Source organism: Diadema antillarum, unplaced genomic scaffold (genome assembly GCF_040938485.1).
Source record: "Diadema antillarum isolate AM-2024a unplaced genomic scaffold, OU_Dant_1.0 scf00000028, whole genome shotgun sequence".
NCBI classification, from domain to species: domain Eukaryota; kingdom Metazoa; phylum Echinodermata; class Echinoidea; order Diadematoida; family Diadematidae; genus Diadema; species Diadema antillarum.
This window is the reverse complement of record NW_027270917.1, coordinates 1,184,858-1,256,946: the sequence shown is the minus strand read 5'-3', so window position 1 is coordinate 1,256,946 and position 72,089 is coordinate 1,184,858. Positions and strand designations below refer to the sequence as shown.

The following is a 72,089-nucleotide window of genomic DNA, read 5'->3' as shown; positions in this document are numbered from 1 at the left end:
GTAGAGTCGCTTTCTTGGATAGAGCGCAAGCCATTGTGTGTGTGTGTGTGTGTGTGTGTGTGTGTTTGTGTGTCTTTCGAGTCGCACGAGTTGCGGCGACTGATCAGTCACGGAAATTCCCTCTTGTGAGATTTACCTTTTTAACCACAACTCTGCATCAATTTGATCGAGGGTTGTGATGCTTTTGTTTGATTTTAAAAGGAGATCTGCCAAAGATTTTTTTTTTTTGGTCGGGGCGTGTACTTAGCCGTCATATCATGAGTATGAGTTTCACTATTCAGTGTTGTAAAGATACATGCGGAAGGTATAGGTACAGTTACCTCATTGTATACTTGTTGAGATTTTTTAAAACTATACCCACCATTTTCCTTGACTACATAACGCTGCGGTTTAATTTCATCTTGGATGGACAAAACCTCTGGAATTTTTCAATAAAAAACAAAAACAAAGGACAGCAGCTAAGTATATGCTGATTATTTTTCTATTCGATTATCATCATTGCATTAGGGTACATTCACTTGTTTACTCAAAGGATATTTTCCAGAAATTCAGTTAAACAAAATGATTTTCCAACTTATCTGGAATTGCTGATACAGTGTATTAGAAGAAAAGACTTTTTATGGTTATTGTGACTTGTTAATTGTAAATATTCGTTTTTTTTTATTGATCTCTATTTGCTCTCTTTTAGGAGAGACTGAATTAAGGAAGGAGTCAATGATCACAGAGTCTGACGTTTCAAGCCTTGCTGCTCCTCAATGACCACATCATCATGGCGACTGACTCCCGTGTCTCCTGGTTCGTCGCTCTTCTCGTCGTCCTGTTCGGTGGCGGAGCTTGGATCAGCATTTCAGGAATTTGGGTGGAAGTGCCCATTTTGATACTACAGGGTATTCCCGAACAATACGAGATAAATTCTTACATCACGATCGTCATACAGATGGCCCTCGTTGGACCATTAATATTTTTGCTATTCAACCGATTCGCACCGAAACGATGCTACAGGCCGGAAATTCCAGTGATCTACGTGACAACGTTCGTAGCCACTCTTGGAACTCTCCTAGTGGCGTGCACTTGGGACAAATACACCGTTTGGACAGTAGATGGCAAACTTCACAGCACTGCATTTCTGGTTCTTCTATTCTTCATCTCCCTGGTTGATGTATCTTCCAATGTTACCTTTGTTGGCTTCATGTCAATCTTCAAATCAAACTACCTTAACTGGTACTGGGTTGGGCAAGGCACGAGCGCGCTCTGGCCTACACTCGTGATGGTGATACAGAAAGGGACAAATCACAATCAATGCGTTGAAAACTCTACCTTCATCAACAGGACCTGGGTTGGTAATTACTCTGTGGTGTACAATTGCACGGAATGGACGCGTTCGAGGTCTCAAGTTGAGTTTGGACCAACGGCATTCTTTTACGTTCTCGCTGCGATGATGCTAATTTGTCATCTCTCGTTCGTAGGATTAAATGTGCTTCCTTGCGCGAAACGCGAGTATGAGATTCCTGAAGACGGACGCCGTATACACCACGATCCCTGCGGAGGACTATTTAAGAGCCAGGGCGACGACGACAAGGAAAATGCGCTGTTACTTTCAGAAAGTGTTGAAATGCCAGCAGCAGCAGCAGAGACTGAAGCAGAAACAGCGTCTCACACAGAGCCAGACCGCGTGCCACTGTCCACATCACAATACATTTTCCTTTACGTCATCATCTTCATGGACTTCTTTGTGATGTATGGTATAATGTCACCGATTCAGAGCTACTCAGGGAGTGCATATGGACAGGAAACATACCAATGTGTGGTCATCTTTCGCAATATAGCCAAAGTTGCAGGGTTTTTGCTGTTTCTTGTGAAACCCGTTCACAGTTTTCCTGTAGTCATTGTAACCTTCTTGTTTGGTTTCGTCGCCTCCATTTACGGCCTGACAGCAGCTGTGATGAGTCCGCACCCGCCTCTAGAAGGACTGTTCATCGGCAAGATACTCATTGTAAGTAATGTAGATGTATAGTACCGTCGGACTTCAAAATGAAAATCAGTTGATCAAAAGGAACATCTTCTGTTAGAGTCTGTATGGAGTTGTGTCAACACGAGTTAGAGGCGGGAATTGTTTCCAGAGGCTGATCTATCTGATTATAAGGGGTGATGATGACGACAATACAAGCGGGGCTTATATCCGATATGGAATTAATTCAGGAATTCTTGCAATTTTCCAAAGTCTACCAGCTCAGATAACATCAAAGCCCTTTCACAAACATTTTACAGGGCGGTCAATAAAAATGACAAAGAGAAAAACCCCAACAACAGCAAAACATTTCCAGAAGTTTTGACAGAAAATAGAATTGTTTTACGAGTTACCAGATTAATACCCCTTGAAAACGAGTAACTACATGTATAACGACAATGAAATCATTTTTATAACAATATGTACACCTCATTAACCCCTTACAATTCCTAAACTGAAACACTCGCCCTGTTTGTTCTATTCCTAAAATTGTATTTGTGAATTTGCGTTTGTGTGGGTTGTTTTTATAAATAAGTTTCCAATCTTCCTAGGGATATATCATTAGTTTGACACTCACTCGATGACGAATTATGTAGGCCTATACATGTATATAATTTTTTTTTTTTTGGTTCCACTTTCTTCTCATCTTCCCCGTTTTACAGATAAGCTTTAGATTTGCGACGCGGACTTTATGAGTGGAAATTAAAGTGTTCTGCGCATGCGCAAGACCGCTTACTGTATCAAAATCGATTTTGTGTCGTCTGAGTTCATGACGTTTCTATGCCATAGCGTCCGCTCAGAATCACGACGCAGAGAGCAGCTTGATGCCTGCCAATTCTATGACGGACGACAATAATGGAGGCGCTATTCTGCGTCTTCGCGAAACGGTCGGCACAACCGTTCGCATCGCAAATCAGCAGCTCCCTATTTTCTGTCTGTTATTGCCCATATTGTTCTGCCTTTTCCCTTATCATTTTTCCTGATTGGACTGATATGAAATATTCTTATAAAATAAAATCGATTTATAACCCCTCAAAAAATCCAACAACCTGATAATTACTCGAACAACATCGTCACCTCGCTGTGAAAGTCCTTACGAGCTTCAACCTAATCATAACGCGCAAAGGTTTAAAATCATTGCTACGTTTTTCCCTCAAGGGTTGTATAGGCGGTTGGCTTTTCACATAGGCCCTTGCCATCTTTCTTAAGATTGGGTTTCATATTGTTTGTGCATTGTAACAACTGACCTTGCCCAAAAGGAAATAGATCTGTACCTGATTATTAAGAGCAGTAACAAGAGATGTGATCTAGACGAATGAAATTAAAAACAAAAGATAGTGCAACTTTATAGTGTTCTCTGTTCCACCGATGCATTACATACGGACAGTAATGTTCTCTCGTGTACTTTCAGGTCATCGCGTGGATTTTTGAAGGGACGTTTTTCATCTACTGTCAGGCAGCTACCATGTGGATAGTGCGAAAGGGGAACAACACGAGACACCATCTCATATGGACGGGACTAACGAGTCAGATTGCGGCCGTGCTAGGAACAGTGCTGATGTTTCCCCTGGTCTCAGTCTTTCATCTCTTCCAAGCAAACAAAGCCGGCCACTGTGACGGCACAATCACTTGCACGGAATTCCACCTTTAGGAATTTAAACCATTCAATATTTTTGTCTGTTTGTTTGATTTGATTAATAATATACAAATATCGACTGCTGCAGAGGGAGATAGTTTTACCATGGCCCGAAATAAAGCAGTCGATATTTGTTTTATATCCCTCTCGAGCATTTTACTATGATTATGGTTCCCTTTTGGAAAAAAAAAATGTGCAGGTTTCGGTAGGCCGTAGCAGTGGCAGTGCAGCAGCAGTGCTTGCAGCGCGTAGCGAACGACACCGTTGGTTCCTACACACGAGCTACACTACAGCGTGCAAAACTCCGAAAGATCGAGGAGGTCCAGGACTACGTTAAGCGTTAGAAGTAGGTCTAAAGCGGCTTGGTTACCCTCATCATCTTCAAAATCGCTTTTAGTTTATTCCTAATTCGTACCTGATCTGATATGGTGTCCTTCTGCTGCAATCATTCCTCCGTTACTTAAAGCGCAGTCACTTTGTCAATAATTAGCTGAACTGAATTGATCACACTAACGAATGGTCTACACACACACACACACACACACGCCATCGCACCACAGATTTACTTTCTGTAATGCCGTCGCGCAATTTTAAATTAAGCGCTGCTAGCACTAGCTGCAAGCCACGCACAGGACTGTCGCTCAAAAGTATCGCTACTACGCGCACTGCGTACATTCTTAAGTGAGAAATGTCAATATCGATCACATGATCACGATTGGGTGCAGATCGTGGATTCCCGAAAGTACTATATCCCGCTGGCTAGTAACCAATTGCACCGCATCCAGCTGCTCGTAGCTAGCTAGTAAAACTACACCATGTTCGTGCTCTGTACAATCCTATGGCAAGAAGCTTTACATGAGGGATATAATAATCATTAATGATATACACGTACTTACTATACATAATTTATGACCTTGAATGCACTATAATTGCATATTAAATGGGTTAGCCAAATACCGGTTAGTGATTGGCTAAACAGAGTCACGTGATGGAGGTACATTCGTTATGTTCGCCCATGGGCGAACATTCTTGGTAATGTTCTCCCATGGGAGAACATTTTCACGTAACAATGACAGAAGGACTAGGACCGGCCACCCACGCGCGCCGTGACAGTGAATTTGGCTCTGCGCGAGCGAGCGATCGAGTGCGTTGTGCTCTGCATGCATGCTGGTGGTTGCACAGATCGTATATACACTGTAACTACAGGCCAGTCGCTGTGTAGCGCACTGCGTATTGTAACAGCGTCTGGTCGGGCTACGCTAGCTACGCGTGAGTACACTGAATCTCTACGATCTTTGGTGGTTGACGTTGACGTATTTGACTAACCCATGTAATATAACAGATGATGACTTTTGTTGTCGGGAACATGTACCAAACGTTCCACCCTCAGGGTTTGAAATGCTATTTCGGGAGGCTATAAGTCCCTCGACTTCGTCTCGGGACTTATAACCTCCCTCAATAGCATTTCAAACCCTTCGGGTGGAACATTCGGTATGTTCCCTCCCCCGCCAGTCATCATCTATATAATGTGCGACAAAATAATGCGCAATTAGCCAATAGTGTAGTTTTATCAATTTTCATCGAGGCAGAACGACGAGATGAAATTTGCACAAGGGCCAATGAATGCATTTTGTGTGGAGTGTATATTGGCTAGAATAGTGCATGAAAAAGCATCTACCATTTGTGAAATGAAGTGAAATGAAATGTAGTGTATTTATTACATTCATTTGTCTTGGTTAGAGGGATTCTTCGTCCAAGAATGAACAGGGTATAAAGGCCTATTGTTCATGACGTGTAATCAAATCAATGAATTTTACGTGTTACCAATTCGACAAATCACAAATTTTCATATAAAATTCACTATTTACTGTAAATGACAGAACTTCACAAAATATTCAAAAATCATGTAAATAATAGGCCTATTACATATGAAAACAATTGTTTCTCAGCTGACAAATTCGTTACAAAAAAAAATATGATGGAGGAAAACCTGAAAAATCATACCTTGTATTCATATATAGGTTATACCCTTAAGTGACGTTATGGCTAGAGGTATATGCACAATAAACATAATGATAATTACTGCAATATTCTAATACACTATCTACACACACACTGATTTTTTTTCTTGCACAAAACGTTCATAAAGACAGCTATCATAAAGATATTGAGTGCTATATGAATGAATGACAATTGGAAAAAAACTGACATGCAAAACAAGAATATATATTATATTATTACTATAGCTGAGACTATAAGAGACCCTAGCTGTATTTTCCTATCAAGGCTTTCAGTTTGCTTATAACTTACATGTTTGGAATTATTTTACATGAGAGGATGTGGAATTCCAAAATCAAAGGCCGTTGTAAACTAGTGTCCTTTGCGTTCTTAATAGAGGTAAATGATGAGGTTGATGATTGTCTCGTGGAGTAATGATGAAAATGTCTTAAACAAAATAAAAATGCTGCTGGAAGCTCTTGTTTGTGTTGTAGGTTTAAAAGTAATAACTCAGATGTGAACATGAAATAGATCACCACTGTTTGAGAATAAATATATTTGATCAGATCATAGAGATAATCTACTAATTATTGTAGCAACCATGAAGTATTCGGGTCAGAGTTCCTTACTTTCTGGCGAAACTTATTGCTTAACAAAGAAAAGAAAAATCAGAAGAAAACTAATGTAAGAGATGTATGATGCGCGTATAATACTATATGTATACTGTGTGGGGGGTATTTCCTTCTTAGAGCCAGTGTATTGGACATACGATCTTTCTGGCCTATAAGTAGTTTAATTCAAGTGTGGAACTATTTCCTTTGTAACGTTTACTTTACCTCCCGCGATGATAGTGTTATCTTCAGATCTTGGTATTTGCTTGAGAATAGCCGAGGGATGTTGGAATTTTGCTTTGAGTAAGGTGTGGGGAAAACAGTAAGTTATATAAAGATATGGGACTTGAGAATGCCATCGAGGTTACATCTGATATACGTCTGTTGAGAATGAGAAGGGCTTTAAGTCATCTCGAACACTATGGGTTTTGTGGTCACTTAACGCCCTTATCATTCTCAACCGACGTTAATTGACGTATATGCGAGGTTGACTTTAACATTATTGCATAAGTAATTAATGTTTGTTTGCAAGGAAGGAACGACAGATTCACGTACTTTGTCGAAGGATGTCATGTGTTAATGTTAACCACAGTGCAACATGATAACGACACTGATTTGCTTAATTACGTGTATGCTGTCTGCATCTCATTATTATGTAACCGTCTCATGAAAAGTATAGATTGGTGGCTTTTTTCTTTCAAAAGATTCCTGAAATGTAACAAATCTACATTTTCTTTACTGCTGAAGATTTGCATGCATTTATTGGAATAACGTCGCAACAAAAATAAAGACTAAAAGAAATGACTATTACGATTAATACTCAATGTCTCTAATTATTATGAATTGTATGTTATAACGGGAATCCTGTTCAGATAATTGGCGACTTCTAGCAACACTAATACTGTATATAAAATAGTTTGTCGGAGCCCTGTGTATATGGTGTATGCGGTTAAAACTTCAGATTCTTACGTTTGAAGTCCTGAATTCGAGTCCCACCTTGCGTCCTGCGTCTATCGGTAGTGTGAAAGGAGACCAATGAAGTTGACTATACGTAATTATTATATAATTGATTAAAAATCCATTAATGAAATCGCAGTGAACTGTTTGTGATGTTCTTTACGTGCAGGATATAATGGAATGCCCTTTTTCGTGAAAAGAATAAAATATAGGCAAAAAACCAACAAGGATTGAACAATGAATCTTGTCTAGTGTGAAGAAATATTGAAATTTAATGTCTCTCTTGATACACTGCACATTTCTTGTTGCATTTTACACCCTCCACCTACACACTGAAATGGTGTTTTCGGATACTTAGTATGCCTGTATCCCATAATGATGCCAGCATAATGATGAAAGCAGATGTTACATACAGTGTACATGTAGGCCTACTTGCAAAGCGTACATTTCTGTTTGGAAGACCCTCTTGGCATACACTAACGGAAACATACAAAATGAGACATGTCTTCTTCTTCTCGAGTCACTACGCTGAAAGCAATGTCAGATTCTTCCAATCTAGCTGTCAGAGATGTTGCATATAGTCTGCTCCTCTCCACACAGGCAGGTGATGTCATCATTCTCACTATACCCCTACTTTGCTAGGTTGGAGTTGCAGCGGCCAACAGCACTTCTAAGGCGATTGCAGTATAATGACTAGACAGACCATGCCTCACTGGTGCCAGATGGTGTAGTTTCCTTATAGGACTGATAGGAGACACTGGCATGAGTAGACCATGGACCTACTCAGATTTTGGGACAGCGAGATCAATATCGAAAAACTCAAAAAGGTGTCTACTGGACGGTAGTTTCTCTTATTTTGTGTTTTCGCTGATCCAGTAGACTACTATTCGCTAACTGGTTTACAGCAATTTGCGATGTTGATTGAGTGAATGCAGCACCATTAGAAGAACACATGGACAGTGACGTTTGCGGAAAATCAGATAAACCATTCAGAAGTTATGAATTTCTCAAGTTTCGGTGCTGCCATCGCTGGATGTCTTTCACACATGTCTTTATGATATTATGAAAGTGCCATATACCAAAGCATTTTTATCAGACACTTTCTGGGAATTTACGGCATCGCTCAAAAGGCTGACCCAGTGCATGTGCGGAGCAGTTTCATTTGCCTAGTCTTAGCGCAATACGCCAAGACAATATCACAATACATTTTGCATGGCAGTATCATAGCATTATACGATGAAAACAAAGTCTCCAGATGCAGAAATTATCTAATTTACAAATACTATATACCTGGAATAATCCCTGATCATGACCTTGGCCATATCAATCAATCAGCACATAGTAGCAACACCCGTATAGCGACGTCAACGCCCCTGCCCCTATAGATATCGATCTAATAGTCTTTAACTGACACAATGCATTTCATTGCCCACCCTCTCCCCCTCTGAAAAAAAGACCCAAACCCTAAAATCAAAGATAAACGCATTGTAAAAACAAACAAACAAACAAACAAACAAAAACAGAGACATAATATACACCACATACATAATATGTCATAGACGTAATTGGCGTCTGAGTCTGAAGTTCGAGGTGACGATGAATCTTGAAGAGTAAAGTAGGTTGTGTCCTGACTCCTGAATCAGTATAATGAACTACAGTGGAATTCAAGCAACTTTAGTCACATAAGTGAGACAGAACATGTCGGTTCAATTTGATTCCTTCCAAGGCTGATCTTCAAATCAAGCGGTATACTAGTATACGTAGGCCTACGATAGTAGTATAGGTGTACGTATAGCGTCATAAAAATATGATTCATATTTCTATTGTTCTAGAACAAAAGAAATATGAAAAGACAAAAGAATTATGAATTATGAAATATGGGTTATGATATGATTTATGATAAAAAGATGGATTATGATATGATTTATGATAAAAATATGGATTATGATATGATTTATGATAAAAAGATGGATTACGATATGAATTATGATAAATCGATGAATTATGATAATAGATATGAATTATGGATATTTGCATAACAATAGAAATAGGAAAGAACAAAAGAATGTATGAAATATGAAAAATGAAAGATGAATATTCATGAGATATGAATTATAGATATGAACGATGAATGATGATTATGAAATATGAATATTTATGGATCGATATGAAATATGAAGAATGAATTATGAAAAATATGCTATTGTTTTAAGAATCCGCGTCATTGTTTCATCATATTCTTTTGTTCTCACATCGAGAGATATTTTCGAAGGCAATGGTCGAAATGGTCATAATGACGATTGCAATCGTATTCATGACATTTGTTTGTTTGACAAGTTCGGACCTGTCCTCTGACCGACGCTCGCCCGATCGAAAACAAAAGAACTTTAAAAAACAAAGAAATACATAAAAATGGGGGCGTGTCCTCTGACCGACGCTTGCGCAATGCTTGCGCAATCGAAGACAAAAGTCAGGGCGTGTCCACTGACCAACGCTCGGGGACTTAAAGACAAAAGACTGGAAAAACAAAGAAATACATAAGACTGGACCTCAAGTTCACGATAAGTTCGGACTTGTCCTCAGACCGACGCTCGCACACTCAAAGACAAAAGACTAGAAAAACAAAGAAATACATAAGACTGGACCTCAAGTTCACGATAAGTTCGGACTTGTCCTTTGACCCACGCTTGTACGCGAGCGAAGACAAAAGAATTTTTAAATAAAGAAATACATAAACTGGACCTGGAGCCAAGGGCATTGTTAATGTGCTGTGGGGGAAATTTGCTGAGAGACCAAATCTGAAACAAACGCGCTTTGTCAAAACCAGCGCTGAGTTGTTAGATTTCTTAAAGGATCGCACTATCGAATTACAAGACATTCTCGTTCTAAACGACGACATGGTAGAAATTCATTTCAATCAAGCCGAAGGCTTCGTGGACCACAACGTCAACACAAATATCATAATAGCCAGTTTCACGACGGCATTGGCGCGACTGAAATTGTATTCTGTCTTGCAGAGGCTGAACGATAGGGTCTTGTATTACGACACTGATAGTGTAGTCTTTAGAACAGACCCAACAGTACAACATCACGACCCCAAAACCGGCGATTTCGTTGGTGACTTGACGGATGAACTTGGTGAAGGCGAGTTCATTCAAACCTGGCTTTGCGGTGGTCCTAAGAACTATAGTTATCGCACCAACAAAGGCAACACCGTGTGTAAGGTGCGTGGATTTACCTTGAACGAGGCAAACTCCCTCGTTATAAACCATGACTCTATGCGCGAATTGATACAAGGTGAACCGGGATGTCTGAAGACTATTGTGGAAAATAGAATTCTCAGAGACGTAAAAAGCAAGTCCGTGTACACTTCCGAGAGAAAAAAAGACTACAGAGTAGTCTTCACGAAACGAGTTAGATTACCAGGTGGCACGACACTGCCTTATGGACACGCGGACATTCCTCGCTTATAAAGACCTCAATGTGTCTAATTGCCAATCATTCGCTGTTTATACATTGTCGCAGAAGGTGGTACTTTCTCATCAGCTCTGTACCTACCGCTGGCATTGTCGTTGCTAGGAAATCATGGATAAGTCGCGCGCATCATATATGTCCACAGTGCTCAGAAATGTACTGAAAAGTACCAATGCTGGTACAAATGTATTTTGTTTGGCGCTTTTTGTATTTCTCTTCTTTCTATTGTTTTATCTCGAGTCTTTGCTCACTAGAGATGCCCATTTGTCAAATGGAACGGTTGGGTTTGATTTTTCCTTAAATAAAACTGACGTTATCCCCGATGTCAGTTCTTTCGCGGGCGCTTGATTGCAGCGCATTATACCGTTATGTTGCTCTTGAATATACCGCGTAGTTTTAACAGTTTGCTTCATATCGTCGTCTTATTCTTTTAAGAAACTTAACTGAACCCACATCTCACGTATGATAGAGTATTCCGTTCACTTACTTCGTTTGACATTTGCTCTAATTTCATTTACAGAACTTAATATCTTATTGTGTTATTCATATAGCTATATTTGTACTATTTGATGCCGTTAATTACAATGGATGCCCGACTCAAACATAGTTTTTCATGTATGGTGGTCGGACCGAGTTTTTCAGGGAAAACCGAATTCGTGAAAAGATTACTGAAAAATGCCTCGGAAATGATCGATCAACCTCCTCGCAAAATTATATGGTTTTACGGGGAGTATCAACCGTGTTACGCGGCAATGACACGATCCTTTCCGAATATTGAATTTCATGAAAATTTACCAGCAGATTTCAATGATTTGACCGACCCCTCCCGACCAGTGTTATTTGTCATCGATGATTTAATGGATGTGGCTGGTGATGACAAGAGAGTAGCCGCCTTGTTTACTAAAGGTTGTCATCATAGAAACGCGAGCGTTATTTATATCACTCAAAATCTCTTTCATCGTGGAAAGGAGTCTAGGACTATTTCATTAAACACGCAGTACTACGCTTTATTCAAAAATTGTAGAGACAAACAACAAATTGCTTGTTTAGCTAAACAGATGTATCCCTCGAAAACAAAGTTTTTTCAAGAGGCATTTATGGACGCCACAGCCGATAAATGGGGTTATTTATTCGTAGACCTTAAACCAGACACGCCGGAAGAATTTCGTCTCAGAACGAAAATATTTCCCGGTGAAGTTCAATATGTATATGTTCCTAAGATATAAATTGTCGCGTTCGTGTATTAAGTCATTTATTAGTTAAAAATGTCGCGCCGAGTGAAGACCCACGCAGTCCTGCTCAAGACCCTCGCACACTGCTCTCCTGATCAACGGAAACTTCTCATCAAGACAGCTAACAAGAACTTCATTGACGCCATCTGTGAATGTGTTTTGAACGTGATCTGCGGTAATGTCAAGCTGTCGCAATCCCACAAGAAAACTTTGACTAAGCACAAGCGAAAACTCCGTAAATTAGCGGATCGTCGTACATCTCTGGCAGAGAGAAAACGAATCTTAAACCAACGCGGAGGATTCATTGGTCTCATTGCCAGGTTGATCACGCCTGTACTCGGAACTCTCGCTTCTAACCTCTTTGCATCGCCAAAGTAGACACTGTATAGAGGTACCGCGTTGATAATGGAGAATGCGCGCAAGATGGTGCTTGTGCCACAAACTATGCTTCATTCTCTCAAAAGTCAATCTTCATCACCTACAGAGCAGCGAATCAACGAATTGGACGATCAGATTCGTTCGGTGTTGGACAGGCCCGATCTACCAGAGTATGACAAGGCGTTGTTGTATTCGCAATACTTACAGCGGTTTTTGAAAGCGACGGACAACGTTAAGAAGCCATTGTCTATTGAAGTCGTTAGCGACAGCTCAAGAGACAATGACAGCACGCATCTAGTAACTCATGGACAGAGGGTCGCGCCAAAATCTGAGGACGCAGTGGAGCGTGACATCTTGCAGCACGTGCCTAAGAATTTTGTGAAAAGAGCTTCGCAGTTGCTGGAAAAGATGAAAAGGTGCGACGATGTGGGATGGACGGACAAAGGGGAGCTGATTGTGAGCGGGGAAAGTGTGCCTGGCAGTAACATTTGCGACTTAATGTACGACATTTTCAGAGAGCGAAGTGGTTATATTCCTACTGGTAGTGAACATTTTATTCGTGCGCTGGCTCGTTTGAACATTCCAGAGACTGCGTTGACCAATCTCAGCCGACGTGACCAACTTCAACGTGTTAAGAGGGGGAAAGATTTGGAGACCCCGATTCATCGTCGTTTAGATTCTCCAGACCCCAAAATGTACACAACCCCTACTACAACTAAAAGTTATACACGTACAAGGCGTACAAGAGCTAGTGATGCTAATGGTTCTCAAACCCCAAAGTGGCAATCTTTTTAAAATACGGCTTAAACGGTATGACCACAATCCTCGTTAACCCGAGCTGTTCTCGTTAATTCGTGTAATGATTTTATTGTATGTTAATTTACTACTCTTCTATTTCAAACAGTTATGTACAATTTTAAATAGTAGCCCTTACCATTATGATCTGCGTGTTGATCTAGGTGGGTGTTGAAGTACGCCATCGATGTTGCGTATGGGGTGATATGAAAGTGTGTACACAAGCATTTACATACTTAATATGTATCATTATATTTTACGAACGATGATTTTTTGATTGTATTAACGTTAACATCGTTACATATCCCCAACCAATTATTTCATCAGGTGACCCGCAATGTGTATATAAGATTGTACGGTCTATGTTCAGATGTGAAGGAGTGTATACATACATAATATTCTGTTTGAATGTATTTGAAATTTTGATGCTAGCTGTTCTTTTGAATTTGTCCGCATGATATAGCGATTGACTATACTATCTTAACGTTTCTCCACTTCAACATTTCATCGTCTGAACATTTCGACTAGTTGCTATGTAAATATTGTAAATATAAGTTCGCGTGACGTTTGATTTTATCTGTGGTGTTTACCGAATGTGTCATACATTTTATCTCCTGGCGTAGTTGTACATAATATGTCTTACTTCATGAAACGATGTAAATAGTCAAATCCTGCCTGGTTTATGCATTAGTACATTCAGTGGTGAAAGTAGTTGTTTTTATTATTATTCGTAGTTAATTCCATAAAGACCGTCATATTGTACATATATCCACCACTTCGACGTTTCGTCGATTCGTCATTTTGTCATTTCGTCATTTCGTCATTTCGTCATTTCGTCATTTCGTCATTTCGTCATTTCGTCATTTCGTCATTTCGTCATTTCGTCATTTCGCTGTTTTAAATCTGTGCATGTAACGCATGCAAATTTCTTTTTTTTTTAATGTCTGTTTACCTAGAATTAATAACTTTGACGAAACGGAAATACACTGTAAAATGTCTCACGCAGATTCTGCAGATTGATGACTACATCACCTCAATGGTTTATAAGTTGTTAATTATTCTTTCATCACCATGTATGATAATGATAATGATAATGAATAACATTTATATAGCGCTTAATACTGATGTTTCTAAGCGCATCAAATCGGGGAAAAATAATATATATAACGTAAAAACAAAATACAGCATTATGTACATATTATGATAACGACAGCAACAACAACAACAGCAAAATTAAGGTTGTGTAAACAGATGAGTTTTCAACAATGACTTAAACCTATCAACATTTTCAGCGTTACGAATATAAAAAGGGAGTTCATTCCAAAGAAGTGGGGAAATAACTGAAAAGGCCCTATCACCATAACGTGTACAGGTGCGGGGACCACGTGATAATTGGAGAGCGGAGGAAGAACGAAGAGAACGGGTTGAAGTGGAGGAGCGGAAGGAAATTAAATCTTTAAGATAAGATGGGGCAAGATTATTACATATCTTGTAAACAATAAGGAGGATTTTAAAAGTGATACGTTGATGGATGGGGAGCCAGTGGAGGGATTGGAAAACTGGAGTAATGTGGTCAGATCTTTTTGTAAGGGTCACAAGCCTAGCAGCTGTATTTTGAATTCTTTGAAGAGGTGCAGTACTTGAAGCAGGGAGACCAACAAGAAGGGAATTGCAGTAGTCAAGATGAGAGGAAACAAATGCGTGAATGAGACGTTCCGTGGAAGACTGATCCAATAATTTACGTATTTTACCAATTTTACAAATACCCCAAGCAGCAGAACGACATGAATTCTTAATATGTTGTTGAAAGTTCAGATGCTTATCTACAATAACTCCGAGATCTCTGACGGACTGAGAGATGGGGATAGTACTATCTTCAAAGGAAAATTCTGTTAGAGAGCTACCCCGCCTGAACTGAGAATGAACATATAAAAATTCCGATTTAACACAATTCAATTTCAAATAATTATCGTGAGACCATTGCTTGATATCATCAACGCATCTACTAAGCTTGCAGAGTGCTTCGACTTGGGTATTTGGTTGTATGATTATGTAGATTTGAGTATCGTCGGCATACATAACATGTAAAATATCGTTATGAGAGTTGATTACTGAAGACAGAGGGGCTGTGTATAGAAGAAATAGTAAAGGACCAACCACAGACCCCTGGGGGACACCATGTCTAAGAGGGAACGACTGAGAAAATGCACCGTTCACAGTAACCATCTGGTGGCGGTCGTGTAAGTAAGATGCAATCCATCTCAAGACTGTTCCCGTTAGACCAAAATTAGTCTCCAATCTGTTAAGGAGAATTTCATGATTGATAGTATCAAACGCAGCAGAATAATCTAAAAGCAGAAGAGCAACTTCATGGCCTTTGTCTACTGCTAAGAGGAGGTCATTGAGTACCTTCAATAAGGCGGTTTCGGTGGAGTGGAAGTGCCTGTAGGCAGACTGATTACTAGGAAACAACTGGTGTTCATCAAGATGATCTCTGAGTTGGCGAGCAACCACTTTCTCAAGAACTTTACCAAGAAAAGACAGATTAGCAATGGGGCGAAAATTATTCAAATCATTACGGTCTAAGCTGGGTTTCTTTAGAAAGGGCGATATGAGCGACCTTTTGAAGTGCTTAGGAACTACGCCTGATGACAACGAGAGATTCAGAATGTGAGTTATTGCAGGAAGAAATTCATCCAGACACTCTTTTAGTAGCCATGTGGGGAGAGGATCAAGAGAACAAGACTTGGACGGGAGAGAATTGATGAGACGTTTCATTTGTGACTCAGTGATTAAACCAAACTCAGAAAATACACACTCAGTGTTTATATTTATGCGAGAGGAATTGGAGAGAGAGATTTCAGGAGACACCGGGAATGAAGATGCAATGGTACTAATCTTGTTGTCGAAAAACTCAGCAAACTGATTGGCAAGTGCAGGATTTGAAGTATGGTCAGGAAGAGAAGAATCTGGATGTGCAATTGTGAGTCTTTTGATGATGTTGAAAAGTTGTTTGGTGTCTGCAGCAGCAATCTCCTCTCTTAGGTGCCTTGACTTGGCGTCGGCAAGGTGGCTGTAGTAGGACTCACACTCTTGCCGATACAGCTCTCTGTCAATGCAAAGACCAGACTTGATCATGCGGCGCTCTGCACGGCGTCTACGCTTCTTAGCCTCCTTCACTTCTGTCGTGTACCAGGGATTATTTGGCCGCACTGTTACAGATCTAGTCTTGAGCGGAGCGTACTTATCAAGAAGTCTTGTTACATCAGAGTTGAGCAGCAGGACAGCCTCGGAGGGACACGCTGACTCTCTGATCTGGAAAAGTGATGCAGCAATGTCATTTTTAAAGGAGCAGAGGTCCATAGACCGTAGATTTCTGGAGGTAGTCTGCTTCTTGGGGTTCACTGGGCCTTTGAGGTTGAGAGTGGTGATGATGGCGGAGTGGTCAGAGGGCAGAAATGTGACAAGATTAACATTCGATACAATGTTGTCAACTTTTCTGCTTAGAACTAGGTCTAATGTGTGTCCAGCTTTATGAGTTGCCTCTTTAACATGCTGTTGAAATCCTAGAGAGTTAATGGTGCTTAGAAAAGATACAGCCAAATTATCCGAGCAATCGTCAACATGTATGTTGTAATCCCCAAGCAGAATGGAACGATAGTCATCGATTGCCACTGATTCCAGAAGTGTAGGGAATTCTGACAGAAATAAGTTATTGGTTAAATTGTTCTTAGCAGAAGGAGGTGGTCTGTAGATGCCATATACTCTCAGAGCAGATGAGTGAGAAAGGTTGATTGTGACATCAAGGAGTTCAAATGATGAGAACGTGAAAGTGTCATTTATGGAAATACGTGCAGATGAACGGACAAGCAAGCAGATGCCGCCACCTCTGGAATTCGTTCGAGGGCAGTGTACAAAATCAAAGTTTGGAAGAGAGACCTTCAGTCATGCTTGAACATCGAAACATAATTGAATAATGTATTGTATTTTTTATATGAGGAATAGTTCTTTACGTATCCAGTGGAAATGTATATAGTTTGTTCGTTGCACGGTGTAATGATTTTTTTCTCACAATCACAAAACGTAGAAGGAAGCAAAGAAAAACAAGTACAACAAGGAGTAATTTATTTACATATTCATAGTCTGTTGTTTTATTGGAGAAAATAAAACGGGTACCACGTACAATATTCTTACGATACAAAACGCACTCGTTACATCTTATTTTTGTTTTGTCCTGTGTGATATGTGTTATACAGCGTGACTGAGGAAAAGAGAAGCGAGAAAGAAAACGAAGAGTGAAAGAGAAAATGAGACATATACTCGTAACGAAAATAACAAAGTGTGTATTACTATGAAGAACGAAACCCAGCCCAAGTTTAATCTAATATATATATATATATATATATATATATATATATATATCGGAGTTGCGTATACCCCATCTCTACAGCTTTTTTCAGTTCCTCCGATACCCACACGCCTTCTAACTCACGCTCCCTATCTGCGTGCTTGCAGGGCCCCTGATTCAAGGTGTCTGCACAGGTCCTGCATAGAGGGAAAGTAAGTTTACCCCCTGAGCGATGGGGGAGCACTGGATGAAACAGACGTCTAGGAGGTAATATTTTACATTTGACGAGTCCAAAAATTCGAGACAGTGAAGGGAAGTTAGAATAGATAATTCTGGGATGGCCGACAGGATATTTGCCGAACTTATTGATAAAGGGATAAAGACTGGTGAAATCATAGTAAAGGATTTTTTCTTCGGGCTTCGCCTCGTAGAAGAGCGAACACCCTCCAGTTCTCCCGCCATAGAACGAGTCACGTGGATTTAATTGTTGATTAAAAGCCATTTGAAGGTGTGCAATGTGTGGATGTACATCAGCCATTTGGCGCAATTGTTTCCATTCGCATTCCCAAATATAGTGTACAATATATCCATTCTCTTTGAGCGCATCAAGACGTTTCATGGATTCATTAAACAGTACACCCATTGCTTTGCCTAGCTTTGGGTTTTCGACACTGGGACCGTAACATTCGCGACACCCGTGATAAAAGCACCCGAGAAACTCCCAAACATGTTTTTCATCATCTTTTTCGGCATAGCCATCTACGAAACGTCCGTGTGCTTTTCTTTCCCCACCATTGAAACTATGTCGGATGTGAAATCCTGAAAGCTGTGCCTCAAAATGAAGCCACTCTCCGGCTAAGGAGGACTGTCTTTTCCCCTTTCCATACCCTTCCTGGGGAATGAGCGCGATTGTCTTGGGCTTAAGGTAGTTCGTTCGAAACAAAAGGGCAATCTTTTTAAAATACGGCTTAAACGGTATGACCACAATCCTCGTTAACCCGAGCTGTTCTCGTTAATTCGTGTAATGATTTTATTGTATGTTAATTTACTACTCTTCTATTTCAAACAGTTATGTACAATTTTAAATAGTAGCCCTTACCATTATGATCTGCGTGTTGATCTAGGTGGGTGTTGAAGTACGCCATCGATGTTGCGTATGGGGTGATATGAAAGTGTGTACACAAGCATTTACATACTTAATATGTATCATTATATTTTACGAATGATGATTTTTTGATTGTATTAACGTTAACATCGTTACATATCCCCAACCAATTATTTCATCAGGTGACCCGCAATGTGTATATAAGATTGTACGGTCTATGTTCAGATGTGAAGGAGTGTATACATACATAATATTCTGTTTGAATGTATTTGAAATTTTGATGCTAGCTGTTCTTTTGAATTTGTCCGCATGATATAGCGATTGACTATACTATCTTAACGTTTCTCCACTTCAACATTTCATCGTCTGAACATTTCGACTAGTTGCTATGTAAATATTGTAAATATAAGTTCGCGTGACGTTTGATTTTATCTGTGGTGTTTACCGAATGTGTCATACATTTTATCTCCTGGCGTAGTTGTACATAATATGTCTTACTTCATGAAACGATGTAAATAGTCAAATCCTGCCTGGTTTATGCATTATTACATTCAGTGGTGAAAGTAGTTGTTTTTATTATTATTCGTAGTTAATTCCATAAAGACCGTCATATTGTACATATATCCACCACTTCGACGTTTCGTCGATTCGTCATTTTGTCATTTCGTCATTTCGTCATTTCGTCATTTCGTCATTTCGTCATTTCGCTGTTTTAAATCTGTGCATGTAACGCATGCAAATTTCTTTTTTTTAATGTCTGTTTACCTAGAATTAATAACTTTGACGAAACGGAAATACACTGTAAAATGTCTCACGCAGATTCTGCAGATTGATGACTACATCACCTCAATGGTTTATAAGTTGTTAATTATTCTTTCATCACCATGTATGATTTAAGCCATGCTTGAACATCGAAACATAATTGAATAATGTAATCGTATTTTTTATATGAGGAATAGTTCTTTACGTATCCAGTGGAAATGTATATAGTTTGTTCGTTGCACGGTGTAATGATTTTTTTTTCTCACAATCACAAAACGTAGAAGGAAGCAAAGAAAAACAAGTACAACAAGGAGAAATTTATTTACATATTTATAGTCTGTTGTTTTATTGGAGAAAATAAAACGGGTACCACGTACAATATTCTTACGATACAAAACGCACTCGTTACATCTTATTTTTGTTTTGTCCTGTGTGATATGTGTTATACAGCGTGACTGAGGAAAAGAGAAGCGAGAAAGAAAACGAAGAGCGAAAGAGAAAATGAGACATATACTCGTAACGAAAATAACAAAGTGTGTATTACTATGAAGAACGAAACCCAGCCCAAGTTTAATCTAATATATATATATATATATATATATATATAGGTTACCTAATTTTACAAAGTATTCAAGCGGTTGTTACGCTAGGTACGCTAACCTAAGTAATTATGGTCTATGAATTGTAAATGATAATATATTCCATTGGTAACAAACTGTCACAATCACTCAACGTTTCAACATAAAGGTACAAACTTAATTCTCTTATTTTCAAACTAGCTTTCCCAGACATGAAAGAACATATATTCATGATTTGGAGTTATATGATATATATATATATATATATATATATATATAATAAAAGAGAGAGAGAGAGTGAGGGAGTGAGAGAGAGAGAGAGAGTGAGTGAGAGAAAAAAGGTAATAGTACAGGCTTGCACATACGATATATACAAATTACTACTAAGTTAAATACTGTTAGATATCTAGCAATCCACATCAAGAGAGAAGTTTACACTACGTTATACACGCTATTACAATATCTTCTTACAAACTATCGAAGCTACGTGCGATTTGTAATAGAGTAAAAGATGTATCATGAACACGATGGGAAACATCAGAACGTCGATTAAACCAATCATTCACTCTCTTATCATTTCTCGTATAATCCTTGCCAAACACATTTAATACACTTCGAGTTGTTTGACCCCCTACTCGTTTCGTCACGTAATAGATACAATATTGTCCGCAAACTGTGGATACAGTTCCTTGTAGCCGTTTGGAATTAGAGGACCATGCCGAGGCATTATTGTCCAAAAACTTTACAAAGTCAAGACTGTAAGTTAAGGGTTCATATCCGTAAGAGTCAAAGAATTCGCCTTTTCCGTTGCAAAAGTAGAAAGCCACCCAGTGTGTTCCTGGTTTATCGCTAGGATCGGTATTCGCGATGAAGCACTGCTTCGCCCCACTAATTGATCGCGGTAGACAATTTGACGCATATACTCCTTTGAAATAGGGCTTGACAATAGGATCGTTCTCTAAGAAACGTTGAATCTGCGATGTATCCATAGTCGATTAGAATATTTCGGCAGTCGGTTGTCCGGAAGAGGTTTTATTGGTAATCGTAGATGATGTTTCTGCTTTTATCAATCTGAACCAGTCCCTGTCCTTCCGAGTAGACGATACAGTTGACGGTGTTTGGAATGGCCACGTCGAATTGTAGCTCTAAGCGCAGATTTCCTTGCTTGATGAGATTCAAGTGACATCCGTCAGATAGGTCGGGCGTAAGGTCGAATGCAAAAAGGGTATAACCTTCGCAGTATTCTTCTCGATTGATGTTAATTCCCTTGTCTACAAACAGTCGGTTGGTTCCCATGAATAGTGAATTGTAAGCGTGAATGTAACTTTGTCCAGCTCCCGCTGCAAAGCTAGGACGTAATGGTCTCATCGGCACCGTTTCTCCGTCAATAGTGAGGGAGATGAAGTTGAGGCGTAAATGTTTAAAGTTGAAGGGGTTCTTGCCAAAAGTACCGTTAAAGGCGTCTGTGTCAACGAATCCTACGACCACCCGATTTGGTAACTGTCCGTGAAATAGATTGTCTTTATTAATCGACATGCTTCCTGCAGGAATGGAAAAGGACTTCACGTCTACTTTGTTGACGGGGTATTTCGCGGTTGTCTTCTCCAAGGCCTTGGCGTGGTTTAACATGATGGTAGGACTGGTCTTTACTCTGCGAACGTAGAGGGCAGCAGATTCTATTTTAATTTTATATCGGGCATTCTCCGTCGAAGACAGAAGACAAAATGCGTCGCGATTTAACTTGATTTTCAAATCAACCCCCGGGAGTAACAGTCTTTCTTGAAAAAAAATGTCGGCGTAAATCGGACCAAGTAGAGAAAGTAATTTACTCTCGACGATGAATCCATGTCTTTTCGCCAGACCGGGATTAGCTTCTGCAGAGCTTGCCAGCGGGTTAACGACATCCATTTTCCCCGCTTTGTCCTTGTAATATAGCTGTTGAGTGAGTTGAGACTCTTTGGTCTCTCCTCCATAGTGCAGCAGAGATTCGATGTACGCTCTGTAAGGGTATGTATTCGACGGCTGAGACACTAGTTTTTCATTGAGCATGATATCAACTTGTGCAAAGAGAGATGGGAGAAACAGGTTTACGGGACCAACTGGGGCATCAGCTGGTAAAGCCGTGTTATCATTGTTCGTAACTTTGACTGTCACTTGAAGCATGGTCTGAGAGAGGTCCAAGTATTCTTCCGACGTGCCGGACACGTTGAATTCAATGGGCCCTTCATCGGTGATGCTGCTAACGGGGTGATATTCTACCCATGGTCCTTTGACGATGCTCATTTGAGTGTGTGGTACCGTGAACAAATCCAATTCGGACTTGCAGCAGACATCGCTCTTGTCGTGTAGAAGCGCCATGTTCAGCAAAGACAGCAAGGAGTGTATGAGACTGGTAAACGAATAGTCCGAATTAATCGAAGATGTCGCGCAAGCGAGCTCTTTTCGCTGGAGAATTTCGAGACCGAATGATACGCTTCCTTCCTCGCCTCCTTCTTTTAACTCTTCCTACAACTACTAATCGCGCTCCTCCAGTCTGATTCCCAATTTTTTTCTTTACTGCTCGAACAGTCTTTGAGGCCAGGTGTTTTCCCGCCCGAGCCACATTTTTTCTAGTTGCGCTTTTAAAAGATTGTCCGTTGATGGTGTCCTGAACAATGTTCATGCCTGTATGCATAGCTTCTTTTCCCAAAGCAACAGCCCCTCTTTTTAAGAGAGGAGTTGCGACTTTGAAGAGCCCCTTCACCAGACTACCCAGCCCGTGTCCTCTCTGCATGGATGCCCCGCGGAAGACGGGTAATCCCGAGCCATATTGGTCGTGAAAAATCCTTGCCGGTGCGCGAAATACCACCATAGTTGGACGTATCGCTGTGTAAATTTAGCGTCCAGCTAGTTCGTAGAGCGCTCTCTAAAGTGTAACTTCACGATCACTTTCCCGCGTTCAAATGGTACCACTTCACCCGATTCGGTTGTTAATATAATCTCTATCGTTTCAAAATTGTAAAGCTTAAGAGGGACGTAATGCGGAGTGATATAGGTATTGACGATATTATCGCGATCCTTGTCCGGAATGACTGCTATCGTCCTCAGTAAAGGTACAGCAGCGTCACCTACGTGTTGAAACTGAACGATATCAGAATAGACATAAAATGTATGAAATTTCATGTGTACATCCATTGGCATGGGACTCAGTGTTGATTCCGTGAGATGGCATTCCCCTTCAAACCCGAGCATCATAGCCAAACCACAGGGAATGAGGAGCGCCGTATTTCCTTCTAATCGGATGAAACATTTTCGTTGGGTCCTCTTGTAATAAAATGTGATGCTTTTACGTCATTTTCTCCGGAACTGTTCGTTGATCGAGTCAATGAGTTCCTCTCCAGAATTATAATATCCCGCAGGAATCTCAATTTTTTTCATCAATGGAACAGCGTCGTCCTCTACTTCATTATCGTAAATAGTGAGGGTGTTGTTATCATGTCGTACATTATACCACGTGCACTGAAATTGAACTTCTGCCAACCCCACCTCGTAATCTTCGTTGAGTGAGAGAGGTGCGTGAAGCCGCGTCGTAAACTGACACGTTTTGTTATTTGGATAGTACGACATGGAACTATTACTGGGCAGCGTCACGTAAAATTGAGAAGCCATGTTCGATCAGCCTCTTCTCCTTTGTTCAAAGCGAAGAATGATAACGAGAGTAACGTGAATCGTGTTTTTAACGCGGAGTTAAGTGTCGAACCCAACTATCAAATTCTTTGCCATACCCTGACCAACGAACTAGGTATTCTTTCTGCCCATTGCGCATGCGCGTGCGTAAAACCTTGTCCACGTTGTAAGTAGTCTCCTTGTCTTTCGAAACTCTTATCAATTCCCTTTCATAGAACGTACCCTTCACTCGTTCCCCGTTGTAATCCTTTATTCTGTAGACAGGTACCCTCCTATTGACGCGGGAGCTGATTGTAAACACCTCCCTCGAAAAATTTGCTTCGTAACCCTTTTCGAACTTTAGTTTGCTTTTACTAATACGAACTTGATCTCCGATTTCATACTTGAATCGTGGAGCTTTACGCTTCTTCCCTCGCATTGCCCTACCGTAGAGACTTTTTATGGCACGCTTTTGATTCTCAATATTCACGTCTTTTGGTTTCATGCCGATACTAGAATGAATGGTGTTGTTATAGCCTTTGACAAAATCTTTTATTACACCGAGATACCTGTAACAGGGGCGTCACCAGCTTTTTTTCAAGGAGGGTGCGTTTTGACCCTAATGTAACGAGATTTTTTTTTTGACAGACATTTGGAATATAGGGGGGGGGAGGGGGGGGAGGGGGGGGGAGAGTGTGGAAGTGCCTGTTGTCCCCCCCCCCCCCTCCCACGGTGAGAACTTTTTGCATTTTGATGTTGTAAATGGTGCAATTTGATGCAGGCTTTTTGCGTGTTTTTATCGACTTCAAACAGTCCCACTTGTTTAAGGTAGCAGTACATTTTGATGAAATTGTTGTTGAACAATGTGCCTATAAACTATATCATTTCAATAAACTTCTTGTATTGATTCTTACACTGATGTCATGAACGCGACCGAGCCCGAGCAAGCGGAGAGAGCAAGGGGGATTTGATGCATGTTTTGCTTGTTTTATCGACTTGAAACAGTCCCACTTGTTTAAAGTAAAGCAGTATATTTTGATGTAGATTAATATCGAACAATTTGCCTATAAAATAGTATAATCCAAATAAACGTCCTGTTTTAATATTTACACTGAATATCATGAACGCGGCCAAGCAAGAGCGAGAGGAGTGAGTGAGGGGGAGGATGTGGGAGGGAGTGTCCCCCTCCCACGGTGAGCACTTTTTCATTTTGATGTTGTAAATGGTGCAATTTGATGCAGGTATTTTGCGTGTTTTATCGACTTGAAACAGTCCCACTTGTTTAAGGTATCAGTACATTTTGAAGTAAATTGTTATTGAACAATTTGCCTATAAATGGTATAATTCAAATGAACTTCTAGTAATAATTCTTACACTGATGTCATGAACGCGACCGAGCCCGAACAAGCGGAACGATTAAGGGGGGAGGTTGTGGGAGGGGGTTGTCCCCCTATAAATGGATTATGGAATGACGGTGTGAAACGACAAATTACTGGCAGCAATATCGGGAGAATGGCTTAACGATTACATGCGAGCGAGCGGAGCGAGCGAGCTTTAAAATTTTGACATTTTACAGTCCCAAAACTGCCGTTTCTAGCCATATTATTTTTTTTGCTTTGGAAATTAAGGGGGGGGGGCGCACCGGGCGCAACTGCTGGCAATTACTGGCAGCAACATCAGGTGAATGGCATAACGATTAAATGCGAGTAAGCTAGGAGAGCGAGCTTGAAAATTTTGACATTTTACAGTAAAAAAATTATCATTTGGAGCTATATTTTTTCGCTCTGGAAATAAAGGGGGGCGCACCGGGCGCAACTGCCAGCAATTACTGGCAGCAAAATCAGGAGAAAGGCATAACAATTAAATGCGAGCGAGCGGAGCGAGCGACCTTGAATATTTTGACATTTTACAGTAAAAAAAAAAAAAAAAAAAAAAAAAAACCCTGCCGTTTGTTGCTATATATTTTCGCTTTAGAATTTAAGGGGGGGGCGCATCGGGCGCAACTCCTAGTAATTACTGGCGGCAATATCAGGAGAGCATAACGATTACATGCGATCGAGCTTGAAAATTTTACATGTTACAGTCCAAAAGCTGCCGTTCTTAGCCGTATTTTTTGGCTTTGGAAATCAAGGGAGGGGGGCGCACCGGGCGGAACTGCTGGCAATTACTGGCAGCAACATCAGGTGAATTGCATAACGATTAAATGCGAGCGAGCGAAGAGAGCGAGCTTGAAAATTTTACATCTTACAGTCCAAAAACTGCCGTTCTTAGTCATATTTTTTTCGCTTTGGAAATTAAGGGAGGGGGGCGCACCGGGCGGAACTGCTGGCAATTACTGGCAGCAACATCAGGTGAATTGCATAACGATTAATGCGAGCGAGCTTGAAAATTTTGCATTTTACAGTCCAAAAACTGCCGTTCTTAGCCATATTTTTTTCGCTTTGGAAATTAAGGGGGGGTGGAGCGCATGCCACCGGGCGCAACTGCTGGCAATTACTGGCAGCAATATCAGGAGAATTTAAATGCGAGCGAGCGGAGCGAGCGAGCTTGAAAATTGTGACATTTTACAGTCCAAAAACTGCCGTTTGTAGCTTTATATATATATATATATATATATATATATATATATGGTTTTTTTTCAGTAAGGGGGGGGGGGGGCGCACCGGTTGGAGCTGCCGGCAATTACTGGCAGCAACTTCAGGAGAATGGCATTACGACTAAATGCCAGCGAGCGGAGCGAGCGAGCTTGAAATTTTGACATTTTACAGTCCAAAAACTGCCGTTTGAAGCTATACTTTTTCGCTTTGGAAATTAAGAGGGGGCGGGGGGGGGGGGACGCCCGGTGAGCCCCTCCCCCTGGATCCGCCACTGGTAGTCAAGGGTGTCGGTTTATGTTCATGACTGCGGGAGGTATGACCAGCGAGGTGGCGTCGAAATGACCAAGCATGGGAAGGATGTCCAAAATCTATCTAAATAGTAAACACTGTATAGAATACACTTGTATACTAGTAGATATGTATAAAATCAGTGCTGCCAGAACCAGGGGTGCGAATTGTTTTTGCTCACGATTTTTTTTTTTGTTTTTTTTGTTTTTTTTTGTTCCCGATGCAAAATTTCAAAAAAAGAATTAAATAGATAAAAAATAATTATCATTTAGGGTCCGGCGTTGAGGTCGCTTGCAGACTGATTTTTTTTTTTTTTTTTTTTTTTATTTAAGAGGGTCTGAAGGGGGGTGCGTTCGCACCCAACGCACCCCCCCTGGTGACGCCCATGTGTAAGTGTTTTTGAATGTGAAGAAGCGCCACATTTTTGTTCGCAGCGTTCTATTGAATCGTTCAGCAACGCTGGCTTTGGTTTCATTTTCTGTTGTGTAGAAGTGAATGCCTTCTTTCTCGAGATATTTCTGAAAATGTCTGTTTGTGAATTCCGAACCTTTGTCTGTATGTAGCATTACAGGCACTCGGCCCTCTTTCAAGATGCTTTCGAATGCCCCGACAATGTCTTTTGATTTTTTGTTTTTTAAAGGAACCACCCAAGCATATTTCGACAGTACATCTATACACGTCAGTAAGTAGCGATAACCATTATTAAACCTTTTCAAATTTTGAACATCTACAAGATCAGCCTCCCAGATTTCGTCGATTCCTCTCACTTTCACAACATTTCTCTTAAATGTCTTTCTCGCCGGTGCGTGCATTGTATACGCATCTTGTTTCGTTAACCAGTCTCTGACACCCTGCAAGCTCGCTTTTTCAGTTTCCACCTCTCTCACCGCATTCCACAACTTACTGACACCGCCGAAACTAGCTGGATGTTGAGGATCGTAATAGATTTCCTCTAACGCTCTCTCAAATGAATTAGACATTATTCGTCTCAGCAACCACACACTGCAGAAGCAAACATCAGAAATGGCATTCCTTTCACGTTGCAATGACATAAAAGGCATCAATGATAGACAAGGTAACGAGTAAAAAAATCATTTGAAAATGAAACGCATCATTTATTGTACACGCATACACACAGTGCAGCGAATTTCGTTGCTTGAATCAATTCACATTCTATTAACATCTACATTCCATACATTATACAACATATACAGACAAAAATGTAAAACGTATCGCGACATTAGTCCAACAGTCATTTTCGGAGCGTGTTCCGACCAGCGCACTTTGTAGCGTTTGAGTCCTTCCACGAATTGCGCGCGAAATTCCTCTTTCCGCTCGTCCGGTATGCAGGCATGTTGGTAGACGTTGACAAAATAGCATAGAGCCATCAGCGAACGTTTGTACTTGTTGGGATGATTGGGGTTCTCTATACAATTTTTGAGCAGGGCCTCTATACAATCGTCGAACCTCTCATTGCCTCGAAGCTTGATTCGTCGCACACGGGAAAATTGTTCCTCGCTTGCAATTGTCCGACATGCGCGTAAGATTGTCTCGGTGTCTACGGCGTGAAAGTCGGAAGGAAATGTGTCCTTTATCACCGTTAATAGCAGTCGTTCGTCTAAAGCACGTTCCACTGAGGGTCCGTCAAGACGATGTCGGGCAGGCCGGTCTCGAGCCCCAAGGCCCTGTAGACCACTCTCACAGCGGCCTCTATCCCCTCCACGTGTCTCCCTATGTTGACTCTTCTTTGTTCCAGCTGTTGTTGAGTCTCTCCCCTCAGAATAAATTTGATGTACTCCAGGAAAAAACCGCACTCGACGAGATCTGGTCTCATCCAGAGCACCCTGCCAACGTAAGGGTACACTCTCTCCACAGTCATTGGGTCCAAATGATGAACCGCCTGGAACACTTTGCGCTGTGGATCTTCGGGAGTGCCGTCTATTGGAGAATCTGGCACGTTTTGCACCCGTTTCAAGACTTCGATGAGAGTTAGATACTCCGTCAACATCAGCAAGTCCACCTTCTCCACCGTCCTCTGCATTTCGGGACACCAGGTGTTGGCGATGTTCGGCTGAGACATTCTGTAACATGTGATGTTCTCGGAAGGTTTCAAATTGAAATGTGTCCCTCTCGCATGTTCTTCGAGTTTTTATTCTTTTGCTTTCCAAAGGACGCCACCATCTCTTTGAATATGTATGAGGCATTTATTGTTTTATGCAGGACGAGTCCGAACCCGTCACTGGCTCCAGGTCCAGTTTATGTATTTCTTTATTTAAAAATTCTTTTGTCTTCGCTCGCGTACAAGCGTGGGTCAGAGGACAAGTCCGAACTTATCGTGAACTTGAGGTCCAGTCTTATGTATTTCTTTGTTTTTCTAGTCTTTTGTCTTTGAGTGTGCGAGCGTCGGTCTGAGGACAAGTCCGAACTTATCGTGAACTTGAGGTCCAGTCTTATGTATTTCTTTGTTTTTCCAGTCTTTTGTCTTTAAGTCCCCGAGCGTTGGTCAGTGGACACGCCCTGACTTTTGTCTTCGATTGCGCAAGCATTGCGCAAGCGTCGGTCAGAGGACACGCCCCCCATTTTTATGTATTTCTTCGTTTTTTAAAGTTCTTTTGTTTTCGATCGGGCGAGCGTCGGTCAGAGGACAGGTCCGAACTTGTCGGAGTGACGTCATCAAATCAAACAAATGTCATGCATACGATTGCAATCGTCATTATGACCATTTCGACCATTGCCTTCGAAAATATCTCTCGATGTGAGAACAAAAGAATATGATGAAACAATGACGCGGATTCTTAAAACAATAGCATATTTTTCATAATTCATTCTTCATATTTCATATCGATCCATAAATATTCATATTTCATAAGCATCATCCATCGTCCATATCTATAATTCATATCTCATGAATATTCATCTTTCATTTTTCATATTTCATACATTCTTTTGTTCTTTCCTATTTCTATTGTTATGCAAATATCCATAATTCATATCTATTATCATAATTCATCGATTTATCATAATTCATATCGTAATCCATCTTTTTATCATAAATCATATCATAATCCATATTTTTATCATAAATCATATCATAATCCATCTTTTTATCATAAATCATATCATAATCCATATTTCATAATTCATAATTCTTTTGTCTTTTCATATTTCTTTTGTTCTAGAACAATAGAAATATGAATCATATTTTTATGACGCTATACGTACACCTATACTACTTACGATGTAGCAGTTTTATACGATGTCGAGCGTGACAACCTTATACACCTAAGTGAGCGCATTCAGACCCTGGTATCACACACTCCCCTCAGCATTTATACACACCTGAACCTGAACCTGAACCTGAACCTGAACCTGAACCTGAACCTGAACCTGAACCTGAACCTGAACCTGAACCTGATGCAAAGTTAAAGTTTTGTACAGAGAAGTGAAAATAGAGTAAAATCTGAACCCAACTTTGAAATATATGAATCTATTATTCTTTAGCCCATTTTTGTCACTGTTTAATTCAATTGTTAAAAATGTGTTTTCAATTTTGTCCCAGACACACTGGAATGTGTGAATCATGCTCTATTCAGTTTCGTCTTTTGCCTATTAATATTGTGATTTTTTTTTTCATTCAATTTCATGCTTTAGTTGTCACTCAACCCACTTTTATGAATTACGATGTGCAAATATTCGTCAGTCACAAGATCTGAGCACGAGACAGCAAAATCAGTTTCGTCACACCTCCCTAGTTCAGTCTAGCTGGTGGCATTCAATTTCGTCAAAGTTTCACTCAAAATCGCATCACGTGTACTATAGTACACGTGTATACAGTATGTTAAGTAGTATAACGCTGTAATCATTGCCTCAGTCGAATAATTTTCCTTCTACGTTCCTTAGAAAAACATATTTTCTTTCCTTTCCAGCACCCACCCAGTTGCCTAACACCTATCCACTCGACTGACACAGAAGTGTACTCAAACAAACATACATGCATCGTGACACAATGATGTTCTTAGAGAAAAGATGAGGTTGAAGCATTATAACTCATTTTAGATAGACATTTACGTTGTACATATCATTCTTGATTCAATAAAATGTCTCCATGAACGTAAAATACATACAATATACAATAGGTAGCACACTCAACGAGCTATTAATGGAGAAAAAGATTATTAATCATGTTAATGAAGGCCTTCGCCACTGGGAAGGTCCACGTAACACTAACTTGATGAATTTTTAACGGCAAAATTAATTGATTTGGTTGAGATAAAACAATGACAAATTTAATCCCACCATTTCTGTCTCACTAAGTGGGCAGAGGTAAGTTTGAGTCACAATCAAAGCATTTGAGCTCTGATTTGAAAGCATTTGAACTTGAGTTGAAAACTGATGAAATTGAATGAAGAGGCGACGAAAATGGGCTGGGAAACCCTTACTTATTAGTCCACAGGAAATAATATCGTGTCTGTTTTCCCAACAATTGTGATGAAATTTGTGACATTGCTGCTTCAGCAGACAACTCATAGTGATTTCAAAGCAGACGAGGAAAAAAGTGCAAGTGAAATTGAAACTTTTAACGTTTCTATTTTATGAAATCAAATTAAAAAAAAACAACTCTGAAATACTTGTATGATAATTTATGAAGTAGAAAAATCGGGCTTGTTATTTTATTTACAGGGCTATAGGGTCAATAACTGGCCTCTCCCAAGGCGTGTTGGTTATTGGGCGTTTTATTCTTGCTGAGCTTTCTCGTCGTTTGTTTGTCTGTTTGAAGGCGTTTGTAATATGCAGCATTACAGTCTTTTTTTTTTCCTTCTCTCTCTCTCTATCTTTTAAACAGGACCATGAGGAGAAACATTTTATTTTTTGCGCATATCTTATCTTCCCAAATAACAAGTATGTGATTGAAATTCAGTGGTGGCATTATATCCAGAATTTATCTTCTTAGAAATGTGGAATTTGTTCTCCAGTTCAATATCTGTTATTGTCTGATTATTCGTATTTATCGTTTGCGGCTTCGCCTCTTATTCTCAAGGAATCTTTTCTGGTTTGTTATTTTATGTACACGTACACGTATAGTTGTATGTGATCGAATATCATGTATTGACCATTTTGTTTCAGGGCCCCTTAGAAAAGAGTGTGTTCTATGGAGCTACCCTTGGTATTACTGAAATGAATAAGTAAGTGAATGAATAGATAGATAGATACATACATACATACATACATACAGGGGCGGATCCAGGAATTCTGTAAAGGGAGGGCGCAACAAATATTTCTGATACCACTTCCGGGTTTCATCTCATCTTTTTTTCTTTTATTTCTTTTGATCCGCCACTGAGATACATATGACAAGGCAGCATTTTGCATGAGATATCTATCCCGGTCGGCAATAAGATACTGTGAAAAGATACCGAGAGCAAAGACGTCTGAAAAAAAAAATCAAAAGAAACAAAAACCAAACAAACAAAAAACAACAACAACGAGAACAAATACTGTGCATTTGATCATGCTTGTCTATACTCTTTTAGAAACACGTTGGCAAATCTAACAAACGTGGCTAAATTATTTACTGTATCCGCTGCAGGAGCAAAAGCAACATTGCTAGCAGAGTTCTCTATGCCACATCCCAGGTGACCTCAGATTCATTCAAGCGTATGGCACAGTGAGCCTGGTTGACACCATTTTGCTGACTTCTACTATAAATAGTCACCTGGAGTGGAGCAAACCACGAAGGGTCGGCATCTTTTTCGTCGTCTCGTGTCAGTAGGCCCACGTTACAAGTAAGTGGACCACTTACTAGGGTTAGCACCACAGAATTCATGTGGTTAGCACCCTGCTTATATTGCTAGTCATGAACGAAGTATAGTTATTACGTGCGTGAGTCGTGGGTAATTCACACCAGGGAGGTGGATCTCTTTCCACATCCCTGCTCACACACTGGACCCGTCCTATCTGATCATGGGGGTAGGAACCCCCCCCCCCCCTCTCCCTGATCTGACCAAGGAGGTTGAAGAGATGGAGTAACGACAGTTATAGGACCTACTCCCTTTGATCTATGTTCGAAGCCGCCGCTGAAAAATATTTGAAGCATGTGCCAAACAGGATCTGCCGCGCAGATACGAAGACAATAACTCGTGTCTCATCGCATAATCACCAGCCACTTTCAAAGGAAGATTGTCTTTGTGATGGTAATTACTTTTCGCTATCCCTTCTTATAAAAGGTAGGTGGTACAGACACGAGGATGTGCGAACAGAAATTGAGGAAAAATGCTGAAATGAAGATGAAAATTACTCGACTGGGCATACCCGGGCACTAATCGATATATCTATCAATAAAGAATTATACTTGAAGATTATTACATATTAATTTCATTTGGGGAAATTAAGTCGAAAAGTGATAAAACCAGCTTTCCAGGATAGTACAGTTTTAAACATTTTCACATAATACAGCTCTGGTTTACATTTTTGCGCAAATTTCCGAACCCAATTGACTTTTGTTTTACACGCTTTCTTATTAAGTAACATTTCATTTCATTTAATAAATAAATAAGCAAACTATGGCCAACATTATGATAACGTTCAAAATGAATCTTCAGGGTGCTCAGCAAGACGGCGGCGTGGAACATAGATTATCAAAGGCACAAGTGCACCTGTGGAATTCTTTTGTACATCAATAGAAATCTGACAAAAGTTTGAATAATCACAGCCACTGGGAACTCCATGTATAAAACCTCCTTGATCACTGATCTGACGGAGCGTTTTGTCTTACCAGAGAGAGCGGGATGTTTGCACATAACATTACTCAGTGTGCGACTTGGGAATCGAACCTGGGTCCTTTGATTTTATTGGAGGACCGACTGAGCCACATCACCGCCCAGATAACACTTATTACACTATACTACACTAATTAAAATCCCGCGTACTTAGCCATGTTAAGACGTATTTCTAGTCGGAGTAAAATTTTATGGCGCAGCAATTAGAATTCAAATTTATGCTTATCTTACCACGACCCTGTGTCCACACGACGGTCGTGGGAAGAAACTCCGACCATTTTACCACGGCCTTCGCGGGGATCTGACACCATGGAGGGTCGGTGTAACTTCCGGAAATGGTAGCGCCGCGCACGTCTACCATACCATTGTTTGTTTGTTGGTTTGCTGTTTGTTTTTTGTTTCGTTTTTACCAGCGGCAGTTGTCTTCTCCATTCTTGTTGATAGAAATAATTCTGAGCACTAGCTTCTTCGTCGCGATCGACTAAGTTAGAATTGCACTACACGCGCACGTGTACTCGCAAAAATGTCAACATTGCGATTTGACCACGGAATTATTACCTAGGTCGTAAGGTATGTAAGTTCAGAGGATACTCCGAGGGCTCGTCAGCACGGGTAATTTACTCCGACCGGCTAGTCGTGGTAGCGAGATGCTCCTGAGAAAAACTCAGGAGTATCTTGTTCGGAGGAAGAGGTCGTGGTAAGTTCCTTCGACCGGAGGAAGTTACCACGACCTTGTTCAGACGGGCACTACTCCGACCTCTCCTCCAAGTTACTCCGACCAAGCTTCCTCCGACCCTTCCTCCGAAGTTACTCCGACCAAAACTGCCCTCGTCTGAACATGGCTCTTGCCGGAAAAGGTGTGACAAGAAGTTTTCCTGCTAAAAGGTATGACAGGAAAACTTGGCTGCGGGTAAATAAGATTTGCGTGCGCACCTCCGGGCAACCACCGGCGAGATACTGCGTGAAACGGGTACTGTTATTTGCGGAGACCTCCGGGTAGCAAATTTAAAATTGTTCCCCGCAAGTCACACGCAAGGCTTGCCCGGAAAGGTGTGACCGTATGTCAGGGCCTGTAAGAGATCAAATCAGTTTAGACCTATCATTTGACATTTTGATATCTGGGATATCTATGTTCATGAACCCGCTTATTGATTAAATAAAGTTTGACAGCATAATGTTATGTAGAAAGAGTTAGTGAGATCAGTGAATCTGGATTAGTGAAATGCCAAGCACCTTTGAAGTTCCCTATTGAACAGCTAAAGGCCGTGTCACACCTTTCCGGGCCAGCCTTGCGTGCGACTTGCGAAGAACAATTTTCACTACCCGGGGTCCCCGCAGATGACCCTCACATGAAAGTTACTAGCACGTATCTCACCCGTAGTTACCCGGAGTTGCTTACGCAAGTTACGTTCACCCGCAGGCGAGTTTAAGGCCCTGTCATAAACACCTTTCCGGGCAAGCTAGGCGGGCTTGTTGCGTGTGGGGATTTTCCATCACGCCATGACAATGTTTCCAGGCGGATAAGGATTTGGGCAAGTTTTGCATGCGTCTAACCTGCTGGACCCGTGCTACTTTGGGCCCTTATACGCTCTATTTCCGTGTGACTTGCGTGTCAGGCGCGTGGGTGGCGAGTGAGGGCTGAAAAGTCGGTGAAGGAATGGCAGAAGTCCCAAAGAATGTCATTACCTTGACGCATACGGGGACTGTAAAAGTACCTGCGTTACTCTCTAAAAAAAAAATCGAGTGAAAATTTTCACTCTAAAAAGAGTGAATACAAAAAAAGTGAATTTCAAGTGAAATTGGAGTGAATTTCTAGTGAAAATGCTCATTTTCACTCATTTTGGAGTGACGTCAGGGATCACTCGAAGATTTCGGAGTGATCCCTGACGTCACTCCAAAATGAGTGAAAATGAGCATTTTCACTCAAAATTCACTACAATTTCACTCGAAATTCACTCTTTTTTGTATTCACTCTTTTTAGAGTGAAAATTTTCACTCGATTTTTTTAGAGAGTACAGCTGCGAAGTACCTACGTGCATGGGAGTTGCTTGCGAGGTGCTGCCCCAGTATGTCACTCGTAGCTGAAAATGAATCGGTTTCAAAGGTCTCACGCATGCAGGTCACACGGAATACACCTAAGTAGCAGGTAAATAGCACGCGCCATAGTAGCAATAAGAAGCAAGTACAGAACTCGCCAGCATTCTTGTCCGCACGCAGAAAATTCTCCTGCGTGCTGGGAAATCCCTACTCGCAACAAGCCTGCGTAGCCTATACCCGGAAAGGTGTGACAGGGTCTTAAACTCTATTACAGAACACCAGAAATCTGCGTTAACTATAGCCGAAGATCCATCTTTTCCCCAGTCTTTTGACAACAATTCATTATTAATTTTTGTCACAACGGAGCACAAGTTTGAACAGTCGCACATTTTTTTTTTTTTTAGTCAACAGAGGGCGGCTATCCCCTGTGGGCAGCAGTGCCGTATGGTGGGCAGGTTTAACCGCTCTGCCTGTGGGACATGCGCAACGATCCCCTATTATTGGGACGACACTTTGTCAAGAGTTTTAGCAATCAAGTGGGGTGATGATAACAAATTGTGTCCTATCTAATTTTCCCGACTTTGACAAAATGCATAGATTCCACTCCTTCCCGTTGCGTTGAACTTTTGGTATTTCGCACTGGATGGGTAAAACAAGCGAATCTATCACAGACTTGAAGAGGTCTGGATCACTTTTTATCCAGTTTGTACCAAAAAGTAAACGCGAAGATTAAAAATATCATTTAAAGGTAATTTACACAATAATTCTTTGTTAAATCAGACAATCGAACTGCTTAATTTATTCGAATAGTGACCCGTTCTAGTTACAATCATGTAGATTAGTACGAAATTGGGAGGGGAGAAGGTGTGGAGAGAGAGAGAAAAAAAAAACACAGACGACCACCACAGCCTTTTCATACGACTTTATTACCCATGCCTAAAGAATGCAATTCTGCTTTATACCACCTTTTGAAGTTCCAGTAGCGCGGGGATTCGTACAATGAGAAAACTTACCTTATTAGGATATATTCGAGAAAATGTGAATGTTTGTTTATAGTTTTTATCACTGGTTTCTATGTAAATACACACGCAATCTCGATTGGAGTCGAACGTTACTGATGAGCCAGCATACGCTTCGGCTTTATACACAATCTGTATATAACTCGATGACGAGCAAGCACACAGCTGCGTATAGTAATATACAGTTGAACCTCTCGTATCCGGACAAGTCGGGACCGGGGCTCATCCGGATAAGGGATTTGGCCGGATACGGGAGACTCCATACTTTATACATGTACATATACATACACATGTACTGATGTAGCCCATTGTAGTACCACATGTAGTAATGTGTATACTGCAACCTTTTCATTGTTACATTTGGGGATGTTTGGGGATGTTGAAATGTCTGAAGGTAAGCAATTTGGAAGGAAATTTGATGCAATGTATGTTAATCATATTGGAAGTAATATGTAATTCATGTGTGTTTGGGTAGGAGTTCTCAAGGAGTTGGGAATCCCCTTTTCTTCCCGTAATTATTAAAAAAAAAAATCACGGCGAGATTGCGTCCGGATAATAGAGAGATCCGGATAAAGGGAGGCCGGATAATAGAGGTTCAACTGTACTAGTTTCGAATGTGCCCCAGTTGGGCATCGGGTGTTTGGGGGGGGGGGGGGGGGGGAGAGAGTGATTCTATCCGTACCCTGCTCTCCCCACATATCGAGTTCGTTTTCCTCTTCTCTATATCAATACGCTACATCTTTCAGCTTACTCTTTATAAAACTCTACTAATTGTTTATATATAGAGCTATTCATGGCACTGGCGTAGCCAGGGGGGGGGGGGGGGGGCGATGGGGGCGGTCGCCCCCCCCCCCCCTAAGATTTGGACCGGGGATTTGGGAGGCGGAAAAAAAATGCGTGTATAGGCCTACTGTATGCATGCACATGAAGCGGGTCTCCTTTGCAACCTTTCATCAAATAAGATATTTTTTTTGAATATTTCACTCAAAGTGTGCACCAGATCGTTGAATTTCAATTCAAAATATGCAAAATCTCTCGTGCTTGGGAGGGGGTATCCCCCTCCCAAACCCTCCCCCTCCGTGCCTCTTTCCCTAGCTAAGTACACTTTTTAGATTTACAAAAAATTCTGAATAATTCTGAGTGCACAAGACTTATCACTTATATTCCGAAAACTGAAGGTTCCCTCATGTTTAAGGGGAATTTCCCCTTTTAATCGACCCTTTCCTCCCTCAACCCCCCCCCCCATCAGTTTTTTTTTTTTTTTTTTTTGGGGGGGGGGTGATTTCCCAAATGTTGATTCCATTAAATATGCGTATACGAGATATCTCAATTTCAACCTTAAAAAGATAAAAGCTCCATCGGAAGGGAGGGTGGAGATAACACTCGCCCACGCCTTCTCCCTGCTCGCCCCCCCCCCCCCCCCCCCCCGCCATGCAAAGAAGTAGACTGTGGCTATACCCAGATCGCTTTATTTCAATTCTAAAAACGCAAAAGCTCCGCGAGCGGGAGGGGGAATCCCCCTTCCCCTAAGCTCTACCTTACTAGACTTTATACATACGCACAGATGGTGCACATTCAGAATAAGAGCTAAATTCCGTGAATTTAACACTTCGATGAAAAAGTATTGCACCAAAAATTTGCACCAGATCGCTGAATTTCAGGTCTGAAAACGCAAAATCACCATCGTGTGGGAGGGGATATGCCCCTATCTACACCCTCGTGTGCATGCTTTTTTCTGTTTGATTGCTGAACAGACAGCGTTCATGATATTCAGTGTAAGAATGAAGACTAGTGTATTTAGATTATACCATTTTATAGGCAAATTGTTCAATAATAATCTACACTAAAATATACTGCAACCTTAAACAAGTGGGACTGTTTCAACTCGTTAAAATACGCAAGAACATGCATAAAATTGCACCATTTGCAACATCAAAATGCAAAAAGTTCTTACCGTGGGAGGGGGGACACCCCCCTCCCACACCCTCCCCTCCACCCTCGCTCGCTCCGCTCGCTCGGGCTCAGTCGCGTTCATGATATTCAGTGAAAAGAATTAATACAAGAGGTGTATCTAAATTTTACCATTTTATAGGCAAATTGTTCAATAATAATCTACACTAAAATATGCTGCTACCTTAAACAAGTGGGAATGCTTCACGTCTATGAAACGCGCAAAAACATGCATCAAATTGCAGCATTTGCAACATCAAAATGCAAAAAGTTCTTACCGTGGGAGGGGGGACACCCCCCCCCCCCCTCCCACACCCTACCCTCCCCCCTCGCTCGCTCCGCTCGCTCGGGTTCAGTCGCGTTCATGATATTCAGTGAAAAGAATTAATACAAGAAGTGTATCTAAATTATACCATTTTATAGGCAAATTGTTCAATAATAATCTACACTAAAATATACTGCAACCTTAAACAAGTGGGAATGCTTCACGTCTATAAAACGCGCAAAAACATGCATCAAATTGCACCATTTGCAACATCAAAATGCAAAAAGTTCTTACCGTGAGAGGGGGGACACCCCCCCCCCCTCCCACACCCTCCCCTCCACCCTCGCTCACTCCGCTCGCTCGGGTTCAGTCGCGGTCATGATATTCAGTGAAAAGAATTAATACAAGAAGTGTATCTAAATTATACCATTTTATAGGTAAATTGTTCAATAATAATCTACACTAAAATATACTGCTACCTTAAACAAGTGGGACTGTTTCACGTCTATAAAACGCGCAAAAACATGCATCGAATTGCGCCATTTGCAACATCAAAATGCAAAAAGTTCTTACTGTGGGAGGGGGGACACCCACCTCCCACACCCTCCCACACCCTCCCCTACCCCCTCGCTCGCTCCGCTCGCTCGGGTTCAGTCGCGTTCATAATATTCAATGAAAAGAATCAATACAAGAAGTGTATCTAAATTTTACCATTTTATAGGCAAATTGTTCAATAATAATCTACACTAAAATATACTGCAACCTTAAACAAGTGGGACTGTTTCAACTCGTTAAAACGCGCAAAAACATGCATCAAATTGCGCCATTTGCAACATCAAAATGCAAAAAGTTCTTACTGTGGGAGGGGGGACACCCCCCTCCCACACCCTCCCACACCCTCCCCTACCCCCTCGCTCGCTCCGCTCGCTCGGGTTCAGTCGCGTTCATGATATTCAGTGAAAAGAATTAATACAAGAGGTGTATCTAAATTTTACCATTTTATAGGCAAATTGTTCAATAATAATCTACACTAAAATATACTGCTACCTTAAACAAGTGGGAATGCTTCACGTCTATGAAACGCGCAAAAACACGCATCAAATTGCAGCATTTGCAACATCAAAATGCAAAAAGTTCTTACCGTGGGAGGGGGGACACCCCCCCCCCTCCCACACCCTCCCCTCCCCCCTCGCTCGCTCCGCTCGCTCGGGTTCAGTCGCGTTCATGATATTCAGTGAAAAGAATTAATACAAGAAGTGTATCTAAATTATCCCATTTTATAGGCAAATTGTTCAATAATAATCTACAATAAAATATACTGCAACCTTAAACAAGTGGGAATGCTTCACGTCTATAAAACGCGCAAAAACATGCATCAAATTGCACCATTTGCAACATCAAAATGCAAAAAGTTCTTACCGTGGGAGGGGGGACACCCCCCTCCCACACCCTCCCCTCCCCCCTCGCTCGCTCGGGCTCGCTCGGGTTCAGTCGCGTTCATGATATTCAGTGAAAAGAATCAATACAAGAAGTGTATCTGAATTATTCCATTTTATAGGCAAATTGTTCAATGATAATCTACATCAAAATAAAGTGCTACCATAAACAAGTGGGACTGTTTCACGTCGATAAAACGCGCAAAAACATGCATCAAATTGCACCATTTGCAACATCAAAATGCAAAAAGTTCTTACTGTGGGAGGGGGGACACCCCCTCCCACACCCTCCCCTCCCCCCTCGCTCGCTCCGCTCGCACGGGTTCAGTCGCGTTCATGATATTCAGTGAAAAGAATCAATACAAGAAGTGTATCTGAATTATTCCATTTTATAGGCAAATTGTTCAATATTAATCTACGTCAAAATAAACTGCTACCATGAACAAGTGGGACTGTTTCACGTCGATAAAACGCGCAAAAACATGCATCAAATTGCACCATTTACAACATCAAAATGCAAAAAGTTCTTACCGTGGGAGGGGGGACACCCCCCTCCCACACCCTCCCCCCCCCCTCGCTCGCTACGCTCGCTCGGGCTCGGTCGCTTCGCTCCCTCGCAGACTAACCGCCCCCCCCCCCCTAAGATGAAATCCTGGCTACGCCGTTGATTCATGGTACAGCACCAGCGTACATACAAGAACTTGCAGAGTTAAAAACATCATTTCAAACATTTTATCATCTTCGAAGTTCACGGGATCAAACATTATTGAAATATCCACCGGGGAAATCAAAAGTTACTCTTGGTGACAGGGCATTTTTGTACGGTTCGCCAAAATTATGGAATAATCTCCCTTTAAGGCAAGCAGTTACAATTAATGAGTTTAAGGCCAGGTTAAAATGACATCTTTTTAAGTAATGCATTTTCTGTTTGAATTTCTTGTATGCATGTCATTTTGTAATGCGCAGTAGAGTATATTATTATAGTAGCTGCGCAATATAAATGTCCTTTATTATTATTATTATTATTATTATTATTATTATTATTATTATTATTATTATTATTATAGCAACTCGGGAACAGTGCCTCCTTGCATGACCTTGATGAATATGAAATGTGCTTAACCATGAATGTAATTGAATTACAGCATTCTATTCTCTGTGAGTTGCCAAAGTTTATCAACGTGATCCCAATGATATCTTCTAAACGTATATTATCCCTTAATTCTACTTATGTTTAACTTGCAGGTCCCATGCATAATGTCACCTTGACACAATCCCGAAATAAACTACAAGTAATCTTGGCTAATTACTAGAGTCAAGATTTTCCACAACAAAGCCAAACTGCAAAACATGCTCCTTTGTATTATTATGTACAGGGCTCCATGCCAACTTTTTCTTTTGGTGGCCAGAAGGGAAAAAAAGAGAAAAACATTAAATGTCCTGTTTTTTTTCTTTTTTTTGTAATGAGTTAAATATTTAAGTTTTACCATAGTAAGAATTGGAAGCTGGACATATCTACTCATATAGACCTCAACAAACTCGCAACACTCACTCTCAGGCACTCATTCAGTCATTTTCATCCATCCTTTAACCAAATTTAACTGCTGAATGGTGAAGACGAAGTATAAATATTCATTGACAGGCACATGGGTTGCAAAATCTAAACATAAATAAATGACATCAGATTACATGCAAATAGTTAAGAAGCTAGAAGAACATTATAATTTATTTCTATTTCTCAAAACACAAAAGACAAAGTTACTTTTATGTCCTTTTGAAGGTTTCAAAATTGACAATATGAACATCTGATAGCCACTTGAGGTATTTCAGGAAGGCAGTAAGACTTCCTAAAGTCAAACTAAACACACTCACTGCATGCATTTATGCATTTTCGGCGCAAAGAGTTACGACACTATTGACATACTTAAAAAAAAAAAAAAATGGTGGCCCGAGGCCCAAATTTGCCCTTGTTTTAAATTAGGTGACCCGACTTTCATTTTTTTGGTGGCTCCGGACCACCGGGCCACCGTTAGTGTCGAGCCCTGTTATATACAGTCACACATGAAATAATCTAAACTGGAACTTACAGGGCCTACGCTTCATAAGAGCTGTAATCCGATTGATCTATAGTTTTTAAAGTATTTCTTTCAACAGTTTTGGAGTTACTTGTAAAAATGTACAATTTCTGTAAACCTTATAAAAATCTAAAAATGTTCATAAATCATGTTCTATCTAATACATCTCGTGTATGCGTTACTTGTAAACTGTATTGATTTCTGTAAGCCATACATCATCAAAAATTAAAAGAGTTTCGTTATTCTCAACATCTAACAAATATTCCAAATCTTGCATACTAGTATCTGAACAGAAAGATGGTATAGGCCTATTTGCAGATAGTAGGGCCTATAATGTAATAACGTAACTGCGTGGGCACGTAAAGCGACAGGGCTGGCATAATTAGGATCATTGTAGAAATGATTTAAAATGTAAGTAACGTACAATTTTTCCAGGCCATATAGACCTACTCTTTCTTTCATCTTACCCAAGTGGCAATTACACATTATAACTCTTGAATTTTCGTTATCAGTCGACGCAGGCCAAAATATTCTTTATCCCAGGCCAGGGCACGCTCCGGGGGGGGGGGGGGGGGGGTGTTTCACAAAGGTGTTCTTAAAGTTACGAAGGACATAAGAACGACTGGTGATAAGTTCTTATGTGCTGTACTTATCAGAATCTCAATAATTCAGCACAAGATCTGATCACCAGTCGTTCTTAAGTCCTTCTTAACTTTAAACCTGTAAATAAAATGGAATGTCCCAGACCCCTTCATAAATTCGTACCAAAGATACCAAAATAAATGAAGAAAAAAAATCAAAAATCATTAATTGATGCAGTTTAGCATAAAACTAAATAGTTGCAGATTTTGAATATGAATTCATCTACAAACTGCATCTTGGTGTGAAGATGAAAGCTTTTCTCATGGAATTTGAAGGGACTATATTTCATTGGGTGCGTGTACGGAAAATACAAGTAGGTGATTTTTTTTTTTTTTTTTTTTTTTTTTTTTTGAGTGAAAAGAACTCGAAGTCTGGCTTTGCGGACCCTTGGACAGAGTTTGAGCCAAACAACCTGCCTTGGAAATTTGATGGATGACAGGGTGTAGCTCACTTATCCAGGTTAGTGAAGATGAAACACCTCATTTCTCCCAGCTACTAGTACTGTACAGGGGCGGCGCAGCCGTGGGGGCTCGGGCCCCCACACTTTTTGTGCACCATACAAAGGAATACATAATATAAGGTGTCATCACTTTGGGCCCCCACACTTTTTTCAACCCGGAAGTACGTAAGAGGCACTACAATGGGAGGGGAGAGAATGAGCTGAGGACCTTTTTTTTTTATGCTTGTCAGCTGAAGAAACCCGGAAGTGGACGGGTAGAGATGAGCTGAGGACGTGTTTTTTTTTTTTGGTTTTTTTTTTGTTTTTTTTTTTGCTTGTTAGCTGAAGAAACCCGGAAGTGGACGGGGAGAGATGAGCTGAGGACCTTTTTTTTTTTTGCTTGTCAGCTGAAGAAACCCGGAAGTGGACGGGGACGGGGAGAGATGAGCTGAGGATTTTTTTTGTTGTTGTTGTTGCTTGTTCAGTTAGCTCATGAAACCCGGAAGTGGGCCCCCACACTTTTGAAAACAGTTCGCCGGCCCTGCTGTATTTGACATACAGTGTATTTTTTTTAATCTTGAATTTTAACACACGTCTCTCTGCGGAATTTCCTTATTTACCCGTGTGAAGAGCCCAGCTTTGTGTAACACCCCCTGTGGACGCCACTCCCACAAGCACACCCATTCTGCGCGCGCTCACATGACTCATGACAACAACGGATGAGTTTGTTTATTACGACATCACCGGCACTTTACAAGGGGCTAGCTAGCCATGCACTAGTACACTGGGCACACCGCCGCCGCGCCGGCTGGTTTCGTTCACGTGATCCCTCACATCGTAAACACGGCGCAGAAGTACAACGTTCCGCCCTTGATATTCCTGGGAATAAAAGAAAAAAATGTGTTATTTGCGTTGGTTTCTACTATTAGTGGTGCTATTTCTCTCACTTGCAAGACACTCGTTCTCTTTTCCTCCATTCTATGAGGGTCCTCCGGTTGTGCTGAGTAAGTATGATTCTATGATGTACAAGTGAAATATTGATGTCTCTAACCCTGGCTGTAGCTCCCACAGTAACCGCAGCAGCGACCCTATTTATGTTACAGCGCCTCGCGACGGGGTTTCTCCCACAGTATACTAGCAAGGAGCGTCCCGGGGTTACTGGCTTTGTTAGTTCAGGAGTTATACGTTTCTTTTCCTCCCTTGCTCTCCGCGACCGGTAGGAGCTGGCGCCTATATTATAAGCCAGTTCGGGGTTCCACGTTGAGTATTAACAGGAAAAGGTCATCTGTACCAGCAGAGCATGTTGGTTTTCAAATTCACTAAGATAAGCATCTGTCATGTAAATTTAATGATTATTCAAGTGATCCTTATGTGGTGCTTGCCAGCTTGCTGCAGCACATCCACCTGACAGCAAAAGCGGTATCTGACAATATTAAACAATAGAAAGAGATTGTTAATACATTCAATGCAAAATAATGAAGTGGATGCTTTCCAAAATGCCAATGGAAGGATCATTCTGGTCACCTGGTCTACACAAGTTCATCCTTTGTCTGAACATGACCCTGATGAATTCCATAAATTGTTACGTTGGGCAAGCCGATGTCTTCTGTCGCTTGAGACTAGTGGCCTTACCTAATCAGTTAAGAAAGAAGAAAGGTCATTAGTACCCATGTGCCCATGACTGATGAGCTAACCCTGAAGTGGCTTATTGTCAAACCATCATGCAGCAACCCACACCCTCTCTGGATACAAACTGTATCAGATACGGCGGCCTGTCTGTCTTGCAAACCACCGCTGTTTACGCTGCACCAGGTCCACTGCTCTGGCACTGCACTGTACTGTGTGAAATTGCCATCATATATTATATCTGGATCTGGTGGGATACTGTACAAACTCCACATCAGGGATATTAAACGTGCAGGCGTGGTCGAATGAGCGGAGTGTTTATAGTTTATAATGTGCTTTTTGGATAATTTTCCCCAAGTCAAATAAATATAACTTCTGTTTAAATGTGTTTAGGCTGGGAGCTTCTCTGATATCCGGTGGAAGAAGATTCCATTCAGCACAGGTTCTTGGGAATAAAGAATACTTATAACAATCATTTTTCTTGATGTTTTTAACTTTTTAAAGGAGATCGACTGTTGTTGCCTTGTCGTCCTGCTGTTTTCCATTGGGCTTGATTGCAAGTGAGACGTGTCCAGGGCATTAAAATTGTAGACCGATTTATAGAGTAATGTCAGTCTAATAAGGGCAGCCCTACGATGTTCAAGTGGTTTCCACTCAAGGCGTTCAAGCATGTCAGTGACACTGGAGGTTCTTTGGTGGATGTTGAGGACAAATCTAGCAGATCGTCGTTGAATAGCTTCCAGCTGAGTTACTGCTGAGTTAGTCTGGGTCGTACAAGGGTTTTGTAGGCGATGGATTTGACTTTTGACGAGTAACTGAAGAGATTTCTTCGCAGGAGGCTAAGGATTTGGTTTCCTTTTGAAGAAACACCTCGAATGTGATTTGCCCAGTTCAGTTTATTGTTTAATTGGATCCCTAAATAAGTATGATCTGTGACAGCCTCCAAAAGAGAAGGGGAAAATAGAGAACGACGTGTAGTTATAAAGTTTGAAATGACAATCTGTCGAATGTTTGTGCCCTGTGGGAGCTTATTCTACACCTCGTATAGGGGTTGACATCGTTTTTAATAGACTTTCATACTTTAAGTTTAAAGTAGTTGACAAAAAAAAAAAAAAAACCACGTGAAATCTGGTGACTGGCACCACTGACCCTATTAACCCAGGCGCGGGGCGCTGTAACCCTATACGGTACATGGAGTCGCTGCTGCGTTTACACTGACCCTTGAACTCATTTGGACAGAGTCTAGGGTCTAGACTAGTTTATGATAAATTCGTATAGAGCCTAATTGACATCACACAGACCTTGTCAGATTCCCCTAATTTACTGTAAATAGTCTACCCAAGATATGAAAAAAATTGATGTAGGGACCTAGGAGTACAGTGGACATGAATGTTGTACTGCTACTGTACTGGACTCAACGTATACAACAGACAGCTGACATCAGTGACCCGCTACAACAAAATGATCCTAAAGTTGGGCGAGGTCGATTATTTGAAAATTGCATGATGTAATCCCCTAATCTTTCTGCTTTAAATTGATATATAACACATTTTATAAAAATAATCGGCTGCGGAGATATCGATGTTTAAAAGAGAGCATGTCGAGACGTCTGGAAAATCACTGTTTCGAGAAAAGCGCCCTAAAAGTCTTCCTTTCGACGCAATCGCGATCAAGGGACACGCAAGTCAGTTTTCACCTCTGGACAATAGAAGGTAAGCCCTAGCAACCCCCGAAAAGTTCATTCAAGCACATCAGTGTTGGCGGTCTCCTCACCAACCAATCAGTGACCAGGATGTGAGAAGCGACTGAGCGTAGCGCACCCTGCCCGCACGCACCAGTCGACTGGGCAGTGTGCGAGCTTCACGCTTCGGTTAGCAGCAAGCAGCAAACTGACCAATGAGATCACTCTGGTCGTTGTTAGGGGCGGAACCTATCTGTGGCGCTCAATCCAAATTTTCGAACCAGTTTCTGCTTCGTTGAAACGCCAAAAAACATGGCTCAGAAAAACACTATTTTTTGGTCTTTCCTTTGATCATTTTGCTTCAAATTTTCGACAGATGATAGAAGACATGTTAGACTCCAATAACATATCAAAATCAGAAAATCGTAAGTTTTGACCAATTTTAATGCTCTGACTTCAAACTCGATTTTCACGGCTTCGACCGTGCGCGACTTTAGGACCTTTTTGTTGTAGCAGGTCACATATTGTACTGTAGTCTGGGATCATGGGAGTGTGTGTGAACCATTCAGTGACTGCAGCCCACCCTCGGGTTTATTTTGTTTTTTGTTCGTGCCTGTTCACAAATGAGATCCCTTCAACAGTCACCTTGACAGTCATGTCATGGTACTTCCATTCTAGTCTGATGCCATGGCAAACATTGACCACGTGTGAACATATCAGAGGATGATAAAAGGTTCTGCTCCACCGGTATTCAAACATTGATGAATCTAAACACATTATCTTCTTTTGAATTAAAATATCTAATTGAGTTTCTCTGTCCTTGAGATCAAGACCTGAAAATGAATTTTTAGTCTTACATAGAAATTCATGTTTTGAGCTGATCCATATGAGTCATGGAGGATTTTTGTCATGAATATGTACAATGTAATTCTTATTTCCACATCAATAGATTTCATGTTCTTTGCCTTCCGATAATGGTTAATAGCATATTCAGAGTATCATGATAGACGAATACGTGTTATGGTTCAGCAGGTAATGACCATGGATGGTCCAAGGTCTCTTTCCTGGTTGTCGTCTGGCTGCAGTGGATGTTTTCCCATTTTCATAGGCTATATGGACACTCTTATCTGCTGTATTGCCTAGATTGTGGTCCTTCGAAGGAGCAGGAGACTCTCATCTATTGGACCTGCGGTCTCTTGCTCTCACAAGTGTTCATTACTTTCTTACTTTTTAGCAGTCATATGAACATTCTTATTGAACGAGAGTGAGATTTCACCGCAATTTTTGCAGATCGAGTCATATGAGTAGCTTCTGGATCAAGACTCGTTCCAACTTGGCTGCCTGTACAGTAAATTCTCCTCCAGGCCAAATCTTGTAAGATGATGTTCATGTGGTTACCACAAAGTTCACCTGCAATGGCTTTTCTTCCCACCTCCCTGGTCTAATAATTCAATATGTGATATGTACAGTCCTGTAGATACAGGAACCAGCCTGATCCAATACAGACTTTATGAACATTTCAGAATGTTGTATGAAATAGGTTAATCTGTATTTGAAAGTAGTTGAGTGCACCATCCTCCCCAGGTGGAATTTTGCATTAGAATTTACTGTTTATAGATACCAAAGAGTGGCTCATTGAAGCATGGTACCATCATTGTGCTCGCAATGCATACTGGTAAAGATCTTTTTGTTGACAGTTGTTGTCCTTGTGGTCCAAAGTTCAGCACTTGTTTTGCATGATTATATCATCATGAGACTATTCCATATTCTGTCCTGTGTGAACACTGTTATCGGAGCTTCATAATTGATGCATTTACAGGCTGTAAGTGTAAAGGAGAATGGCTGTTCAAATACATTCTAATCAACTTTTGTAGACATGCACTTGTTTGTGTTATTTTGGTCAAGGCTCAAGCATTGCTCTTGAACACTAGTACCACAGACAGTGTTGTAGGCGTGTGGTAGAGGGAAGACAGCTCCACCCTGGGCAGTGAGATAAACCTCTTGCCATTTGTTAGCTTAGGCTAGATTACAAAACAACAGCTGTTTTCGGCATTCATTGTATGTGTTTATTCACTGACATTATTTTTGCATAATCCCAGCTCACAATGATATTTTCATGAACAAATTTCTTGTATGAAAGCATATATACATTGTGATGTCTGGCATTGTGGCCCTGTTTGAATATTATAGACCATATGTATGTCAAAGAAGAAATTTGTGCATGGACCACATGATCCAGAGTATGTGGGGCAATCACGCTTCCGCCATGTGATATATTGTGCTTTGGTAGAAAATCAACAACATGCATGATATTCAAAAGTTTGTTCACTGGCACAAGTTAGTCAGCCAGGCTTGCCGTTTCTTACACGTGCCTCTAATTGAAAAAACAAACCGTGAGAGGAAAAGGAAAGTAGGAGAAAACTTAAGCAAAATGAAAAAATACCCCCGGGTGGACTTTGCCTCCGAGGTGACCTTGAAGCAGTGCCTGCTAATATCATCTTAGAAATGCTTCTGATTACAAACAAAAGTAAATAAATCTGGGCATATATTTTGTCATTTTGTTGAGAGAAGATAGCAGTATTTGAGCTACTGATTACATTTTTCTCTATTATAATAACAATAGCAAAATTCACATTTTATGAGATGTAGATGTCCAGTGTACAGGGCTTTGCATAAAATCACCTCTACCAATTTCACAAGTGGACAGTCACTCATACCCTATGCATCCTAAAATCCCTTTCACGCTAGTCACTCAAGGAATTACCGGGAAAATTCAAGGGGGAATCAGATGTGGAATACCCAGGAAAAAATTTCTATCACACTAGTGAGTGAGACCCAAGTTGAATTTCTCTAGATTCTGCTCTGTTGCATCATAAGCACACATTATGGTGCATGCCTGAAAATGCCAGCAAGATGTTGTGGGTATCTTCACCTTCCCTTTCAATTGGGAGTTTACCTGTGATGTCTTTCACACGACAGCATCACCTGGGACAGTAGGAGTCCCTGGGACACTGGGGAGTTTACCAGGGATAATTTGAGGGCAAAATTTCTGAAAAAGTCACCTACATGTACAGATGTAGCATTTTTCCTTGGATTTCACTTGCGAGATCTTTGATGCTACAAGATCTCCCTTGTGAAACCAGGGAGATCTCAGGTAAAATTTTTTAGGTTTTGAAGTGGTGTAGAAGGCAATCACCCATTCACTTTGACTGTCCAACAGTAAGATTGTAGTTGCCCTGGGCAAGCAAGCATGTAAGTTTGTAGCACACAGCAGTGTTCTGTTTTCATCCCAAATCAGGAGCACTCTCAGTATCAGGGATCAAATTGTGTGTTAACATGCTGTAAAAGCTACTGTAAATGAATGACTTTACTCACTCTACAAAAGTTTTGAAAGCAGGAAAATTATGCACATCCAGGCAGGTGTAGGGCAATATACCCTTGGCAATTACCCCGACCCTTCCCCTGACCCTAACCCTAATCCTAATCCTGCTCGTAACCCTAACCCTAACCCAAACTCTAATCCTAAACCTAACCTTAACCCTAATCTTTACTCTAACCTTATCACTAATCAGTATTTAGCTGGGGGTAATTGCCCTGATAGGCATCCAGGCACTATATTGCTCTGATAGTGTGCATGCATCATGTACAGGGCTGAACTTAAGTACTGATGAGTTTCACTCTTTGTGGAAGTTCAAGTACACAAGTGTATTTTCATAACCAAGCAAACACAAGTGGACCATGTGGCTTGCATATGATATGCACTTTGAGTGTCTAATAGAGATGTATCCACTGGCGTAGCCGGGGGGGGCGATGGGGGCGGTCGCCCCCCCTAAGATTTGGACCGGGGATTTGGGAGGCGGAAAAAAAAATGCGTGTATACTGTATGCATGCACATGAAGCGGGTCTCCTTTGCAACCTTTCATCAAATAAGATATTTTTTTGAATATTTCACTCAAATTGTGCACCAGATCGTTGAATTTCAATTCAAAATATGCAAAATCTCTCGTGCTTGGGAGGGGGAAACCCCCTCCCAAACCCTCCCCCTCTGTGCCTCTTTCCCTAGCTTAGTACACTTTTTAGATTTGCACAAAAATTATGAATAATTCTGAGTGCACAAGACTTATCACTTATATTCCGAAAACTCAAGGTTCCCTCATGTATAAGGGGAGTTTCCCCTTGGTTAATCGACCCTTTCCTCCCTCAGTCCCCCCCCCCCTCCCCATCAGTTGGTTTTTTTTTTTGTGATTTCCCAAATGTTGATTCCATCAAATATGCGTATACGAGATATCTCAATTTCAACCTCAAAAAGGCAAAAGCTCCATCGGAAGGGAAGGGTGGAGATAACACTCGCCCACGCCTTCTCCCTGCTCGCCCGCCCCTCCCCCCCCCCCCCTTCCGCCATGCATAGAAGTAGACTGTGGCTATACCCAGATCGCTTTATTTCAATTCTAAAAACGCAAAAGCTCCGCGAGCGGGAGGGGAAATCCCCCTTCCCCTAAGCTCTACCTCACTAGACTTTATACATACACACAGATGGTGCACATTCGGAATAAGAGCTAAATTCCGTGATTTTAACACTTCGATGAAAAAGTATTGCACCAAAAATTTGCACCAGATCGCTGAATTTCAGGTCTGAAAACGCAAAATCACGTTCGTGTGGGAGGGGATATGCCCCTATCATCTACACCCTCGTGTGCATGCTTTTTCTGTTTAATTGCTGAGCAGACAGCGTTCATGATATTCAGTGTAAGAATTAATACAAGAAGATTATTTAAATGATACCATTTTATAGGCATATTGTTCAATAATAATCTACACCAAAATATACTGCTACCTTAAACAAGTGGGACTGTTTCACGTCGATAAAACGCGCAAAAACAAGCCTCAAATTGCACTATTTGCAACATCAAAATGCAAAAAGTTCTTACCGTGGGAGGGGGGACACCCCCTCCCACACCCTCCCCTCCCCTTCGTTCGCTCCGTTCGCTCGCGTTCAGTCGCGTTCATGATATTCAGTGAAAAGAATTGATACTAGAAGTGTATTTAAATGATACCATTTTATAGGCAAATTGTTCAATAATAATCTACACTAAAATATACTGCTACCTTAAACAAGTGGGACTGTTTCACGTCGATAAAACGCGCAAAAACAAGCATCAAATTGCACTATTTGCAACATCAAAATGCAAAAAGTTCTCACCGTGGGAGGGGGGACACCCCCCTCCCACACCCTCCCCTCCCCCTCGCTCGCTCCGCTCGCTCGGGTTCAGTCGCGTTCATGATTCAGTGAAAAGAATTGATACAAGAAGTGTATTCAAATTATACAATTTTACAGGCAAATTGTTCAATAATAATCGACATCAAAATAAACTGCTACCTTAAACAAGTGGGACTGTTTCACGTCGATAAAACGCGCAAAAACATGCATCAAATTGCACCATTTACAACATCAAAATGCAAAAAGTTCTTACCGTGGGAGGGGGGGACACCCCCCTCCCACACCCTCCCCATCCCCTCGCTCGCTCCGCTCGCTCGGGTTCAGTCGCGTTCATGATATTCATGAAAAAATTAATACAAGAAGTGTATTTAAATCATGCCATATTACAGGCAAATTGTTCAATGATAATCTACATCAAGATATACTGCAACCTTAAACAAGTGGGACTGTTTCAACTCGTTAAAACATGCAAAAACATGCATCAAACTGAACCATTTACAACATCAAAATGCAAAAAGTTCTCACCGTGGGAGGGGGGACACCCCCCTCCCACACCCTCCCCTCCCCCTCGCTCGCTCCGCTCGCTCGGGTTCAGTCGCGTTCATGATTCAGTGAAAAGAATTGATACAAGAAGTGTATTTAAATTATACAATTTTACAGGCAAATTGTTCAATAATAATCGACATCAAAATAAACTGCTACCTTAAACAAGTGGGACTGTTTCATGTCGATAAAACGCGCAAAAACATGCATCAAATTGCACCATTTACAACATCAAAATGCAAAAAGTTCTTACCGTGGGAGGGGGGACACCCCCCTCCCACACCCTCCCCCCCTCGCTCGCTCCGCTCGCTCGGGCTCGGTCGCTTTGCTCCCTCGCAGACTAACCGCCCCCCCTAAGATGAAATCCTGGCTACGCCGTTGGATGTATCATACCAGATGGACATTGGATTTCTGCCAGATCTCATTTTGAGTTTTTGATCTGTTTATGATCTGTTTTTGGTTTGCATTTTTCAATGGTGAGAGGATGGTGGGATGATTATGACTGTGCAAACAGCCAGATATGATATTCAAAAGTTGTGCAGGGCAGGGATGACAAGGGCTCATTGTGTTGGTCAAGACTTTGACCAGTATGCTTGCTTGGCACCAGACACCCATGTGCCTGATGATTTTGGCCTTATGAAATGTGCGCCATTTAGGCACTAGAATAATCTCATTTTCCTTCAGAACAGAGTATGTTTTCATTTTTATGTACGGGTATTTCATTCAAAAACACTGAGAGATTTCTCTAAAATCATTGTCATGCAAAGTCTACAAGACTATTTTCTATTGTCTAGATTTAATGTCATATTGTTGGTTTTTTTTTTTTGTATATTTTGATATACTAAAATATTCTAAGCTATTCAGTTTTTCATTGCCTTTTCTGTTTTTATTTATCAGTTTTAATACAGAATGCCAGACCTTGTTCTAGATGTGCTTTTAAAAGTTGTTGGCCCCATAACCATGGAAAAAAATTTCTCTTCTGTAATGATATTATATTACTTTCATTATGTTATTCCACACTATAATCTGCAGTTCCCGGGGATGGAGGCTGCCAACTGCAGGCCACCCTGAACAGAACGACAACCTTGCATCCTTACATCTGTTCAAAAAAGAGCGACTTGTTTACGCTGTGGCTCAACCTGGACGAGTTTGTCCCCTACCTCTTCGACTGTTTCATCGACAACATCAAGTGCGTGCCCATATTATACAGTTAAACCTGTCTATAAAGGCCACTCTTTTTGTTTCCCTTGGGTATAGGCAGGCGTGACTACTAAGTATATTCTCTTCCCATCTCTTTAGTAGTGTTTTGACCTGTGAAAATGTGCTGTAAACGCCAAACAGTGTTTGCAGAGTTCTGTTGTTCCTCTGTCAAAACAAAATTAACTTTAGATATCAAACATGTTTTAACACTGAAAATGACTGTGTAGGATGGAATTCCTACCAGTGTACGAGTTAATTTGTTGATTAGAGTAAACGAAATACCATTTTATGATGAATGGAAATTGCCAACCTACAGTATACAATTGTAGTTATTGCATGTCCCTATCTAGCCTTATTGAAGTCCCAAATCGATTTTTGTGTATCAAGTTCCCCCCCCCCCCCCCCCCCCCCCCCCCCCCCCCCCCCCGTTTGGTTAATCACATGGCTTATGGGTATATAATGAGTCCTGTATAAAGTCAGTTTTTCATTTCGGGCCACTTCATATCTTTTTTCGGCTGCCAACATTTCAGATTGAAAGGTTTTAATGGTCTGAATGGATCGCCAGAAAAAAATAGGTGGTGTTAAGGCCTTTGTGTGTTAGGTAACTGCAAACTCACTCGTAGCCATATCATTCATCAGTTACATTATATTTTGGATCAGTCCTTTATAAGATGTGGCGTTGGTTTTCCTAAATTGCAATGTGACGTAATCTTCCTGTTGCTGATTTAGATCAGCAAATTATTCAGTGCTGTGATGATTTTAGTTCCTCCTGTACTATTATCTCACACATTTTCTTGTTTCTTTCACTTAACCCCCCCCCCCCATCCCCCCCCCCCAACAACACACAACCAACAACACACAAACAGATTAATCTATGATCCAGACACTCGAACGAGTCTAGACACACAAGGAGTTGATGTCATTGTGCCAGGCTTTGGAAACACCAGTACAGTGGAATGGCTGGACCCAAGCAAAGTATCCTATGGTAATGTATGCTAAGATAGATATATGATATGCTCTTATAAGTATGTGTGCTTTGATAATGCAAACTTAGGCTTTTCAATGTAATTCATGTTTGTAGCAGACAGCTTAAAGAAATGGTATAGTTTTGGTTTAGAGGGGCTTCAGATTTCCAACTTTTTTCTGTGAAATGATTAGAAACCACTTATTAAATATAAAAGAGCATACAGTCATAAGAGGAATTCAAAGTTTCTTTGATGAAAATTGGTTTTGAAGGGGCTGAGATATCCAAAACATGAGATCTTAATAGAACATTGGTCCCCTCTTTTGTATAGATACCATTGACTTGTCAGAAATACCACTTTCTCATATTGTTATTGATGGTATTGATGCTTAATGATGTAACACTATTGCACGGTAAACCTGTGGGAAATATTTGCATGACTTTTATTTCACAGTTCTATTGACTCTTTTCATTGGGTCTACAGGCTCCTACTTTGTCCACCTGGTTGATGCGCTCGTCGATTTTGGCTATGAGAGAGGGGTCAACATTAAAGCCGCTCCCTATGACTTTCGCAAAGCACCAAGTAAGTTTGCGTACAACTTTTCTGTAATACAGTGTCTTTAGCTAACTATTGCTTCACTATTCTTGTTTTAAGTGTTCAGACAAATGCTACATGTTCACATCATTTGATTCAACCATCGATAGCTTATTTGACACCTGTTAAACACCGCAGACATCAGTTTGTCCATCATTTTTACTGGGTACTGTAAAAGTGGATATTTTAGTGCGACTAATTTTTCGTTCCTTTACCATTGTGTACCGCCCGTCGTTTGTAAGTAGGGATAGCGAAAAGTAATTACCATCACAAAGACATATCTTCCTTGGAAAGTGGCAGCCTTCCCACTCCATGGTATCCCAGGCTACTGGGTCTAGGCAGCCTGTTTGTTGTCAAGTGCCACATTAGGAGACCCTCTCAGAGTCAAAGTGGTGTCATTCTGGTGTTTGAAAGCATACACAACTTTCAGTGAGCAATCTGGCTTGCCTGTGTGTGAATGATGAGTGATACCAAAAGAGAGTGGAGCTCTGACAGGTCAATGACCTTTGCTACTTCCTCTGCACTTTGAACCTATAATGTCTGAATTTATAAAATATGATGCATGTATTATAAATGTACGTACTGTCTAGAAAACTAATATTTCTCACAAAAGACTTGACGAGTATTGCATTTAACCCACACCAAACTGACTCCAATCTTGTCTTCGTTTGGAAAGACGAGGGAGCCATGTACTTCTGGAAGCTGCAGCAGCTGATCGAGGAGACGTACAAAGTGAACGGCAAACAGCCCGTGGTCCTGATCTCGCACAGCTTGGGGTGCCTCTACACTCTCTACTTCCTCAACCAGCAGCCAGAGGCCTGGAAGAATCGCTACATCCAGGCCTGGGTACCCATCTCGGGCCCCTATGCGGGGACCACAAAAGTCATGAGGGTGTTGACCTCAGGTAAAGACCATTTAATGATGAACTATACTGATGACGAGTTTGTAAACCTTTCTCCTTCTTGCTGGTGTTGAAAGTCACACCACTTGATTTTATGTGAGGACTCAAAAAAGGTGAAATGGGTCAACCGAGTAAATCCTGAGTTTTTTGTATTTTCTGAAAGAGCTATCCGTCTACATTATTTTTTAGTTTGGGATCATGACGTGAATGGGAAAGTGTGTTTCAGCACTTTTTACTAGTATATACCGGTAACCCTTTTTTGGGGGGAGAGTAGAATGATCAGGTGTGTCTTAGAGGCCTTTTTTTCATTTCTTGAAATCCTTTGCACACTCTTCACTTTCAAGTCTATTAACTTTTGAAAGGATAATGCTACAGCTTTGAAAGTTGGCATTAATCATGGACAGAATGTGTTAATAGAACTTGCTCAATTTCAGCATAATCTGATAATCCCTTCATTGTTCTTGCTCCGGTGGTTTACATCCTGTGTTTTGTCCCTTTCATTGCTCAGCCAGCATGGCTTGGTAAAGATTAAACGCTTGAATAGACCCTGTACTTCAGAGCCTCTTTTCTCAGTTCACACGTTTCCAGAGTGTGTGCTTTCTTTCCAGTATTTAGATAGGTTAGAGGAGTCCATTTGAATTGAGTTATACATCATTTTAAAGCTTAGTTAGAGTTTGCTCTTTCAGAATCTGCCCTTTACTAAAAATCCATGTCTGGTGACTTTTATTTGGTTTTGTGATGCAGGGTCACAATTTCTACCTGGAGTCATACATTGATCAAAGTTACTCAGTACATCATTTTGATTTTTATGAATAAAATGTGTGTACAGTGACATAGATCTAATGAAATTTGAGATCTATGAATGGATGCATATGTGGTCAATCAGTGAAAATCAGAGACTGTCCTCTGGAAGATGTAATTCTCTCTGAGGTACATTTTCTTGTGAGAAAATGTTCATTTGTAAACATTTATATGAATGTCTGCATTCACATTCAGTTTACAGTTGCTTTCTTCCCACATGCTGTGATACTGACTCGACTCTATTTCATGGCCTGCACAATCTTTGCTCAAGTTGAGTTCCTGCCTTTCTCCAATGTCCATTTTAACTCGATTGACTAAAACTCACCAATGCATTCAGTAAACCAACCATACAGCAGGTACGGTAGAGCTGTGAGTAGAGGTAAACATACATTAGCTGCACAATTTAAGTAGTGATTGCCAATCACTCCATGTTCGTAATAATGGTCATCCTGCAGGAGACAACTTCAGTGAGTACGTCATACCTTCCTTGACCGCACGCCTAGCGCAGCGAACCTACCCCAGCACCTACTTGCTCCTGCCCAACGTGGACTACTGGACGCCGGAGGAGGTCATCATCACGACGCCCGATGCCAACTATACCACCAGGAATTACACTCAACTCCTGAAGGACCTGGACTATCCCACGGGACTGTACCTGCTCAATGACACGGAGGGACTGGTCCAGGATATCAAGGCACCACGTAAGGCTGTGCCAATCTTGTAAGAGAGTTATAGAAAGTAGATCTGAGCTTGGTAGCGGCAGAAGTTAACCCTAACTAGGCCGGGGGGGGGGGGCCCCCTCGACGTTTCGCGCGATGTATCTCTATCGCGAGAAGCTATCGCCGCGACGTTTCATGACTTTTTTCTTACGAGTCTCCCGCATCTTTTGACACCAAATTTGCGATGCCCGGGTGCGCGGTTCCGAAGTTGCGCATAAATATGCACGTGCATGTCACACCAAGAATTGCTCAAAAACGTGAATTTGTGTACAATTTCAATGCAAACTGTGTTTACAGGCAAATTTCATAAAAGCATGATTATTTGGGGGGTTTATCAATTAAAATCAATTAATAACGCATTTCCTTGTTCGTAACAATGTCACGGACAAATTTCGTCGAAAAAACAATGAAAAACATAAAGTCGAAAAAACATAGAAATACATAAGAAATTCAAAAAACAATAAAATACTTATGAAATTTTTTCTCTTACATTTGCCCCCCCGGCTCTATCATCTACCTAAATAGCCCGGCCTAGTTAGGGTTAAATCTTGCCAAGGTAGAATAACTTCCATTTCCACAAGTTTGGGATATGATACTGCGTCAGCTTGGGTATGAAGCAACAATCCTCACATCTTCTATGAACTGCTTTCACATTGCACACTTGATATGCTGTATAGAATTTATTGCTAGCAATGCCAGGATTTATCATTGTAAATTCTTATTTGAAGAACCTCACAGTTAACTGCGTTTCACAATTTATATACTTTTGTTGCTGTTGTTAGTTTGTGCGTGAGTGTGTTACTGTGTGTGTGTGTAGTTTATGTTTGCCAGAACAATGCTAAAGAGTTAATGTGAATTATGACTTTGATTATTATTTCTCCTGATGTTTTGCAGGTGTGCCTGTGTTTCCCATCTACGGCACACAAGTTGAAACGGAAGATTCCTACACATACACCAAGTTCCCCGACTCGCAACCAACGATAAAAATGGGTCTCGGAGACGGCACCGTCAATCTACGCAGCTTGCGAGCGTACAGGAAGTGAGTGAAGAGTTAATTTCGTGCTAACCAACCATTCTGATGAAAACTGAGCTGTTCAGATTTCTAAGGTTTTGGGACCATGAAAAATAATGTTCTGATTTTTGAAAAATTGACATAATCAGATTTTTTTAAAGAACAGTCGATTAGTGTATCATGAATATAAACCAACTTTAAGACTGTTATCTGTCTTATCCAGATAGATGCCTGTGTGAAAATCACCCGTACATAGGTTTTATATTTTAAGGAAAATTGTCTCTAAAATAGGCTCAGATTGCGTCACAGAGCCTAATATAGAACCCCAGGCCTTCCAGAGCTCTGAAAGTGAGTCCTGGACCGGGGCCGAAGGGACTTTGTGTGCATTTTTTTCCCCTTTTAAAAAGTGTTCAGATTTCTGAATTTCAAAAGTTGGCAAGTACAATTTTGCTGAATCCATTCCTTGGTGGTCTTTGTCTTGTCTTTGAAATCTTTTTGCTGTACGGTCTGGTTCCATATTTTAGTTGGACCCAGCCTCATGGAATATGGCACCAGATCGTAGGTATTTGCCTGTATTTTGTGAACAAGCAGAGAGTAACTAATGTGCCGCTTCCACTAACTTCCACTTAATAAGATCATCAAATTTTGATATTTCAGATATTTGTGAAAAATCAAGATTTATCAGTTTGATTCATCAAGTTGAAACAATATGATGAATCATTGCATCATTTTGGTATTGTTTGTTATTTCACACAAAAACACTCCTTCTAGAGAAATGCCCCCAAAATGTTCAACCCATGGAAGAATACTGCAAATAATCGCAACTGAGTACCACCCCTCTTTATGTAGGGACTACAAATTGAAAGCCTGATACTTCCTGGTTGGAACAAGTGTCCTGTATCATTACTGATTGCCGTCATTGCACCACTGATGTTTTGCAACAATATTGCTCTGACTTGGCATGTCGTCATTGGGGGGGGGGGGGGGGGGGGGAGAGACTCTAATAATATGGCAAATTACAAGATACACAGAACCAATTTTGGCACACAATTCATTTTGATGATCACTTCATTTTGACAGTGTTCTATACAGACATATGAAGAAAGACTGGAATGTTCAGACATATTGATTCACATTGTGACACGACATCCACAATGATATGACATCATCTGGATAAGATAACATCATTTGGCTTTTGAAATTGGTATTAAACTTAAGATCTCAATGCACACTATTTACCTCCGCAATTTTCAGCTTTCACTGCTACAGCCTGCACTAGCAGACTGACCCATCATCACCTTATTATGTGACAGTCGATATTAAGTGGGTCACAGGGTAGCAAAAATTTATACTTGCCCCATTTTCGTTGAGAGAATGCGCAGTCTGTGACCCACGTATCGTCCATCACTTGAGCAAAGGTGAAGACAAGTCGGGCCACTGTGAGGGCTGTTGCATTGACAACTCACAATTCCAGAGGTAAATCGTGATGTACATGTATTGAGACCAAAAGTTTAAGACCAATATTTCAAATGAGGTACCAATATGGATGAGCTTCTACTCTAATCATGTAGCTTTCATAATTATCTGCCATTCCTCTACTAACTTTCTATCCTCTGCTCTTACTCGTGTTAAGTCCCATTCTCCTTTTAGTCCGATTTACACGCAAGTCATTTATCCAGCACTTCTCTCCCCGGTTCACACCCATCTCGTTTTCTGCCTCACAGGTGGAGACGCGAGCAGCCCCAGCCGGTGAGGGAGCACGAAGTCGAGGGCGCGATCGGCGAGCACTCCCTCATCCTCACGGACCAGTCCGTCTTCAAGTTCATCATCCGGGAAGTCCTGTCTCCCTTTATATGGCACCACCCGAGGAAGAATCCCCGTCACTGACAAGATAAATGATGGCCTGTGTGGAGGATTGCAACGCTCCCCTCTCAAGCGACTCACTGAAATATATCTCTTCTGCAAACTAGACTGGAGGTCTACACTCAACAGAGTGAGGACCACTGAAAGGGAGATATCTATTTTATGCAGCTCCAGATTGTATTTACACACTTTGCCGGCTTCCAACGATGTATGGCCTTGCCATCCGCGATGCAGAAAGTCAGCTTGCGTGCGCTTGAGGTTCCCTGTCAAATTTGAAAATGTCCAAGGTACTGCTACGCCAAAGATGTCATTGTTAATGAGTAACAGTTGTCCATGCGACTCTTGATTTCCGTCTTTATTAGTCGTTACGTATGGAATGAATGCAGTGCTCTCAAAGGTGTTTTTTTAATGACATTCCATTGATGATTATGTTTTGTGTATAATTGTGTGTCAATAGATGGCCTAGCAGAATGTGTTATTTGCTTGTTAATCAGCTGCAAAGTAAAACATGCAAAGATGCAATTTTACATTAATATATGCACTTTGGACATTCTGCTTTCTTCACTTTTACAGATTTCTCATGTTTTATTTTAGAACCTGTATGCCTCCGATTTCATGACAATCGTAATATTTTTACTTTTGGTTTGCCTTTAATTCAGAGAACTTTTTAGACTGCATTCTTTGGTTTTGTGTGTATGCTGGATTGAGAGGGTGGAATAACAAAGTACTTGTCTTATCAAGTACATACATGTGTGTTCGTGTAACAAGATCGACCCAGTTTTTTGTGGAGTGATAATGGCAGTGCTTCCTGATGTGTTCTACTATTTTGCAAAAAAAATATGTGAATTTGAACTAAAATGGCGACAAGGATTGAACCAATGCAATAGAAATATCAAGGTGAATAAGTGGCAAGTGAATGAGGTACAGGGTGGCATATATCATGCAAGTAAGTCATGCAAAATGAAGGTGAAGGGAAATTTTGAATGTAAGAGGCATAGATTACTGAAATACTTTGTGGCTAGTTTTGCAGAGACCCCAACCCTCCCACTTTGAGACTTTTACCTGTAGAACACAAAATCTCCTGCTCTCCCACTTGAGTTTTTCCCACTTTTTGAGAGTAGCTTTCTTCTTCCTAACTTTAGTTCTGTCATGTGTGTTCAAAAATATGAGAATATTATAGCACCAGAAAGCATATATAGCCTAAGAGCTTCCAGGGCCAATAAGCACGTCATAGACCCCAGCAAAAAGGAACTTTGTGCCCCTGATGTGCAGTGCGCTTAAATAATATCGTGGACAATTTTGTGTGTTCAGAGTCTCCAGTTTGCTAGGGGGTCCCGGCAGAAGAATCTTCATTAAGAGATGCTTTGGGTTGGAGCCTAATATGTCAGGTAAATAAAGAGATTGGGGAAGTAATTAGCAAAAATTTGTAAGATTAATTGACAAATTAGAGGAAACTTGAAAAGCGTGAAGATAATTCTGTATAATGAACGACAGTTTCCTCCTTCAGTCAAGACTTTTCTGGCAACAAATTCCTCTCTTTGAATCGGGCATGTGTCAATGGAAACTTCCCCATGTATCATGTTGTATTTGCCTTATGACACACCATGTCTTCCAGTCAACAGTTCATGTTTTCTTTGTTTGGTCAGATCCAGGCAAGTTTCGTTTCGGACAGCGTCAAGTTGCATCTCAGATAACCATACCGTTAAAAGGGAAACTTGCGTGAGATTCCCTTTTTCGGCTCTCTAATGAATGAAATGAATTTGTAATGGTACTCTTTTAAAAATATTGCTTCCTTTTAACATGTTACAGCTAATCGTATTGATCCTTGCTGACAAGATAGCAAAGGGTTTTCAGATTTTTTATTTTTGCATTGGTATATTTCATGCCAGAAAATTTCCACGATATGAAGTATTTCCTCATTACGTGCATGGTTTCTGTTTTATGTTCCTGTTTTAGAAATTCTTCCTCTAGGCAGGATTTCTGTGACCTTCAGAAAGGTTGTCTCAGGTTTACATTGTACTGGTATTGATGTGGTATTAACCCATTAAAGACTAGGTCCTGAGTATATTCGGGTGGGTATCTATGGGAAATGTGTGTTGTAGCACAATCAGCCCGTCCTCAACGGGTTAAGAGAAGTCCTGCACTGTGTTTTGTTTTCGATATACAGTCTCTGTACTATACATATGTGTACATTGGTTGCTGCAATAAGAGAATGCTGGAATGGATTGTATTTATTGGCCTATATCTCACCAGAAATGGGCATTAATTTGTAGAAATGCCTTCATTTCTCAAATATTTATATTTCTGTGATGGTGTACATGTCAGAAATATGTTGGAATTTAATGATTGATAGTACAAAAATTATTGATTTCATGGAAGAATTTTTGTATAACGAAGTGGTACGTTATACCGTAGTTGTTACGTACAAACAGAATTTTGCTTGTTGCGACATGAAAAAGGAAATGTGATTGCATATTATTAAAAGTACATTGTCTTTGATTTGTTTTCAAATTGCTGCAAGCTTGATGAAAGTGACTTTACTGACCCCTGTGATGCTGAGCAATGGGGCGAGTTCACCTATATATAAGGTTGTTTCAGCAGCAGTATCAGTAATGGTTGTATGAAGATGGCACATCCATTTTGGAAAAAAAGTGTCATTTGATTGATCATGAGTTATTGATGCCAGCCCATTGGATGCTGTGAATGATACCTCTTGGTTGTTGTGATGACTTGGTAATCTTTGAAGTCGTAGTAAAGGCAAACTCCGCTATAGTACACTCCTGTTGTAAGAGACACATGGTTATAACAAAATTCTGGTTACAATGAAGTAAAGAGTCTTACTGCTACATTATATGCTCAATGTTCTTTATTGCTTATTCATTCAGTTATAACAAAAATTGAAATAACGAAAGAAAACTGCTGGTCCCGAGGATTTTGTTATAATGGGAGTCCAATGTATAACAAAGTTTGCCAGGACCACCGATTTTACCTCATTAGGACAGGTACCTTGTTTTAAATGTACTTAAAGACACTAGGTGAACATGGTAATGGACAATAGGGACTGCTAAATTCACCTCATTAATTACTTCATTGTAAGCAAGCCTGTTATGACGCAGTTGCCCTGTACTGTAAAAGTGGAAATTTTCACGGTGTGGAAATTTTCGCGCATTTCGCACAACCAGAAACTAGCACGAAAATAAAAGCACACAAATATTCTTGCTTCCCATATGTTCCTGTGCGTGATGACTTGATTCCGTGGAATTAAAAACACACAAAACTCTTACCTGGCCAAGCGCAAAAAAATTATTTGCGTGAAAATATCCACTTTTACAGTATAATCAATGTCCTCGTGCTTTGATGTACTGAGTACTTCTCTGCAGGAGTTGTCCCCTCTGTGCAGTTTCCATGTAGTGCCGTCAATTGTGTGTGTTCTGTCTGTGTGTATACGTTGTACATCTTTCCAGTTTGCGTGTTATATTTTCAGTGCTCATTTAAAAGAATGCACTGCTCTTCTGTGCATGATACTAAGATTTGCTGCAAGGGATGCCTTTGAATTCTTAGTCACTCAAGAGATAAATGTGGAATGAAAATGTGACTATTGTACCAATTGCAATAATTTAAAGGTGATTAAATTTAATGTACTGTACATTGAAATGCAGTAATTTGTGAAGTTGTTTCTGTTGTTGTCTTATTATGCTTGTATGGAGGTTGGGAAATTAAGTTTTCGGCAATTACACAACTTGAGCTGCCTTGGGCATATTTTCATAACCAGCACAAATCTGTTATGCAAGTCTATCCTTGTGAATGACTGCATTTTCACTGTACATACGTGTACATGAATGCATTTTGATGTGTAGGAGTCATCTTCATACTAGACCCTGAAACACATTGTTTTAAACTACCTGGTAACTTGGTGAGTAGTACGGGTGCAGAACTGTTATGAACATTATGATAGTACATTGTAATTCACTGGAGTTAGATTGACTGAAACTAAATATAAAAATCAAGTAACTATCCTAGATGTTGCATTCAGATTGGCATGAATGTGATAGAAAGATAGATAGATAGATAGATAGATAGATAGATAGATAGATAGATAGACAGACAGACAGACAGACAGACAGACAGATAGATAGATAGATGGATAGATAGATTGATGATATATAGATATAAATAGAAAGATTTATAGATAGATAGATGGTAGATTGATTGATTGATGATATATAGATATAAATAGATAGATAGATAGATAGATAGATAGATAGATAGATAGATAGATAGATATAGGTTTATTTCATCAAAAGAAAGGTACATAGCAGCCCAGAGGCTGAATTGTGTGTCCTTGATGTGAATGTACAAACAAAGCAATACAATACAATAATTATTCACATTCAACAGGTTACAAAACGAAAATGAGCCTTATGACATTTATTAAACATGAAAATACACTGTACATTTCTCTTTCAAAATATTTTTTTTAAAAAACTAGTTACACATAACTAATTTTTTGAAAAAAAAACCCCAACCTAATTACACATAAGTACAATTACAACTCAAAATGAAATCAACTGATTTTGAATGCATCTAGATACATGATTTAGAGTTACATCTAATTCTATACACTTCTCACACTCTTTCACACAATGGGGCTTACAGCACTGTAATTTGCATCTAAAAAACTTCACTTTAACAAGTCATCCACAGCACAACACACCAGTTGGCCCTATGGCTATTCCATACACACATATACACTGATGCAGGCACATTACAAAAAACATAAACCCAACTTTATCTCAACGAAAAGAACTGCACTGACAGGAGTCCAAGATAGATTTGAATGGATTCACTTTATTGCAATGTTCAAGGTGATCAGAAAGGCATCATATTTACTAATACACATAAAATATATCACCGTACAGCATACACATTAATCATCAGTTGCACACTAGAAGGCCACAAACTCTTGCAAAGTCAAGGGTGTGAATGCCCTTTTCCTTTGTGTTGCTATGATAGAATGTGCAAGAATGTGAGGTAATTACATTTATCATGTCTAAGATCATTAAAAAAAATAAGAAAAAAAAAGTAATACATATTCTGATAAAGCTGCACACCAAGTCTTTCTTACAAATTTGAAACATGAAAAATCAGCTTCCAAATGTTCTGTTCATGACAAAGAAAATACTGATGAAATAAGGTGCATGTGAGTCACTCTGTTGTAATCACATAATGCATCTGCAAATGAAAAATTGACAAGTTGAAAAATCGGGTAGCAAACGATGGACTCGAGTAGGGTAAACAATCTAAAACAAAATTAATTAGCATGGGATTTGGCTTATATATAGTGTACGTATCTATATGGGAAGTGAATTTCAAATTTTCTGGGTTTGATCAATGACAGAGCTCAGTCACATCAAATTAAATATGTAGTATATTTCTTATGTGGTAATGGTGATAATAGTAATTTAGACTGTGCAGTCAAGAATCCATCTAGGTTTGCAATTCAGGTGCACTAGAGAGAATCCTTCAGAAATGAATACCAAACCATTTCCGTCCAAATGGTGGGTTCGCTGAAGCTTCATACAGAAAGCAGTATGATAGAAGGAAAATCACATTTCAATTTCATGAAAAGTTATGTTTTTATGGAAGGAGTCTAAAAGCTACAAGCCCTCATCATTCATGCATTTCAGTATGCTGTATAACACATAAAATCTTTTAAATTTCCCCCTTTTGTGATTCTATACTTTGAAATATTTGTTGAAAATTTGTTTGTGAACCCCTCCCCCCCTAAAAAAAAAAAAATAATAATAATAATAATAATAATAATCTGAGGAAATTCTTTGCACTATGACTATGGCTGGTTTAAAGTCAAAACCAGAATTTGGGGACTTGTGGATCATAGCACATTTTTATTGTGTCTTTTTAAATCTAATTATTTTCAGAATGCACTGACTCTGATCCATGGCATATATCCTCAGCATCTAGCCAAGAAAGCAGAAACCATGAGGGTTTTTGCATGAAATGCACTCCTCAAAAATGCAAACTCCTCCAAATGCCCATGCAATGCAAAGTGTGTGACATGCTGTCCATACTCGTAACTATCTCTATCTCTATCACTATCTCCTAAGCAAGGAGGTTGAAGACAGCCATGACCGAGGTAAGGCATAATGGAAGAGCCTGGCTGAGGCATTGGGTGTAGTGGTTAAGGTAGGGGTCTCGAAAGCTAATGATCGTTCTGAGACCACTCCAAAGGAAGAGGAGGAAGCTTCACCTGATAACACAGCCAGTTTTGACCAGCCTGACAGCAAGCCCCAACTGGTCAGGTGGAAAAGAGATTGGCGAGCCGGGTCAAAAAGACAAATTGACCTTCTCCAGTGAGGCCTGTCAAATTGAAGCTGGACTCCGAAAAGGATACCCAGAAGATGAGGTGGTGGAAGCTCTTTCATTTTCTCTATAGTTATACCTGCTGCCTTTGTGCTTGTATGTTTTATTTGCATGTATCAAAAATATTAATAGGTCCAATAGGAATCAAGTTGATTACCTCTTCTTTAATTCCCATCTTCAGATGACCATATGGAACAATCATACCACCAGCATGAACCAGCATCTTCATCTGATCAAAAACCAAAACTGCCTTAGCAACAGTAGAAGGTGATTCCATGTTACCCAGAATTGGGTCCAATTCTGGTCATTTAAAAGAGCAATTTGATGAATTTTAAAATCAAAAGGCATACATGTAGTTCTTAAATGTAACATTGAAAAAAAAAAGGAGGAAAAAATAGAAATGACTGGTACTTCACATATTTGTGAAGTAATTTCATTATGCCTTACCTCGGTCTTGGCTGTCTTCAACCTCCTCGCTTAGGAGATAGTGATAGAGATAGAGATAGTTAGGCATGCGGACAGTTGTTGAATTTAAAAGCATGTGAGGTTTCACTCTTTTTTCCCCCCATTTCAATCGAATTTCTCTTTCATCAACACATAAACTATATATGCACATTATGCACATTTCTTAATGAAGAAAATTTTTAAAACCTGTTGTCCTTGTTCTTTTCTAGTGCACGGCTCCAAGGTCGTTAAGAGTGTCGTGGAAGCAGGGTATGACATCTATAAGGAAGCACTTGAAAGGGTACAAAAGGAGGATCATTTAAAAAACTACCCTACAGGCCGAGAAGTCATAAGAGTTTGTGAACTTTTGTTAAAGTCCCCGACCGATGAGAGCAGGAAATCAGCCCTCGGACTTGTTGAGAGCGTACATACACAGGCATGTGCTGGTGATACATTTCCTGTTGGACCAGCAGCCAACGAGAAAATTTGCAGTGCCTTTCACCGCCTTCGAACACAGACATCTCTACAACATACCTCGCAGACACTTCTTTTTCAGAGCAACATAACATCCATACCCCAAACTTCACATCTCTCACTTCAGTATATACTGCGCCAACTTCTTCACATCATCACACTACACCAGAGACTCATTCAGCCTGATGAAATCCAGACCGATGACTCAGCAAATCTCACAGAGCATGATGAAAATGTCCTGAGATATGTGGCTGGCTACATCCCTTTTGCATTAAGTAAAAGATACACCAAGTCAAACTCCAAATTCTACAGGACTTTACAATCTTGGAGGGGTTCAGACGAAGACATTGTTGCAGATACATTTCTTGCGCACACATGTACTTGGACGAATCTTGTTAATAGAGGGGGGCTTTTTCCCTCTTTCTCCCCCAGCACAGCTACCTCCCACCTCTTAACACATCATCTCTCCCCCCCCCCCCCCCCCCCCCTCTCCCCTGGTACTCACCCTGGCAGGTTGGGTTCTTATCTATGTTCAGTAAACATAGGGCAGTAGCTTAAAACAAAGAAAGTGTAGTGAAAGTGGCAGCCTCTCTGGAATTGACCATGGACAAAGCACAGAGGCAGGGGCAATGTCAAGAGTATAAAAGGCCATTGCACTGCAGTCTTAGATCCAGAGAGCTACAGAATTCAGAGAGCTACAGAATTCAGAGAGCTACAGAATTCAGAGAGCTACAGAGTTCAGAGAGCTTCAGAGAGTTCCAAGAGTTATATCAGGAGCTCAGAGTTATACCAGAGAGCCCAGAGTTTGTACATCAGAGCTAACAGAGCTACTACAGGTGATCCTGCAATAAAAGGAAGCAGAACAGCAAGGAAACTACAATGGCTCCTACTTTTCTTATTTACTAGCCTGATTCTTGATCATGTTGATGGTGTATCAGCTATGATCTGTATGTGTGAAGAAAATGCATGGCGCTGATTGTGAGAGTGGGTGACTCTGTGATGTGCCTGATGCATGCCTGTGCTAGCTGGTATATTTTCAGCTCCGAATCCTAGCTCGCTGAAAGACACACATAGACCACACAGAGAAAAACACTACAAATGGTGGCAGCGGTGGGATGTCACTGTGGTATGATGGCAATCACTTTGTTCACCAGCTCTGCAGTCAGAGCCATGCATTTATAATCATGTACGTCGTATTGGTCAGAATTACCAAGTATTATATATTGCCCAGAATAGGCAATAGACTACATGACATGACAGATTTAAAACTCAAAGAGATGCATACAGGCTTTGGCTCTGAATAATGCTAGTAGAGTATTATACAAGTGACATGCCTTAAAGTACGAAAAGCCATAGTCTTTTAGACTAATTATAGAAAGAGGTATGTATTTGTGTCATGACAAGAATTATATCCTCAGCAATGGCTGTAACTATTTCTTTTAGAACTCAGTAAAGAATATCATATGGAATGCAGAGGTATGTAAGACTTATGAAGCTTGCCAATATACTCATAGCCAGCCAGTAAGACCCATGAACCAGAACCCATATTTGTGAGGAATCACAAACCAGAACTCATGAGCAATAGTGTTGGACAGTCATGAGCATTCACTCATGAACCAGAAATTGTTGAGTATACAAGCAAGCTATGATTTGAGCGTTACTTGCAAGCCACTATAATACTGAGTAAGGTGTGACTTGAAGTTATACCCAAAAAAAAAAAGGAATGTGTGCAGCTAAGAAGAATAGCTACAGCATAGAAAGCAGATGAATTAGAAATCTGTTCAGGAAAAGGAAGGAAAGAACATAATTATTATGATTATAAATTGCAAGATAGCAGCCTTCTTTCCTAGAACAGCAAGAACAGATTTGTATATTACATCATAGAAGACAGATAAGTTTTGCCCTATTGAGTAGAATGTGCCATGTTCTGACAAACATCGATATGAATCACGCATGCTTTGTATGATATGTGTGTAATGTGGTTAGAATACGTTAAAGGTTGTAGTAGAATATTGTATAGTCTGGTCTGGCGAGAGAGTATTTGCCTAATGCAGAGAGTATTTTCCAAGGTACTCTGAGTAGTTACAGAACAAAGAAGCATACATTTAACTTGATCACTGATCACTGGTAGTCTGTGTGGCTGATTAAATGGAAGGGTAATTGTGAAAGTCTGCTGTGTGCGGTACTTACAAAAGAATATACCCTTAACATGATGAGCGAGCATACAGAAAGAGATCAGGTGGGAGGAGGTGATGCTGAAGTACTGAGACTAAGAGAAGAGTTGAATCGCTCCAGAATGGAGAAAGAACTCCTAGAATGGCAAAATGAGAACTTTCAGACTAGACTTAACCACATAGAAAGAACAATGGAAGAAATGGACGAAAAGCAGAGCACAAAGATTCCACAAAGCAAACCAGAAGTAGATGCTACATGTACCTCAAAACCAAATTGTGACTCAGAAATACGTTTCAAACTGCCTCAATCTTTGACGGCCAACAATGATGAAACGTCAAGCTATTTGTCTGGGCATATGAGTAGAGATAAAACACTACCCATTAACATGGCAGACACTCCTTATTGTAACCACCAAGCATTTCCAGCAATGCATCCATCTTCGACCCCAGGTGTGTTGAACCAAAAAGAGAAAGTACAAGAAATGCACACCCCCTATTATGGTCATACAAGCCAAAGACAAACAGTCCTAATTGGGGGTGGAGGCCTATATGGTCCCTCTTTAGATATGAATGTGGGGCAAGCTAGATATCATGAGGCCATTTCCATCCATAGACAGGATGAAAAAAGAAATCTTGCACATAGAGAAAGCATGTCTGCTATCAGAAGCGAGGTACCACACATATGAAGACCACAATTATGATACCAGATAGATATAATGGCATTAAACTGCATGGCAGGAATATTTCCAGCATTTTGAAGCATGCAGAGAAGTAAATGAGTGGAGTGAAGAAGTAGCTGCCCATTTTCTCGTAGCTAGCTTGAAAGGGAGTGCCCTAAGAGTCATTAGTGACTTAAAGGGGAAGTCCGGACGATTACCAGCCGTTTCCTGTGTAAAGATCAATATTTTATGATCCTACTACCTTTTTCCCGATGAGAAAAGACCATCAGATACATTTATTATGATTTTCTGAAAAAATAAGATAATTCTTCTTGTTCGAATCCGTCGCGAGCAGCCCGTCGTCCTATCTGTCCCAGCGTGCATTGCGCATGACGTCGCGGACTCACTTTCCTCAGATGAGCACCTCCAGCGCAGCCCAGCCACGCATCGATCTCCCATTGCACTGCTGACTGCGGCGCGGTATCTGCCTGCCTGCCTTGGTCTGCCTAGTTGGCGCTACCGCAGAAGTCCGTACACCGTCTAGGAGTGCTGTTGCCAAACACTGTATTCCTTCATTCAAATAATCTTCGATACATATAACATGAAACCCTGTAACGATTAATTTAAAATAGTTTTAAAGTAATAAAATTTTTATTTTATTGAAATATTAATGTATTGTATTTTTTATCGTACTTATTTTTGTCCATCCCATCATTTACAATTCATAATGCTCGCACAACAGGCATACGCAGGGCATGCAGCGGTAATACATGCATAACCTATGTACTACACAAACAGTACATCTCCATGCTGCTTCCAAATACGTTCCGCGATCGTGTATTTTTTTCCCCGACTCTGAGTAGTGTGATTCATATACTGTGAACAATCTGAATCTGAATTCTGTCAATTTCAAAATTATTGCCTCATTTGTTGTCCGAGACTGAGTATGTCTGACAGTGGTAAATTACGCCCGTATAACTTTGAACCGCGGAAAAAACGCCAGCGCCAGCTTCATCGAAGTACCGCCGCCGGTGGGGAGAATGATGAGGCCGCATCGAGTAGCTCCCGCTCCCGTTGCCAGAGCTCCCCATCGACACCGTCAGCGATTGAAAGTACCAGTAGTAGCAGTACAACTTCGGCAGCTGCTGCTCAGGACCGCAGTAGTGATCGTGTGGGCAGTGTTTCGTGGTGCAGTTGTTCACATTGTCAACCAATGGACCAAGAAGTTGAATGTTTGTGTTGCCACGAAATTTCAGCTGTAGAAAACTTCATCCTCGAGAGGGAAGAGCAGCAAGACGACGCAGAATCAAAGACAAAGTGTGTAACTCTTCTCGATGATCTCAGAATGTGTTGCCTTTCTAAAACTGTATTGGAGATGGCGAATGTGATGCAAAGGTGTGCCAAAGGATACACAGAAGCACCACAGCAATCAGATAACAGGTAGGAATTTAAGGCCCTATGCTATTGGCTATTTCCTAGGATTAAATTAGTGCTTGAAACCCGAAGTTACTTGAGATACGGAACCATGGCGTGGAAGCTCTAAACGCAGATGATTACTTCCAGAGTCTCATCTGGCCAGCCAGGTCAGGAACACACAAACACACACACTAAAAAACAAGACAAGGCAACCAAAACAAAACAAGACAACCAAACATTCTAAACTAAGCTAAGTAATGTTAAACAACAAACAACCATTGCCAAGGACATTGCATTGCTTGGATTGGCAAGGGCAATTAAGTGTGTTCTTCTCTTCCATGGCTGTACATGACACCATCGGCATGTC

General features: G+C 40.7%; 3 protein-coding genes across 3 annotated transcripts; 2 read left to right on the top strand and 1 right to left on the bottom strand.

Annotated features, from left to right (window-relative positions):
- The first annotated feature begins 769 nt into the window (after nucleotides 1-769).
- Nucleotides 770-3,659, top strand: LOC139735651 (solute carrier family 52, riboflavin transporter, member 3-B-like). Its single transcript, XM_071646405.1, has 2 exons — nucleotides 770-1,993; nucleotides 3,420-3,659. The coding sequence occupies exons 1-2, from the start codon at nucleotides 770-772 to the stop codon at nucleotides 3,657-3,659; spliced, it is 1,464 nt and encodes a 487-aa protein (XP_071502506.1).
- Nucleotides 3,660-20,914: 17,255 nt separating this feature from the next.
- On the bottom strand, nucleotides 20,915-22,240 carry LOC139735641 (uncharacterized protein F54H12.2-like). The gene has a single exon (XM_071646393.1). The coding sequence runs from the start codon at nucleotides 22,238-22,240 to the stop codon at nucleotides 20,915-20,917; it is 1,326 nt and encodes a 441-aa protein (XP_071502494.1).
- A 21,664-nt stretch (nucleotides 22,241-43,904) lies between these two features.
- Nucleotides 43,905-60,366, top strand: LOC139736556 (lysosomal phospholipase A and acyltransferase-like). Its single transcript, XM_071647307.1, has 8 exons — nucleotides 43,905-44,055; nucleotides 53,152-53,308; nucleotides 54,186-54,304; nucleotides 54,768-54,866; nucleotides 55,555-55,782; nucleotides 57,036-57,281; nucleotides 58,194-58,338; nucleotides 60,036-60,366. The coding sequence occupies exons 1-8, from the start codon at nucleotides 43,950-43,952 to the stop codon at nucleotides 60,196-60,198; spliced, it is 1,263 nt and encodes a 420-aa protein (XP_071503408.1). The 5' UTR covers nucleotides 43,905-43,949; the 3' UTR covers nucleotides 60,199-60,366.
- Nucleotides 60,367-72,089: the final 11,723 nt, after the last annotated feature.

What these genes read in the sequence shown, in the direction of transcription:
- LOC139735641 (XM_071646393.1), bottom strand. Translation starts at nt 22,240, where the DNA reads ATGGCGCTTCTACACGACAAGAGCGATGTCTGCTGCAAGTCCGAATTG.
- LOC139735651 (XM_071646405.1), top strand. Translation starts at nt 770, where the DNA reads ATGGCGACTGACTCCCGTGTCTCCTGGTTCGTCGCTCTTCTCGTCGTC. An exon ending in TCATCGGCAAGATACTCATT is followed by an intron (nt 1,994 to 3,419) that starts GTAAGTAATGTA and finishes GTGTACTTTCAG; the next exon opens with GTCATCGCGTGGATTTTTGA.
- LOC139736556 (XM_071647307.1), top strand. Translation starts at nt 43,950, where the DNA reads ATGTGTTATTTGCGTTGGTTTCTACTATTAGTGGTGCTATTTCTCTCA. An exon ending in TGACTTTCGCAAAGCACCAA is followed by an intron (nt 54,867 to 55,554) that starts GTAAGTTTGCGT and finishes TCGTTTGGAAAG; the next exon opens with ACGAGGGAGCCATGTACTTC. An exon ending in CCAGGATATCAAGGCACCAC is followed by an intron (nt 57,282 to 58,193) that starts GTAAGGCTGTGC and finishes GATGTTTTGCAG; the next exon opens with GTGTGCCTGTGTTTCCCATC.